The 72,089-nt window shown below is 43.9% G+C and overlaps 4 protein-coding genes across 5 annotated transcripts; 1 reads left to right on the forward strand and 3 right to left on the reverse strand.

The window, feature by feature from the left end:
- Positions 1–4,560: 4,560 nt before the first annotated feature.
- LOC121578527 (uncharacterized protein C3orf20-like) lies at positions 4,561–23,085 on the reverse strand. The gene is made up of 14 exons (XM_041892893.2): positions 22,601–23,085; positions 22,329–22,412; positions 18,788–18,884; positions 18,398–18,610; positions 18,093–18,248; positions 17,171–17,294; positions 16,961–17,068; positions 13,974–14,118; positions 13,638–13,839; positions 13,222–13,555; positions 12,349–12,465; positions 7,498–7,640; positions 5,002–5,151; positions 4,561–4,874 (listed from the first exon to the last, which is right to left on the reverse strand). The coding sequence occupies exons 1-14, from the start codon at positions 22,992–22,994 to the stop codon at positions 4,760–4,762; spliced, it is 2,382 nt and encodes a 793-aa protein (XP_041748827.2). The 5' UTR covers positions 22,995–23,085; the 3' UTR covers positions 4,561–4,759.
- A 7,881-nt stretch (positions 23,086–30,966) lies between these two features.
- Positions 30,967–34,945, reverse strand: LOC121577603 (coiled-coil domain-containing protein 174). Of its 2 annotated transcripts, none has more exons than XM_041891337.2 (11): positions 34,800–34,945; positions 34,352–34,453; positions 33,984–34,084; positions 33,789–33,847; positions 33,507–33,654; positions 33,275–33,370; positions 33,016–33,152; positions 32,705–32,799; positions 32,416–32,563; positions 32,119–32,229; positions 30,967–31,848 (listed from the first exon to the last, which is right to left on the reverse strand). In XM_041891337.2, the coding sequence occupies exons 1-11, from the start codon at positions 34,839–34,841 to the stop codon at positions 31,181–31,183; spliced, it is 1,707 nt and encodes a 568-aa protein (XP_041747271.2). In that variant the 5' UTR covers positions 34,842–34,945; the 3' UTR covers positions 30,967–31,180. The 2 variants fall into 2 exon arrangements, with proteins under 2 accessions (XP_041747271.2, XP_041747270.2); XM_041891336.2 differs by having other exon boundaries at positions 32,119–32,268.
- Positions 34,946–41,035: 6,090 nt separating this feature from the next.
- Positions 41,036–42,784, reverse strand: LOC121578774 (putative deoxyribonuclease TATDN2; the record flags this gene model as incomplete). The annotated part of the gene is given in 4 exon segments (XM_041893157.2): positions 41,036–41,352; positions 41,355–41,472; positions 41,588–42,239; positions 42,780–42,784. Coding segments are annotated over 4 exon segments (1,092 nt in total), but the record flags the coding sequence as incomplete, so codon positions are not given.
- A 26,523-nt stretch (positions 42,785–69,307) lies between these two features.
- LOC121578528 (vasopressin V2 receptor-like) lies at positions 69,308–71,971 on the forward strand. Its single transcript, XM_045224066.1, has 3 exons — positions 69,308–70,245; positions 70,402–70,549; positions 70,824–71,971. Exons 1-3 carry the CDS (start codon positions 69,384–69,386, stop codon positions 70,957–70,959), a joined length of 1,146 nt encoding a protein of 381 aa, XP_045080001.1. The 5' UTR covers positions 69,308–69,383; the 3' UTR covers positions 70,960–71,971.
- Positions 71,972–72,089: the final 118 nt, after the last annotated feature.

Consider the following 72,089-nt stretch of genomic DNA (forward strand, 5'->3'; position numbering starts at 1 on the left):
CAGTCCCCCACTGCTGATTTTCCCTGGATCCTCCTTATCTGCAACTCATTTGAGATTCTACCTGGGAAAACAGTGTCAGAATGCCTTAATAAAGCCATGCAGGTTGGGAATAAAGAGCAGATCGATACCTGGGCTCCCATCCATCTGCCTGAGGGATCAACAGGAGAGAGTGCCACTGTCTGGCATCTATATCACCATCACAATTTCTCCATTAGACTAAATTCATCTTTTATCTTCAGTAGCACTAAACCTACATTAAACGCAAACTCAGAGTCATTTGATTCATGTCATTGGTGCAAATTAATCTTCATCTATTCCTCCTAAGGGCTTTTCACACTACTGAACCGAGCCAAGCCAAACCAAGTTGTACTTAGCTGGCCTGGTTACGCATCTACCATATTTACTGGAACCATGCTGAAAAGGACAATCGTGTGAAAAGAAAATATCCAAGCCAGCAAGGTTTGGTTTGGGTCGGCCCTATAGTGTAAAAAGAATAATAGACCTTCCATAGTAGCCTAGCAGTGTTGGTGCTGTGTTCAGGGTTCCATAAACATTCTATAACATGAAAGAGCCCAAAACCTTATATGTAGCTATAACTTTATTTAATCACCCTTTAAAGTCGTTGTTGCAAGGTCTAATCCCTCATCATCTCAACACAGCTCATGTCTCCTTGTCATGGACTCTGTGTTTGGACACATCATGAGCTAATAGGAGAAGATACAGCCAAGGTCTAAGCCTCCCCAGAAACACGAACGGACAGAGAAAGAGAGAGAGCACCGCCAGTGACTCTCCTTTTCTTCCTCCTCCCTTCAGCCCTCCTTTCCTTCTCTTTTTTTTCTTTTTTTCTTTCACGTCGGCAGAATTTACGAGTCCATTACGAGCCTGCGTGCAGTGCCTACAGCGATCAGCACTCTGCTAATCTCGTTATCCGCCACCGCGAGGAATGGGCCGCGGAGGACGACAGATACACCGCCGGGAGACAAACGGCCTATCGAATTCCCATTTCAGCTGAACACACAAGTATACAAACACTCTTTCTGCAATTTGATACATCTCAGCAGTTTAAACACCTTAACTGCTCTCTTTTCAATAGATTTCCAGCTACTTATGGGATCAATTAAATCCATTTGTTACTCTTGTAATTGTCCTTATTGTATCAGCCGCGAGGGCAGGATCTCATTTGTGGGCAACAAAGGGTTATAAGTGTTAAATGACATACAACGCCACAGTATAGGAACTGAAGGCCCTACTCCCTTGGCTGGGGAATACTGGTCCTCCTCACCACATGGAGTGAACAACAGAACCAGTGAGGAGAAATACAACACTAATAGGATGTTTATCAAACTGTGAAGGCGTTATTTACTACATGAATCCAGCAGCCCCACACTGAGTTGTATCATGGCCAAATGGAGTCATCACATTATCCACAGGGCCTATTTTCTCTTCTCTCTCTGATCCATCTGCTACTGAGGTGTACTGGGGAGTCAAAGCTGCAAGTCTGCCATTAGCCCCACTGGTGTCAGCCAGCCTGTCTTACATATGCTGCTTTTAGGCTGCTTTACACTAACGCAGCAGGAGTGTCATTACTGTGAGCCTCCATACTGTCTGGTAGTGGCAGAATTAGCCTGTGTTGCACATGCTAACTCATTTATGTCTCTCTGTGTGGTGATGGAGGTAGAGAACCTTAAGGTCTGGACTGCCTGCTGAACCAGTCATTAGAGGACCTGCAGGCTGTACTACACACGACTGGAATGAACATTACAGAAACTGCTGTGACTATTATAGTAAAGCAACTCTTACGTGTGGTGCAGTGGAGGCTGCTGAGGGGAGGACGGCTCATAATAATGGCTGGAACGGAGCAAATGGAATGGCACCAAACACATGGAAACCATGTGTTTAATGTATTTGATACCATTCCACTCATTCTGCTCCAGCCATTACCACGAGCCCGTCCTCCCACCAACCTCCTGTGGTGTGGTGATGAAATGTTTTTTTATTCTTCTCCTCTGTCGAAGGCTGTGTTCGTGTTTTATTGTGCCATGACTGTTTAAATAAGCATGTGACAAATCGATGTTTGTGATTGGCAGGGCATGTGTAGGCATGTGTACGTGCTGTGCTGTGTCGACTCACTGCTCTCCTGCCTGCCTGACTGCTCCCATGGGGCACGCTCTGAAAAGGTCTGGTTTATATCCGGCATACATTTTCATTCACTCTTTCTCTCCCCCTTTATCGATCTCCCTTTTTCAGTGAGACATCAGTCATGATGTGGGGCATGTCCAAAGTCAGCAAGGATACCCTTCAGCTTATCTGAAAATGTAGCACTAGATGAAACACTGACATCCTCCCATAATTCTGATGGTCTTCTCTAAGGTATAGTACATAGCATACAAATGACCACAACCAGATGTATGGATGTTGGCATTGCAAAAGGAAACCATGCCTGTCCACCTCATGACTTACTTGACTTAAGCCCTTGGCTCCTGTGGAGCACAGGCCGTTAACGAATGTCATCCATCTCACTCGGTTTGGGACAAGTTTTTCCAGGTCACACAAGTTGAGGCCTCTCTCAGTCATTTCTGCCTTTACGTCTTTCCTCCAAGTGTTTCTGGGTAGCCCTCCTCACGAGATAGGCGTATATGACCACAACCAGATGTTTTTCCTAGCCACCGTGCTTCTACACCTGCATTACTAGCTGTTTGGGGTTTTAGGCTGGGTTTCTGTACAGCACTTCGAGATATTAGCTGATGTAAGAAGGGCTATATAAAATAAAATTGATTGATTGAAATTGATTGTATATGAGACAGGGAGATAGGTTAGCTCCCACTGTTGTAGCACTTAGCTTACAGTTCCCATAGGGGATTTAATTAGAGGTAGACCTCTGTCTCTGGCGTGGAGATAATGACTGAAGAGTTACTATACAGGAGTATTTCATTGTGGTTCAACAAACCAACCAGTCAACTTTCAAAGGAATGCATATAATGGGAAACCTCACTAACACCAGTGTTATGTCACTGAGACTTTGACAGGATATCATTCCATCCCTAGAAACCTCAAATTGACTCATCGTTGGTTACACACAGGGGTCTCCCTTTATGACCCATGCCCTCTGACCCACTCATGCCTCTGTATCAAAACATTGCCACATCAACCTGCAGTGTGATTAGCATTATAGTGATTGGATGTGGGGATTCCATCTGGGAGATCAATTAAGTCAACCCAGGAAGTGATCCCTGTTCTGATAACATGGTTTACAGTGACCTGTGATGAGCCAGACAAGGTCACACTGAGGACACACATCACCACTAACCCTGGGTGCTCTTGCTCCACTCACCTCATCAATGCTAACATGGCTCCTGGTTGGGGACTTGTAAATGGTGTTGGAAAAGCCATTGGCAAAACAAGGAAACGTCTGGTGGATCAATGCTGACATAAACCATCAGACACGGCTCCAGGCTGTTCAATAGAACCTGCACTGCAGTAGAGTCATCCCTCTATCTCTCTCTACCTCCCCAGTGGTCGCTCAGTGCATCAGGATCCCTCTGGTCATAGCCCTGTGTAGTGTTATGACATAACCTGTCAAATGTTCTTATGAATCTGTAGGATTGATAGTACCTGAGATGTGCCACAATACTGCTCCATACCAGCCACATTAATACAATAGGATTGCCCCATTTATTAGTAAGACCAGGCAGAAATAATAATAATAATGTTGCTTGAAACAAGTTGAGAATGATCAAGTACTTTTAAATGTATATGACATATATGGCATTCATTTCATTTACAGAGGGATATCTTTCAATTCTTTACAAAGCAGTAAATCTATGTAAAATGTAATAACTTCAAACTTAGCACATTATCTCAATAACAATAATAGGGGGTTGTATGCAGTGGTGACATCATGTATAATCTTTTGGTCTATTTATTGTTTTACATTACAGATGACCTGTAGTTTGGCCTCTTCCCCCATTCTTAAGAGCTTTGGAGATACTCATTCAGGAAAGACATAATACCTGCCATAATCAGCCATTTTGGCTCTCAAAGCATTAATTACGACTACCACCTCAGCCATTTCGGCTCCAGGTACTTTCATACTGCTAGTTGTATTGTGTCTCATGCCTGTCAAATGGCATTCACGAGGGGCAGCCATACTGGAAACATATTCCTTCTGCCCCCATCTGCCCTGCACCTCCACAAAAAGCGCATTGATCGTGGTCCCTGTTCAATGCTAGAAGAAATAAGACAGAAGGATTACCAGGGTAGATATGTCCCCCATCCAATCTCCATATACCCCCCACTCATAAAGGCTCCATTAGCTCCTGTTGTGGTCCGGATGGGAAAGACGTTAAAACAGATCAACTGTGACGAGCGTCTTCAATAAAGAAGAGCCAACCAACACCACTGTGTTCTTTGTGTGTGTGTGTGTGTATGTGTATGTACGTGCACGCAAGCCTGCATAGTGGGTAGTTACATTGATATCAAAACAAGAAATTAGAAGAATGTGCTTTATTTTGTATTGACAATTTGAACTTTGACACTTTGAAAAGTAATCCATTTTCTATTACAAAAATAAACTTGTCTCATCTTTTCCTAACACCTTCAGAATCAAATAAATAACTTAAACCCCCTTAAATTCCATTGTCATTGTCACTGAGACACCCCCCCATCCTGATGAAAACTAAACATAACTGCTGAGTCAGGAGAAGATGACAAAGGAGGAAGGAGTAACAAGCATCATCCCTCTGGTGTCAGTGGCACTGCATTAGGCTGTGGTGGCAGGTCTGGCTATGCTCCGCCTCTTGCTCTGCATGGCCAGGATGCACACCCTGTCTGACATGCTGGACACCACAAAGTCCAGGGCCGTGCCCCCTAGAGACCTTAGGGGGAAAGGAGTGTGTGTGTGTACAATACACTAGCCTAATTTAAACTTCTTCCACTAACATAAAAATAATTTTGGACAGCTGAAACATGTCTCACAATTTGTGTGTGTGTGCGTGTGTTTACCTGGATAGAAGCTTATCAGGGAACCGGTTCTCCTTGTAGTGGGAGCAGGAGGATTGGGATCTGAGGGGTCTGTCTTTCATTTGCCTGTCCACTTTACTGGGTCCTGCTGGCTCAGTTTGAGGGGGACACTTGGCCTCCCAGCCTTGGGATCTATCAAGGAGAGCTAGGTGACAAACTAACACTACAGTCCACTTGAAGTCATTGGCCACAGGCCTGCTTGCTCTCCAGGCCAAGAGGATGCTCTCACTTTCCATTTCATCCATCACAGCATTGATCTGACACTGCACAATCCCTATAAACACTCATACAAGCACACTCATACATCTACACACTCTCTCTGATGCCAATACACACTATATTTTACATCCCTGTCAATGCCTTTGCTTTAAGAGCTGGAACGAGTTAACACATGTCCATTGGCCTGTGTGAATGTACTGATTTGATTTGATCGCAAAACATGATAATTCTCACACTGACTGAGCCAAAACATGATAATTCTCACACTGACTTAGCCAAAATATGATAGTTCTCAGACTGACTGAGCAAAAACATAATTTTCACACTGACTGAGCAAAAACATGATAATTCTCACACTCACATCTGTAGCAATTAAATACTTTGAAAGGCTGGTCATGGCTCACATCAACACCATCATCCCAGAAACCCTGGACCCACTCCAATTCGCATACCGCCCCAACAGATCCACACCTGAGTAGGTGTGTCAACTTTTGACCAGTCAAAAGTTTGGACACACCTACTCATTCAAGGGTTTTTCTTGCTTGGGCCATGCAAGAGACTTGCTTGGGCCAAGAAACACGAGCAATGGACATTAGACTGGTGGAAATCTGTCCTTGGTCTGATGAGTCGAAATTTGAAATGTTTGGTTCCAACCGCCATGTCTTTGTGAGATGCAGAGTAGGTGAACGGATGATCTCCGCTTGTGTGGTCCCCACCGTCAAGCATGGAGGAGGAGGTGTGATGGTGTGGGGGTGCTTTGCTAGTGACACTGTCAGTGATTTAATTAGAATTCAAGGCACACTTAACCAGCATGGCTACCACAGCATTCTGCAGCGATACGCCATCCCATCTGGTTTGCGCTTAATGGGACTATCATTTGTTTTTCAACAGGACAATGACTCAAAACACAACTCTAGCCTGTGTAAGGGCTATTTGACCAAGGAGAGTGATGGAGTGCTGCATCAGATGACCTGGCCTCCATAATCACCCGACATCAACCCAGTTGAGATGGTTTGGGATGAGTTGGACCGCAGAGTGAAGGAAAAGCAGCCAACAAGTGCTCAGCATATGTGGGAACTCCTTCAAGACTGTTGGAAAAGCATTCCTCATGAAGCTGGTTGAGAGAATGCCAAGAGTGTGCAAAGCTGTCATCAAGGCAAAGGGTGGCAACTTTGAAGAATCTCAAATATAAAATATATTTTGATTTGTTTAACACTTTTTTGGTTACTACATGATTCCATATGTGTTATTTCATAGTTTTGATGTCTTCACTATTATTCTACAATGTAGAAAATAGTAAAAATAAAGAAAAACCCTTGAATGAGTAGGTGTGTGCAAACTTTTGTCTGGTACTGTATATATGTAATGGGGATCCATAATAAATACAAATTAGTCACGAAATCCCTAGTTTGAAAGCGACTGTTTTCTGGAAGCTGGGTGGCGCCATTTTCCCCCACGTGGGCCAGCCCCCTAGCAATTCGAATTCCAGCCAATGCGCTTCAGCCCGTCTGAATTTGAGTGACAGCTAGCAAGACGCACACACAGTAGATCGAGAGAGAGAGAGAGCAATGACGTGGTGCATATATTTGCACATTTGTGACATAGTACACCATTTTCGGGACTTTAAATAATACCATCTTTGAGAACTAACAATAAAATAAAAGCTAAACAGTCAGGGAGAATCGAAAATTGCAAAAACAGGGTATTCAGGGCACTTGCCCATTGATTTTGTTATAATGTTTGAGCAGAGGAACACAGCATTAGCTATGGCAAAATGCATAGAATTGCAGGAAATGTGCTTTAAAACTGCAAAATTGTCTCTCAGTTCAATGGAAAAATTTGTAGAATTGCAGAGAAATAGCTTTACAACAGCTAAATATTCTCTTCGCGCCAAGATACCTTTCTAGCTAATACGCTATGTTGGAGTTTACACTTCCTATTCCAATGAACTGTGGGGAGGTCAAAATAATGAAACTGTCGATCAAATCTATTCATTTTAAAATGTTGATTAATTTTACTTGCCATTATCATTCACCTGATGATAAGACGTGATTAATTTTCTTTGCTCACATACTATGGAGTCCCTGGGTAGCCGGTTTGCCTGGGCGGGGGTCCCTAGGCAAGAACATTTTGAAAACCCCTGGTCTAGATGACCCCACTGATCATGTTAACCCACAGGCTGATTTTGGGACGACCCTTGGCTGTTTGAGCAGTCAGTGAGCACAGTAATGGTCCTATGTGGTTCTGTGCCAGACTCACCCCAGTTTGTAGTCATGAGGCAGGAAGTTTCCCTTGGCGTAGTCACTCTGGGTTTTGGCAATCTGCTTCAGGAGGTTGGTCTTGCTGAAGCCATAGCCGTTCAGAGCACTGCCTCCGAAAATCAACTTTCCCCCGGCATACATCTGTGGACACACATTACCAGTTTCACACAAAGGGAGAGAAGACAGTAAAGGGTGTTAGGTTGGTAAAAAAAAAAAAAAATAGAAGAAAATTGCAAATTTGGATATGGTTTTGGTTAGAAACCACAACTTTAGGGCAAAATACAACAAATCTAATTTCGTGGCCATCTAGCACAGAGAAAGTAATTTTACAGTGTCTCTATCTAGCTGCATAATAACATGGAAATACACCTTAGTTACATATAAAATAAAGCAATGACGGGGCTGTAGTGGAGCAGGTTGAGAGCTTCAAGTTCCTTGGTGTCCACATCACCAACAAACTATCATGGTCCAAACACACCAAGACAGCCGTGAAGAGGGCACGACAAAGCCTATTCCCCCTCAGGAGACTGAAAAGATTTTGCATGGGTCCTCAGATCCTCAAAAAGTTCTACAGCTACACCATCGAGAGCATCCTGACTGGTTGTATCACCGCCTGGTATGGCAACTGCTTGGCCTCCGACCGCAAGGCACTACAGAGGGTAGTGCGTACGGCCCAGTACATCACTGGGGCCAAGCTTCCTGCCATCCAGGACCTCCATACCAGACGGTGTCAGAGGAAGGCCCTCAAAATTGTCAAAGACTCCAGCCACCCTAGTCATAGACTGTCCCCTCTGCTACCACATGGCAAGCGGTACCGGAGCGCCAAGTCTAGGTCCAAAAGGCTTCTCAACAGCTTCTACCCCCAAGCCATAAGACTCCTGAACAGCTAATCATGGCTACCCAGACTATTTGCACTGCCCGCCCATGGGTCTAAAAGAGGAGGTTAGCATGTCTTGGGGGTATGACATTTGACCCTCTGTAACTTTCTCACTCATCATTATTCACGATTCATTCAGGATTATCCATAGTCATGGTAGCATCCACATTAATGTTTAGAAACATATTACATTCTTCTTCTCTCCCTCCCTCCAAAATGTGCCCTGGCAGCAACACATAAATGCATCTTCATAAATGGGAGTGCAGACAAACACAATCACATACACACAAACAGTAACACACATAGCAAACATACACCGATGGTGACAGAAGAGCTGTGACTGTCTGAGTGATTGTTTCCCAGTTTGTTGGGCCAGTCTCACCAGAGGCAAATGGAAACAAAGAGGGGGGGCCCGGTCAAGCTTGAATGGGGGTCTGCCCTCCACCAAACCAGGAAGCGCACCGCCCCTCCATACAGGAGATACACAAAACACACACAGGATGTGTCTCAATACTATAACATGGGCTCCTTTTCCTTGTCTCCTTTCCTTCATGAGAGAACTGGGAGGTTTCCACCATATTGCCTCCAACTTTCAAATGTTGCCAGATCAGTGATCATGGAGAACAGGAGACAAGAAGAGGAAGTTAAATCTATTAACATACAACCATAGCACTCCAGCCTTCAGTAGGACAGTGATCTCCTACACTCCCAGCTAGCACATTTGGTTCCTTGGAAGTTGTGGGAACATATGTTTTTGGTTTCCCATTGGTTCTGGGAACAAAGCCATCATTTTCCTGACAGGTTAAATTAACGTTTTTTTAAACATTGAGAATGGAAGTTTAAATGTCACCTGTTCTGGGAACGTTAATTTTTAGGTTGCAGCGAGGTTCTTAGAACGTTTTACTATGGTTCCTTTAAAGTTTTCCTGGGAGGTTTAATTAACGTTCTGAGAACGGAAATCAAAGGTTATTTGAAGGTTATTAAATAACGTTCTGAGAACATTCTGTTGTGAATATTTTGAACGAAATGTAAAGGGTATTTGGAGGTTTATGAATAACTTCGTTAAAATATTCACTGAATGTTTCAATAAGACTTTTAATAACACTGCTAGCTTAGGTTAACGGTTTTGAACTGCAAGCATAGATAAGACACATGGAAATGAATTTGCTTCGGCACACATTTTTTATTATGGCACAGCGAGTGAGATTCAAACCTATGATCTTCTGTTCTCTATTCATGGTATTAGTCCACTGCGCCACCAGAATGGAGCTAGCATGCCATGTTTTTTAAAAAACTCATTACAAAGCTGTTCATTTTAGTCTATTCAAACAGACCCCATTTCAAAGGAAACAAGCACTCATTAAGATCAGGTGTGGCCAATTAGTGAGTGCGGCCAATACACCTGAACACACTTAAATCACATTTTATTGGTCACATACACATATTTAGCGGGTTATTGCGGGTGTAGCGAAATGCTTGTGTTCCTAGCTCCAACAGTGCAGTAGTAACTAACAATTCACAACAATACACAAATCTAAAAGTAAAATAATGGAATTAAGAAATATAGTCCTTGGGAGCGGGCCGCGTCGGTGGCACTGTGTTATTCTCAAAGTGGGCGAAGAAGGTGTTTAGCTTGTCTGGGAGCAAGACGTCGGTATCCGCGACGTGGCTGGTTTTCCCTTTGTAATCCGCGATTGTCTGTAGACCCTGGCACATACGTCTCGTGTCTGAGCCGTTGAATTGCGACTCCACTTTGTCTCTGTACTGACGTTTTGCCTGTTTGATTGCTTATGGAGGGAATAACTACACTGTTTATATTCTACCACATTCCCAGTCACCTTGCCATGGTTAAATGCGGTGGTTCGCGCTTTCAGTTTTTTAAAACAAGATAGAGGATAGAGAGAGTTTTGTTGACGCTGAGAACAGAATGAATATGTTATTAAATAACATTCTTAGAACGTTAGTAATGTTTTCTTGTGTTTTTTATGGAAAGCTCTTAATGTTCTGAGAACATGACTTTAAATAGAACCATGAGGAAACCTGTAGAAAACGTTATGCTGAAGTACTGAAATTCCCACAGAATAACTTTCTTAACGTTCTCTGAATGTTCTGAGAACATTCCCAATGTCAAACCAGTCCTAGTGCGGTAGGTGACCTAGCGGTTAAGAGCGTTGGGCCAGTAACCGAAAGGTCACTGGTTTGAATCCCCGAGCCGACTAGGTGAAGAATCTGTCGATGTGCCCTTGAGAAAGGCACTTAACCCTAATTGTTCCTGTAAGTCACTCTGAATAAGAGTGTCTAGTAAATGACTTCAATTTTTTATTTAATTTTTTTGGGGGGTAGATCAGCTTAATATTGCAGATAGATTGTAACTTCCATCAATGTAATTGTCTGCATCACTTCCAATCCCCCATGTTTTTTATATATATACTCCTCTTTATTACTTTTCAACCCCGCCATCCTTTCCCTACTTGGGATAAATTAGTGAACAACAATCCTTAGGCCTCTACTTCCAGCTTATACTTACTATATACATTTTATGGACACAGTCAATTTTACAATAATTATATTTTGTTTGTTTTTTCTCCTGAACTTCTTCTATTCTCAACCTCTCCGATCATTTTCATGATGTCCATCCGGTTTGCTTCTATATGCCATATCTTTCTAACTGTGCTCTTTCCCAAAAGCTCCCAACATACAACCTATATATTTATTATGGACACAGTATGCTTACATTATTAGTTATCTTGTTATTATTTGTTGTTAGTTGTTATTAGTCCCATCCTTCAACTCCATTCAACACCTCCCATCTATCTCTTAACACCATCCATATAGGATTTCTATTTGCCATATACTGTATATTTCAACTGTACTGTGATGTTTTACAAAAGTTCTGAACCTTTCTATTCTCATTGTTTCTACAGATTGTGAATTAAAAATAAACATTTTTGCTAAAAGTATTATTATATTATTGATCGATTGACTATGACTTTTCAGATCACCCAGTAATGATATGCAGATAGCATTACTGGGTGATCTGAAAAGTCATAGTCAGGTTAGCTCCAGGTAAATATTGCAATCCTTTAGCCATTCCTGGACCTGTGTCCAAAAACAAGCTACAAATGGACAGAACCAAAACAAATGATCCAATGATTCTGTCTCTTCACAGCAAAATATGCAGAGCTGGGAAGATTGTATCCCCCATATAAATAACATTCTATTAGTAGCAAGAATTTTATATAATAATTTAAATTAATTAACGTTTTGCGTGTCAGTTCATAAACACTATGCCATGGGATCGGTACGTCAAAAATCTCTTCCCAACTATTTTGCAATCTATATGGGACGGCTGTCAATCCTTTGGTCCTTAAATTAAACTGATATACTTTTTTATTTATCACAGTTTTCCTTAACCAATTATGTTCTTTAATGCAAGGCCGACAGACAAGTTCCTTACTTTCTCCCCCTTCCACTTTCCTCTTCCATTTTTGGGGTAAGGCTGCAATTATTTGGTTGTAATTTTGGGTAGAGCAGACATTTCCATATGTTTTTGTTAGCTGCATGTGTGACATAACTCCACCAGTCCTACCGATAATATCATTTACGAAGATTATACCTTTTTTAAACATTTTGTCAAAAAATAAATGTAGAACATTACCAAACATTTTATTAAATGTAACCATGTTTCAATTTTTAGGAAACGTTTTGTTAAAGTAATGAAATACCAAGAAAATAACATTACTTTGTCAAGTTCCTTAAATGTGCTGAGAATGTTCCAAAGCCAAGCAACTATCCTGCACCATTCCCAGAAAGTTGTGAGAAGGTTTTATGCAAAATAACCATAGGACAACCATACTCTCGCCAAGCTCTAAGAAACATTTGGCTCTCAGAACGTTCTGTGCTAGCTGGGCTGTCCCAACCATAATCAACTACTTCCAAACCCGTTCCTCCTTGTGCCCCCCTGTATTGTACCAAAAGTGTTCCGGGTCCAACGCCGTGCCTCTGGACCAGGACAGGAAGTGATGACTGGGTCAGACGAGTGGCCGTGTCTGTGTCGTATTTGACCAGCCTGAACGGGTCCTGAGAACTCTGTCACAGACATACATATCATAATTATTAACAATCAACAAACAGCTAAATCATCCAGCATACTCCCACTGTATGTCTGAGCCAGGGTTGCCATGTCTGCGGTTTTGTAGCAATTGGGCTACTTTGAAAACGATGTTGTGGGTGAAAATGAAATGGTCGTTGGTTTCGGGTTGTTGGGCTACTTCTAAATTTCACTGCGGCCGCCATGGCATTTCTCTCTGGTTTTTAAAAATCTATTATTTTCACTGTGACCTGCTGCTGCTGACTATCAGGCAGTGAGGCAGGCTGTTGCCGAGTGAGTGGTGAGGAGGGAGGGGGAGGGCCGGAAGGGTGTGTGTGTTGAGAGAGCGCTGCAGCAGGCAGCTGAGTCACGTGAGTGAGAGGAGAGCAGCATGTGCACAAGTCATGAAAAGTGATGTGAAAACAATGAATGGAAACACCTATTGGATAAATCTGGCAACTCCTCTCTTGCTGCCCCCCAATAAATGTGGGTCGTTTTCAGGCCTTGTTGGCGGGTTTTGAGTGGTCATTGATCTAGTAATTCTAGCTACACCTGGCAACTCTGGTCTGAGCCATGATCAGACACAGGCTACATACAGTATGTCCCTAAAGACACCCTATTCCCCATATTGTGCACCACTTTCTGACGTACTGCGGTCATTTGGGATCAGAGACCAAAAGCAGTGCACCATATATGGATAGTATGAGTATCGTTTGGACAGAAGTAACACCTCCTCCACACCCCCAGCTCCTCACCTTGGCACAGGGGTTGGTGGAGGCATGGACCTGCCTGTGGTGGACCCTCCGCAGGATGACCTCCACGTTGCGGCCCCTGGGCGGGGGGCAGAGGGAGGAAGTGACGTAGACCACCAGGATGTGGCCCCGGGGGGCCCAGGGGGCCCGGAGAAACAGCTCCAGCTCTAGGTCAGACAGGAGGGGAAGGCGGGTTGAGCAGTGGCAGCCCTGTGGAGTAGGAGGAGTCTGAGAGCTGTGGAGGAGGAGGAGTCTGAGAACCACAGGGCAGGGAGGAGTTTCACTGGGGGAGAGGGCTGAGAGGGAGGAGAAGCATGGCAGGCCTGCAGACTTTGCCCTGTGGGAGAGAGAGACTGTAAGATTAGTGTGTGTATCTGTACGTGTGTGTGTGTATCTGTATGTGTGTGTGTGTGTGTCACCTGTGCAAGGCAGGTCTGAACAGGTTGGCTGGTGTGGACATGTGCAGGCTGCAGGTGGCCGGCCTCGGGACCTTCCTCCTCAGACGGGCTGGACGCACAAAGGTAGGTGGTATCTCCTCAACGGTGGGAGTTGCGGTCCAAGCCTCTTTGCGTTTAGGTGGTCTGGATTTGTAGTCTGGGAGCAGTGGTTCATCACTGAGACCTGGGGGGTGAAGAATAGAGGGAGTATAGCTAGAAGACTAGTAGTTTAGTTAACAAGCAATAAACATCACACAACAAACAGGGTTGTTCAAGGGCCATCTATCATGGAGAATAGCCCATAGGGTGATGGGATACCTGTGGCCACCAGGTAGAGTTGGAGCCAGCGCAGCGCTGTATCTCTCACTCTCTTCCTGATCCCCTGTAACTCCGCCCTGTAGGCCTCGACCTCCACTGACTCCACCCCTGCTTGCCCTGGCCCCTCCCTTCCACTACTCACAGGCTATACATGGGGAGGAGTGGGAGGAAAGGAGAAGAGGGGGAGTAAGAAGGATGAAAGAGGAGGGGATAGAGGGAAGGAAAGGAGGAGAGGGAGGGAAGGGGGGATAAGAGGGGAAGTGAGAGTGAGAGGGATGTGAGAGGAGGGGATAGAGGGAAGGAGAGAAGTAAAACAGATACAATAGACAACAGCAAAGACAGAAAACAGTGCTGTTTCCATACTGATCATAAACCTCCTACAGTGAAGGCTGTCTTGTCTTCCATACTGACACTAAGTAAAACACATCAAACAAATACCAAATAAATAAATATCTCTTACACATTTACACATTACTGTCACGATCGTCGGTAAGAGAGGAGGACCAAGGCGCAGCGTTGCAGGCAAACATACTCTTTATTTAGCGATAAACGACAAAATAAACAAAACGATAACGTAACAGTTCACGGTCTAACACAAACCAACTCGAAACAAGATCCCACAACTACTGTGGGAAAACAGCCTGTATAAATGTGGTTCCCAATCAGAGACAACCAGCCACAGCTGACACTCGTTGCCTCTGATTGAGAACCACACTGGCCAACATAGAAATGAAACACCTAGAACTATAACACAGAAATCTACACACCCTGGCTCAACATAACAGTGTCCCCAGAGCCAGGGCGTGACAATTACACCTTTTAAAGGAAAATTATGCATCAATGAATAAACCAATTTATGTGTTAATGTATTTAGTCCTGTAAATGTTATGCAGTAAATCTGTGATGTCTGACGTGAGACAAATAAACAACATCACACAGTCCTCTTCAGTGCTACAGTGACAGACATGGTTCAATGTGCAGCGCCAGGGGAAAAAGACAAATGCAAATGGGAGAATAATGCTTGAAATCATGCCTGAGTTTCAGGGCCGGCATAAGCTGTCGCTTAGGGCCCCAGGCCGCTAGGGGCCCCCCAGCCCCCCAAAAAAGATTATACTTTGAAAACAGCTACTGCAGCATTTATTTTGCTATAAATCACAACTCACACATGTGCCCATACTTGACTTTTGACTATTTTTATGAAATGCTCGCACTATAGAGCCCTGAGTGTGACCACCCGCCAACGTAGATGGTGAATTAGACATTCTTACCGCCAATGCCAAAATCTACCTTACCTTAAAAACACCAAAATATGGATCTTGAAAGGGAGTGTTATGTATTTTGAAAACTTTTTTCCAGTGGATGTTGGCATTTTTGCCATGTCCCCAGGTGTTCATCAATATAAGCCATAAAATAATAAAATGATTCATTATTTTATAGTCCTAGTTAAAGCTGCAATACAGTGCCTTCGGAAAGCAATCAGACCCCTTGACTTTTTCCACATTTTGTTAAGTTACAGCCTTATCATAACAAAATGTGGAAAAAGTCAAGGGGTCTGAATACTTTCCGAAGGCACTGTATGTACATATTTGGGCGACCGACCAAATTCACATAGAAATGTGTGTTATAGATCTGTCCTTCTCATTAAAAGCAAGTCTAAGAAGCGGTAGATCTGTTCTATGTGCGCTATTTCTATGCTTCCCATTCTTACGTTTCGTTTTTGCATATTTTACTTTCAGTTTTGTACACCAGCTTCAAACAGTTGAAAATACAATATTTTTGGTTATGGAAAATATATTTCACAGCGGTTTAGATGGTACAATGATTCTCTACACTATACTTGCTTGTTTTGTCACAAACTGAAATTAGGCTAACTTTTAGAATTTTAGCAACCCGAAATGGCGGAGTGATTTCTGCATAGTGCATCTTTGAATTCTCTCTCATCAATAACGTTTTTTTAATGTATTTACCATTCTTTTATTTAAGATTTCCTGTGTCCCTGATATCACTATCCACCCTGTTAGTTTGTTGTAATTCTCCTTTAAGAAAACAACCCCTTCCTACAATGACATTCAGGAAGTGTCATTTCTTTGGTGGGAAAACAATGGTGCAAAGCTAAATAAATATAAACACTCAGTTTTATACATTTTCCTATGTTTCATGTTGTTAGTCTGTATGTCTCACTCATAAATGTCCATCCTGTTTTTATTTTATTTTTATTTAACCTTTATTTAACCAGGTCAGCCAGTTGAGAACAAGTTCTCATTTACAACTGCGACCTGGCCAAGATAAAGCAAAGCAGTGCGATAAAAACAACAACAACACAGAGTTACATATGGAATAAACAAAACATACAGTCAATAACACAATAGAAAATCTATATACAGTGTGTGCAAATGTAGTAAGTTATGGAGGTAAGGCAATAAATAGGCCATAGTGCAAAATAATTACAATTTAGTATTAACACTGGAGTGATAGATGTGCAGAAGATGATGTGCAAATAGAGATAGTGGGGTGCAAATTAGCAAAATAAATAACAACGTAAATAACAATATGGGGATGAGGTAGTTGGGTGGGCTAATTTCAGATGGGCTGTGTACAGGTGCAGTGATCGGTAAGCTGCTCTGACAACTGATGCTTAAAGATAGTGAGGGAGATAAGTGTCTCCAGCTTCAGAGATTTTTGCAGTTCGTTCCAGTCATTTGCAGCAGAGAACTGGAAGGAATGGCGGCCAAAGGAGGTGTTGGCTTTGGGGATGACCAGTGACATATACCTGCTGGAACGCATACTACGGGTGGGTGTTGCTATGGTGACCAATGATCTAAGACAAGGCGGGGATTTGCCTAGAAGTGATTTATAGATTTATAGATGACCTGGAGCCAGTGGGTTTTGCTAAATTATATATAGAAAATTAACCACATTTCAAAATATGTTTGTAGAACTGTGTTTAGGGGTTCTATACAGATGCCTCTTAGATTCTGGGTTCTTACCGGCTCCACCTCCCTCAGACTCAAGGTGATGTCATTCTCCGCCAGGACGCTGAATATCAGGGTCATGTTCAAGTGGTTACTGAAGGTCAGTGTTATGTTCTCGTTCACCTGATGAATACACACAAAATCTATAGTAAATGTGTTTGGGCCACACACACACACAAACACACACACACACACACGTACGTACGTACGTACGTACACACACACCTTGTATTTGTGCAGAACTTCATTCTGAGACCTGGGGTTGAAGGTCCACTCCTTAGTCAGACAGCCCTCTCTTGTGTACTGCTGACCTCCCAAGGATCCTACCAACAAGGCAACCCAACTGGACCTGATCACACAACACACAGTCCTTAGTTTACGGACTCTTTAAGGGACACTCATAGGTTTACTCTTGAAATGACTGCTAAAGTTTGTGATTGCATTGCTATCATTACTGCACATCTGTAGTTCAGGGGTTCTCAACCTTTTTGGGACCCCTCATAACACAACTCGAGTGAGATAAAAATAGCAGACAAGGAGTTTTACTATGACTTCGGCAGTGCATGGCCAGACAAACCAAGTCTCTGGCCCTGGGAAGGAACATTTTAAACGCCCGTCTCTTGGCATTGGAGAGAAAACGTTGCAGTTTTCAAGCTAATTTCCTGCAATTCTACACATTTTGTCATATGGCAAAGATAATTTTTGTTGTTGCAGCTTTAAAGCTAATATCCTGCAATGTTATACATTTTTCCATGAGGCAGAGAGACAACTTTGCAGTTTTAAAGTTTAAATTACAGTGCATTTATGTAAAAAATAATCAAGAAGTATTGAGTTCAAAAAATTTATAATTGGTGGAGTACTGTGGATACCAATATCCCTGTGACCCAGGCCCATGTTGCCCAGGCTTAAGAACAGAAATTGTAGATTAATAATATTACATTGTATCGCATTACACCATCTTAACTTATTCCACGAATCCCTTGGCCAAAATGTGTTTAGTCTGTTGTTGTTAGTAATATATACAGTATATATATATCTTTTTTTATTATGCAGCACCTCCGCAGACCCCCAGGGGGGCACCGACCACACTTTGATAACCCCTGTGTTAGTGTAATCTGGTTTCAAACAGCTGGGGATCTGACCATACCTGTGCTTGCCTGTGTGGTACACAACACCATGGCCACTGGGCTTGAAGGAGGCCATCAGGATGTCATAGGGACTGTCAGAGAAGATGTTTGTGTAAACGCCCCCTCTGGGCATGGCACTGGGCAGCTGGCACACTGCTACTGAACCAGACGGGTAGCTGAGACACAGTCAGGGACAACACTGCTCCATGCTTAAAATAGATTAAGGGGGTGAAAAGAGCAGAGAGCATTGGGAAGGGATATAGGGAGGGTGGAAAAACATGGACATCAGCAGTGGTAGAACGCAGATGTGGCGAGGCAAGGATACTAGAGATAGCTGGTTCCATCAGGCAGGCCATAGTGCAGTTTTGGGGAGACGCTGTAGCCCAAGTACTTGGTGTTGGGGATGAAGGGAAAGAGGCAGTCCTCTGCATGGGCTGGGACCGGCTGTGGCAGCTGGAGGACCTTATAGTCCTGGTAGTGTTGAGCCACCATGGGGCGTGTGTGGCCTCTCGAATCCAGCCGGGCATGCTCCTCTTTTCTATAGGAGCATATTCAAATCAACACAACGGCTACACAAGTGTCTATGTAAGTCAGTATATGTTAAGACATAGAAGGGTAGCCAGGGGAAGGAGAAGGAGTATCTTGGTTTTACAGGTTGATCTGTAGTGCAGGAGCTGGAGTGAGGAGGTCTGCACCTTAGGTTTATACCACTTACATCTGATCTAGGATGGGTCTGAGCTTGTTGACAGCCCAGTAACACACCTCCAGAGTCCTGCTGTGAAGACGCGGAGTACAGGGGACACTGTTCACCTCTAGAGAGAGAGAGAGAGAGAGAGATACACTTGCAAGAAGTAAAAAAACTGTCTGAAGAGAGGTTACATTCCTACACTGCATGTACAGCCTAGTCTGGGTGGAAAATGCATATTTTGAATATTGTGTAGAAATTGTTTTTACATTTCTGAAAGCTTGTATGGTATATCTTCAGCCGAGTCTGACTACCCATATTGAGGAAAATGAATGTTTTTAGACAAATAATCACATTTCACAAAAATAGTGTAGCATTCACAAGTGTAAATTGTCTTCATCAGGCTCTGCTAAGCTAAGAACATTGTGTAGAATTTGTTTTGAAGTCTGTATGGTGATGGTGCGGGGTGGTGTCACGTTCGTTTAAGGACAGGTCAGACCAAGGCGCAGCGTGAAAGGCATACATGTTTATTTCACAGATAAACACACGAACAAAACAACAAACCAAACCAAACGTGAAGTCCTAAGGCTGAACACAATACAAGCCTCCAACACGGAACAAGATCCCACAACTAATGAGTGCCAACAGGCTGCCTAAGTATGATCCCCAATCAGAGACAACGAGCGGCAGCTGTCTCTGATTGGGAATCACACCCGGCCAAACATAGATATACAACACCTAGAATATAAACATAGAAAACACAACATAGAATATCCACACCCTGACTCAACATACAAGAGTCCCCTGAGTCAGGGCGTGACAGTACCCCCCCCCAAAGGTGCGGACTCCGACCGCACCAACCTGACATGACAGGGACGGGTCCGGGTGGGCATTCCGCCTCGGAGGCGGATCCGGCTCCGGGCGTGACGACCACATTCTCTCAGCCTCCTCGTTACGCCCCTGGTCTGGTCTGGACCTCGGCGCGCTGCTTCCCCTCTCCTTCCTCCCACGATGTACCAAGCCCTGTCTGGACCCTGGTGTGGGAGACCCCGAACCTGGAGAGGGGCGGACGTCTGGGTCTGGACGGGAGCCGCTGACCGGAGCTGGACTAGGCACCGGTGGAGCGGACTGCTCTGGCTCCGGACTGGAGCCCCTGACCGGAGCTGGACTGTGCACCGGTGGAGCAGACTGCTCTGGCTCCGGAGTGGAGCTGCTGACCGGAGCTGGACTGGACCCCGGTGGAGCGGACTGCTCTGGTTCCGGAGTGGAGCTGCTGACCGGAGCTGGACTACCCCGGTGGAACGGACTACTCTGGCTCCGGAATGGAGCCGCTGCCCGGAGCTGGACTGGGTACCGGTAGAGCGGACTGCTCTGGCTCTGGAGTGGAACAACCGACCGGAGCTGGATCAGGCACCGGTGGAGCGGACTGGCGACACGCACCACTGGCTTGGTGCGGGGAGCAGGCATGGGCCGTACCGGACTGGGAACACGCACCACTGACTTGGTGCGAGGAACAGGAACGGGCCGGGCCGGACTGGGAACACGCACCACTGGTCTGGTGCGAGGAGCAGGAACGGGCCGGGCCGGACTGGGGACACACACCACTGGCTTGGAGCGGGGAGCAGGTACAGGTCGTACCGGGCTGGCGACACGCACCACTGGCTTGGTGCGAGGAACAGGAACGGGCCGTACCGGACTGGGGACACACACCACTGGCTTAGTGCGAGGAACAGGAACGGGCCGGACTGGCGACACGCACCACTAGCTTGGTGCGAGGAGCAGGCACAGGCCGTACCGGACTGGGAACACGCACCACTGGTCTGGTGCGAGGAGCAGGCACGGGCCGTACCGGACTGGGAACACGCACCACTGGTCTGGTGCGAGGAGCAGGAACGGGCCGGGCCGGACTGGCGACACGCACCACTGGCCTGGTACGAGGAACAGGAACGGGCCGGGCCGGAATGGGAACACGCACCACTAGTCTGGTGCGAGGTGCAGGAACGGGCCGGGCCGGACTGGGAATACGCACCACTGGCTTGGTGCGGGGAGCAGGTACGGGTCGTACCGGGCTGGCGACACGCACCACTGGCTTGGTGCGAGGAACAGGAACGGGCCGGACCGGACTGGGGACACACACCACTGGCTTAGTGCGAGGAACAGGAACGGGCTGGACTGGCGACACGCACCACTAGCTTGGTGCGAGGAGCAGGCACAGGCCGTACCGGACTGGGAACACGCACCACTGGTCTGGTGCGAGGTGCAGGAACGGGCCGGGCCGAACTGGCAACACGCACCACTGGCCTGGTGCGAGGAACAGGAACGGGCCGGGCCGGAATGGGAACACGCACCACTAGTCTGGTGCGAGGTGCAGGAACGGGCCGGGCCAGACTGGGAACACGCACCACTGGCCTGGTGCGAGGAACAGGAACGGGCCGGGCCGGACTGGGAACACGCACCACTGGCTTGGTGCAGGGAGCAGGAACGGGCCGGGCCGGAATGGGGACACACACCACTAGTCTGATGCGAGGTGTAGGAACGGGCCGGGCCGGACTGGGAACACGCACCACTGGCCTGGTGCGAGGAACAGGAACGGGCCGGGCCGGACTGGGAACACACACCACTGGCTTGGTGCGGGGAGCAGGAACGGGCCGGGCCGGACTGGGAACACGCACCACTGGCTTGGTGAGGGGAGCAGGAACGGGCCGGGCCGGACTGGGAACACGCACCACTGGCTTGGTGCGGGACGCAGGCACGAGGTGTACCGGACTGGGAACTGACGTTAGAGATCTCCGACTGTACCAGTCTTTCACTCTCCGCGCCCAGTCCTCCTCCCGTGAGGACTCCTCCCTGAGCCCCCATGAGTGCAGTGGTCGGGGCTCTTCTCCATCGATCCCCGACCACCCTTTTAGCCCCCCTCCCCAAACATTTTCTTGGGGCTGTCTCTCGGGCTTCTTCCTCGGCCGGCGCCTTCTGCGTTGCCGTTGCTCCTCTCTAAACCGGGCCTCCACTGTCTCCTCCCAAGGACGGCGATCCATCCCAGCCTGAATCTCCTCCCATGTCCAGGATCCCTTTCCGTCCAGGATCTCCTCCCATGTTCAGGCTGTCTGCTCCTGGGCACGCTACTTGGTCCATTTTTGGTGGGATATTCTGTCACGTTCGTTTAAGGACGGGTCAGACCAAGGCGCAGCGTGAAAGGCATACATGTTTATTTCACCGATAAACACACGAACAAAACAACAAACCAAACGAAACGTGAAGTCCTAAGGCTGAACACAATACAAGCCTCCAACACAGAACAAGATCCCACAACTAATGAGTGCCAACAGGCTACCTAAGTATGATCCCCAATCAGAGACAACGAGCGGCAGCTGTCTCTGATTGGGAATCACACCCGGCCAAACATAGAACTACAACACCTAGAATATAAACATAGAAAACACAACATAGAATATCCACACCCTGACTCAACATACAGAGTCCCATGAGTCAGGGCGTGACAGGTGGTTTGGTGACAGTATTTTAAAGGAGAGGCATGGCCTTGGGTCCTGTCCTGCTGTCATTAGTGTGTTACCTTTGTACATGAGAGAGAAGGAGAGATGGGACAGACACTCCTCCAGGTAGAGCCTCAGAGTGGATGTCACAGGAATACAGGTCGCTGCAGACAGACAGAGATCAATGTACCATTCAGGATACTTCAGTTTCAACTAAATAAACATTATTTCAATCGCAACCCAATAGTTTACAGCCCCTTTGCCATTTCCATCGATGAAGTCACATGATATTTGCATTGTTTGAGCACAGAGATATACTGTAACTGGGAGTGTTTTGCTTTGTGTGACTGACATATCTGTTTCTCACTGTTGTTGTCCCGGTCGACAGGGAACTTCTTCTTGAACTTCAAGGTGCTGAAGCGAGCGGTTGGCTGGCGGACAAACAGGGAGGACTCAGTGGGCAGCAGGATCTGACTTGTGACAATGGACATCCTGTGCCGGGTGTCCGGGGGTAAGGCGACCTGGGTGGGGTAGGGCCGCGGGGGTCTACCGGACACCCTGGTCTGGTGAAAGGGTTTGGCGTCAACAGGGATGTCTGAGAGTTCCTCCCAGGACAGGGCACACAGGTTCCGGATTCCCTTGGGAAGCAGGAGCTCCTTCTCCCGACATTCCTGGAGGAGCTGAGCTATCTGCTCCAAGAGGTCCGGAGCCTCAACCGTGTAGCGCTGGAATGTCTTCAGGTCCATGTCTGTCTCCTGGAGTTCAGGTCCCCGGGTCAGTGCTAAGGCCACCACGCCAATATTGGTCAAGTGTCTTCTCAGGATTAGCTTTAAACACGGCAAACTCTCACAATCAGAAAACAACTTTGGAAATGGAACATGTGATTTCTCTGTTCAGGCTGGCCCATAGAATGCTGAGGTGGTTCCTGGTGCATTCTAGAACATGGATCAACAATGACTCTTTGTGACCACACTTTGAGAGTTCCGTTGCAATTCTGTTCAGAACTCTCCGAATACACAATCATAAATTGCTGCTATTACATTGAAAAATGACTCAACTCTAATCCAATCTACTGAAGATGGTGACGCCTTTTCTAGGTGTAAAGTAGTTTGTATATCTGAATGCATTGTTAGCTTTGAGCATCTGGAGAGGCGCTACTGTATAAAATGAATACATTATAGTTAATCTGGACATTTGTTGCTTATATATGATAATTTTAAGAGTAGTTGAGGGGAGATGTTGCATTTGAGCCGACTGTAAAAAACGAACTAATAATTTATCTCTTGAGTGACATTATTTTGTGTGATGACTGGATTACCCTTTGTGACAAATGTGAAATGGTCGACAGTAATCCCACTTGAACAAGGTCTCTCATGCAAATACAGTACTTTTGGCATTTAGCAGCAAATAGTACTTGTTTATTTTCATCTATCATCCAAAGGCATAAAATGCCCATAAGCCATAGAAAATGGCAACACTGATGAAGGCCAGTGGGATGGCCTTGTGTCTCCCAGGCTTGTGGCTGAGTCCATCTGCAGAGGTGCAGCAGTGCACACACCCAGTTGTGACCTCCATAAAGATATAGACCTGAAAGACAAAATTAGTTCTTAGAAAAGTCCAGTAGCAGGAAATGTAGAATGAGGCAAAATGCTGAATGGTGTCAGGTATAACTGATATCACCTTATAAACCCCCCCACCAAGCCACAACAGTCCCACCCCATGATGAAGACATGTGGCTTCACTCTCACCATGTGTTCCTGGCATGTAATATCACACAGGAAGCTTTTGAACTTCACTGTCTTAAGAGCCTGTGGCCAATGCGGAGCACCATGGTCTTCCCCTAGGCTCCAGGAAGATATAAACGACACTGCTCCTCCTAACCAGCCAGCAGTGGTGGAAAATGTACCCAATTGTCAGACTTTAATAAAAGTAAAGATACCTTAATAGAAAATTACTCAAGTAAAAGTGAAAGTCACCCAGTAAAATCCTATTTGAGTAAAAGTCTAAAAGTATTTGGTTTAAAATATACTTACAGTGAGGGAAAAAAGTACTTGATCCCCTGCTGATTTTGTACGTTTGCCCACTGACAAAGAAATAATCAGTCTATAATTTTTATGGTAGGTTTATTTGAACAGTGAGAGACAGAATAACAACAAAGAAATCCAGAAAAACGCATGTCAAAAATGTTATAAATTGATTTGCATTTTAATGAGGGAAATAAGCATTTGACCCCCTCTCAATCAGAAAGATTTCTGGCTCCCAGGTGTCTTTTATACAGGTAACGAACTGAGATTAGGAGCACACTCAAGTGCTCCTAATCTCAGTTCGTTACCTGTATAAAAGACACCTGTCCACAGAAGCAATCAATCAATCAGATTCCAAACTCTCCACCATGGCCAAGACCAAAGAGCTCTCCAAGGATGTCAGGGACAAGATTGTAGACCTACACAAGGCTGGAATGGGTTACAAGACCATCGCCAAGCAGCTTGGTGAGAAGGTGACAACAGTTGGTGCGATTATTCGCAAATGGAAGAAACACAAAAGAACTGTCAATCTCCCTCGGCCTGGGGCTCCATGCAAGATCTCACCTCGTGGAGTTGCAATGATCATGAGAACGGTGAGGAATCAGCCCAGAACTACACGGGAGGATCTTGTCAATGATCTCAAGGCAGGTGGGACCATAGTCACCAAGAAACCAATTGGTAACACACTACGCCGTGAAGGACTGAAATCCTGCAGCGCCCGCAAGGTCCCCCTGCTCAAAAAAGCACATATACAGGCCCGTCTGAAGTTTGCCAATGAACATCTGAATGATTCAGAGGAGAACTGGGTGAAAGTGTTGTGGTCAGATGAGACCAAAATCGAGCTCTTTGGCATCAACTCAACACGCCATGTTTGGAGGAGGAGGAATGCTGCCTATGACCCCAAGAATACCATCCCCACCGTCAAACATGGAGGTGGAAACATTATGCTTTGGGGGTGTTTTTCTGCTAAGGGGACAGGACAACTTCACCGCATCAAAGGGACGATGGACGGGGCCATGTACCGTCAAATCTTGGGTGAGAACCTCCTTCCCTCAGCCAGGGCATTGAAAATGGGTCGTGGATGGGTATTCCAGCATGACAATGACCCAAAACACACGGCCAAGGCAACAAAGGAGAGGCTCAAGAAGAAGCACATTAAGGTCCTGGAGTGGCCTAGCCAGTCTCCAGACCTTAATCCCATAGAAAATCTGTGGACGGAGCTGAAGGTTCGAGTTGCCAAACGTCAGCCTCGAACCCTTTATGACTTGGAGAAGATCAATAATAATAATATAATATGCCATTTAGCAGACGCTTTTATCCAAAGCGACTTACAGTCCTGCGTGCATACATTTTTTTGTGTATGGGTGGTCCGGGGATCGAACCCACTACCTTGGCGTTACAAGCGCCGTGCTCTACCAGCTGAGCTACAGAGGACCACATGCAGATCTGCAAAGAGGAGTGGAACAAAATCCCTCCTGAGATGTGTGCAGACCTGGTGGCCAACTACAAGAAACGTCTGACCTCTGTGATTGCCAACAAGGGTTTTGCCACCAAGTACTAAGTCATGTTTTGCAGAGGGGTCAAATACTTATTTCCCTCATTAAAATGCAAATCAATTTGTAATATTTTTGACATGCGTTTTTCTGGATTTTTTGTTGTTGTTATTCTGTCTCTCACTGTTCAAATAAACCTACCATTAGAATTATAGACTGATCATGTCTTTGTCAGTGGGCAAACGTACCAAATCAGCAGGGGATCAAATACTTTTTTCCCTCACCAAAAGTATCAAAAGTAAAAGTATAAATCATTTCAAATTCCTTATATTAAGCAAACCAGATGGCACCATTTTCTTGTTTTTTAAATTTACATCTAGCCAGGGGCATGCTCCAACCCTCAGACATAATTACAAACGAAGCATGTGTATAGTGAGCCTGCCAGATCAGAGGCAGTAGGGATCACCAGGGATGTTCTCTTGATAAGTGTGTGAATTAAATCATTTTCCTGTCCTGCTAAGCATTCAAAATGTAACAAGTACTTTTGGGTGTCAGGGAAAATGTATGGAGTAAAAATTTGATAATTTTCTTTAGGAATGTAGTGAAGTAAATGTATAAAGTTGTCAAAAATATAAATAGTAAAGTAGAGTACAGATACCCCAAAAAAACGACTTAAGTAGTGCTTTCAAGTATTTTTACTTATTAAGTACTTTACATCACTGCCAGGCCGAAAGATGCACAGGAAAATATTAAATTACTGAACTGTTATGTATAAGGGAAAGACAAAGACAGTTGCCCTGGTGGCTCAACACTACAGGGACATGTTGGTCACAATCAAAATAGTTCTAGAACACGTTAAGAGGTGATAAATCTGTTAAAGGGTGGTTATGAGTCAGCCTATAAACAACATGTTTCACTACATTCTCGGAGTGACCATCCACTGATGGCTGGAGGTCAGTGTCCTCAGGTCAATCTTTGGCAGCGGCAGCCATGATGTCAGCCTTGCATGTCAGAAACATTGGGTCATTCGAGCCCTGAATGCTGATTGGCTGAAAGCCATGGTACACTACATGGCCAAAAGTATGTGGACACCTGCTTGTCGCACTTCTCATTCCAAAATCATGGCCATTAATATGGAGTTGGTCCCCCCTTTGCTGCTATAACAGCCTCCACTCTTCTGGGAAGGCTTTCCACTAGATGTTGGAACATTGCTGCGAGGACTTGATTCCATTCAGCCTCAAGAGCATTAGTGAGGTCGGGCACTGATGTTGGGCGATTAGGCCTGGCTCGCAGTCAGCGTTCCCATTCATCCCAAAGGTGTTTGATTGGGTTGAGGTCAGGGCTCTGTGCAAGCCAGTCAAGTTCTTCCACACCGATCTCGACAAACCATTTCTGTATAGACCTCGCTTTGTACACAAGGGCATTGTCATGCTGAAACAAGAAAGGGCCTTCCCCTAACTGTTGCCACAAAGTTGGAAGCACAGAATCGTCTAGAATGTCATTGTATGCTGTAGCGTTAAGATTTCCCTTCACTGGAACTAAGGGGCCTAGCCCGAACCATGAAAAACAACCCCAGACCATTATTCCTCCTCCACCAAACTTTACATTTGGCACTATGCATTCGGGCAGGAAGCGTTCTCCTGGCATCTGTCAAATCCAGATTTGTCCGTCGGACTAACAGATGGTGAAGCGTGATTCACCACTCCAGCCGGAGCTTGGCACTGCGCATGGTGATCTTAGGCTTGTGTGCGGCTGCTCAGCCATGGAAACCCATTTCATGAAGCTCCTGACGTTGCTTCCAGAGGCAGTTTGGAACTCGGTAGTGAGTGTTGTAACCGAAGACAGACGATTTTTATGCGCTTCAGCACACGGCGGTGCCATTCTGTGAGCTTGTGTGGCCTACCACTTCGCGGCTGAGCAGTTGTTGCACCTAGACGTTTCCACTTCACAATAATAGCACTTACAGTTGAATGGGGCAGCTTTAGCAGGGCACAAATTTGACAAACTGACTTGTTGGACAGGTGGCATCCTATGACAGTGCCATGTTGAAAGTCACTGAGCTCATCAGTACAGACCATTCTACTGCCAATGTTTGTCTATGGAGATTGCATGGCTGTATGCTCGATTTTATACACCGGTCAGCAACAGGTGTGGCTGAAATAGCCAAATCCTCTAATTTTAAGGCCGTGTAGTGTATATCAGACCGCATACAACGGGTATGACGAAACATTTATTTTTACTGTTCTAATTACGTTGGTAACCAGTTTGTAATAGCAATAAATCACCTCAGAGGTTTGTGGAATATGGCCAATATACCACGGCTAAGGGCTGTATCCAGGCACTGCATGTTGCATCGTACGTAAGAACAGCCCTTAGCCGTGGTATATTGGCCATATAACCCATAGAGATCCTATTAAATTAAGTATTCACATACCTAATTCTATGTGCCAACCTGCTGTTATCGATGCAATGTGAGGTGGGGGATGGGGCTGGAGTTGCAGGTGCATTTTGGGGTTGGACAGTGTTTGGGGGCTGAGCAGGGGATGGTGTGGGTTGAGGTTTAAATAAAATATCTAAATAATGTAAAATAATCCTGAAATTATATCAAATTGAATAAACTGTGATTAAACCCAAACTACACTTAACAAAAAAAAAATCCTGTCTGTCATGAAGCCCTTTTGTGGAGAAAAACTAATTGGCTGTGCCACAGCCAGTCATGTGAAATCTATAGATTAGAGCCTAATTTATTTATTTCAATTGACTGATTTCCTTACATGAACTGTAACTCAGTAAAATCTTAGAAATTGTTGCATTTTGCGTTTACATTTTTGTTCAGTATAATATTGTATTAGTGCCTTTTAGAGGTAAGATACTTTGCCTTTTAGTGGCAAAAAAGAAAAACTATAAAAAGTTGGTAAACCGTCATTTGCAAAAGGAAAAACAGTGGTGATATTACCTGAGGTACTTCATAGGTGTATTAAAAATGATTTAAACATGCAATGAGTGCTCCAAAACAGAAATGCTATTAAACAACTTTATATTATTGTCTCATGATATATAATACACTCACATAAATAACTCTTTAATAAAATCCAATGATTAATCAGAATGATTGAAGTTACCTTTCACTGGCCGTTTGAAGAAGCGAAACATTTTCCGCATCAGTGTCATTTCCATGACCTGCCTTCTTTATCGGACAAACACATATGCCTCCCTATCAAGCCCATGAAATGGACCAGAACAGTTCAGGCCAGGGTGTACTCGGCTGGATTGAAAAACTTTCAAAACATTGCAACGTTACACAATCTGAACACATCCCTGCTCTGAGTCTGGTGGCTCATAAAAAGTAAATGGACACAGCACCATCTAGAGGTTCATTCTGCAGTAATGTCATTCAATCCTTCCTCACTTAAAACGACATCCATCCCTGAACATTATCGACTATATACAGTGCATTCGGAAAGTATTCAGACCCCTTGACTTTTTCCACATTTTGTTACGTTACAGCCTTATTCTAAAATGGATTAAATAGTTTTCTTCCCTCATCAATCTACACAGAATACCCCATAATGACAAAGTAAAAACGTTTTTTTGGATTATTATTAACTGAAATATCACATTTACATAAGTATTCAGACCCTTTACTCAGCCTCAAGTCTTTTTGGGTATGACGCTACAAGCTTGGCACACCTGTATTTGGGGAGTTTCTCCCATTCTTTTCTCCAGATCCAAGGACATTCAGAGACTTGTCCCGAAGCCACTCCTGCGTTGTCTTGGCTGTGTGCTTAGGGTCATTGTCCTGTTGGAAGGTGAACCTTCGCGCCGGTATGAGGTCCTGAGTGCTCTGGAGTAGGTTTTCATCAAGGATCTCTGTACTTTGCTCCGTTCATCTTTCCCTTGATCCTGACTAGTCTCCCAGTCCCTGCCGCTGAAAAACATCCCCATAGCATGCTGCTGCCACCACCACACTTCACCGTAGGGATGGTGCCAGGTTTCCTCCAGACATGATGATTGGCATTCAGGCCAAATAGTTAAATCTTGGTTTCAACAGACCAGAGAATCTTGTTTCTCATGGTCTGATAGTCCTTCAGGTGCCTTTTGGCAAACTCCAAGCGGGCTGTTATATGCCTTTTACTGAGAAGTGGCTTCCGTCTGGCCACTCTACCATATGGCCTGATTGGTGGGAGTGCTGCAGAGATGGTTGTCCTTCTGGAAGGTTCTCCCATCTCCACAGAGGAACTCTGGATTTTTGTCAGAGTGACCATCAGGTTCTTGGTCACCTCCCTGACCAAGGTCCTCCTCCCGATTGCTCAGTTTGGCTGGGCGGCCAGCTCTAGGAAGAGTCTTGGTGGTTCCAAACTTCTTCCATTGAAGAATGATGGAGGCCACTGTGTTCTTGGGAACCTTCAATGCTGGTTCCCTTCCCCATATCTGTGCCTCGACACAATGCTGTCTCAGAGCTCTACAGACAATTCCTTCGACCTCATGGCTTGGTTTTTGCTCTGACATGCACTGTCAACTGTGGGACCTTATATAGACAGGTATGTGCCTTTCCAAATTATGTCCAATCAATTGAATTTAACACAGGTGGACTCCAATCAAGTTGTAGAAACGTTTCAAGGATGATCAAGGGAAACAGGATGCACCTGAGCTAAATTTCGAGTGTCATAACAAAGGGTCTGAATACTTGTTTAAATAAGGTTTGATATTTTTAATAAATGTGCTAAAAACCTGTTTTCACTTTGTCCTTATGGGGTATTGTGTGGAGATTGATGACAATTTTTTTTGTTTTTTAATCAATTTTAGAAGGCTGTAAGATAATATAATTTTGAAAAAGTCAAGGGGTCTGAATACTTTCCGAATGCACTGTAGATTCTGTAGAGCCATCTAAATGCAAATAGGCGGAGTGTCTTGAGTGATCACAGGTAATTGCATATGCTTTAATATAGCGACAAGCTTTCGGACACATCTCAATGCCTGTACCTACCCAGAAAACAGCTATTACATCACGGATTATCCTCTGTATTATCCTGTCACTCAAAACACGTAATCATCACACATGAACATAAACAAGATCACCAGTCTAAACAAAATTAACTATGGACTGATTCAGTCATGCATCGATCCATTAAACAACCATCTTTAGTTATGGACAAGTGCCTTGAATCACAAATACAGCAATCAGAAAAGACAACACAATGTCAAATTAAAATGCTATCCTTTAATAACAGATCATAAAGAAAGAAAGCAGGTTATAGGTCAAATTACGAAAATGGTTCCTTCTCTTTGGTGCCCTCTGAGGGTTCAAAGATCACAGTAATGTCATTAAAGTCTAACACACATTGACGTTGTTTGTGTGTTAGGGTAGATTAATACAGGTGTGTGTGTCACCTGTGTGAGACAGGTCTGTGAGGATCAAGTAGAATTCTTGTAGAAGGACAGCATGTCATCCAGGCTCTGGGAGGGGGGCTGGATCTGAGGCTGAGGGGGGCACTGGGGACGAGTTTGGGGCTGCGGGGGATACTGTGGGGTGTATTGAGGTGGGTAGTGAGGTGGGGCTGCATACTGGAGGTGAGGTGGAGTGGGATACTGGGGATGAAAGGGTGGAGGTGAAAATTGGGGCTGAAATGGGGAATCAAACTGAGGGTGTGTTTGTGGGGGTGGAGGTGGTGTGTATTGGGGTTGGGGCTGTTGAGAGGTGGGGTACTGAGGTGGGGGTTGAGGGGGGCACTGAGGGGCTGGAGGTGCAGGTGTATTTTGGGGTTGGACAGTGTTTTGGGGCTGAGCAGGGGATGGTGTGGGTTGAGGTTGTGAGGGTACAGGGGTACTTCGCTGGGGTATAGGAGTACTTCTGGGCTGAGGCTGGGACATAGGAGTACTTTTGGGCTTGGCCTGGGGCGGCTCCTTGCGCCCTCCACCCTGCCCCTCTGACCACTTGAAGGCCATTTTGGGTTTGTCCTGCTCCCGTTTGGCCTCTTTCCCATAGCCCTGTCTTTTATTATTGCTGAAGTACGCAGAGGGAGGGGCGAATTCAGACTCCCTCTCATCCCGCCGCCGACTCGTCCACTCGCCAAAAAAGTCCACTAGGAAAGGAACGTGTTGTCATATTGGAAAGAGAAGACAGTTAGTTAATGACTTAACCCCTCCCCCAGGCAGCATACCACTCTTCAGTGTCCCACTGGAGGAAATACCCAGAGATGACAGGCCTTGGTTACACCTAGATCTCTCTTGTTCGACTTTGTTGTGTTATACGTGTTGAGCTAGTGTGGTGGCAGTGATTCATCAATGATCACCATTAATTATAAAAAGACCCATGCCAATTGTGTCAGCCCCAAACAAAGAGTAGCGTTTACCTTTGCCCTTGTCCCACTCTCTGACGTGGGGTACTCCTGGCTTGGTGTCCCTCCTCTCCTGGATCTCCACCTCCACCTTCTTCACTGCAGGGGCCTCTTCAGGGGCTCCATCTGAAGGGGGCAGGGGCCCAATCAGGTCCTCCTCCTCTTCTGAGAGAAGTTATACAACCGACAACACTTACAACAGCATTCACTACAGCCCAAAGAATAAAGAGCACTATAGTCATAGCCATTAAATCTAGAGTGATCAGTTGTCATTGTCCCGGATGCTGTATTGTTGTGGGAGTTTCCTCTAACCTTGATTGTGTTCAGCTCCCTGGTTGTCCTCAGTTCCATCCAGCTTGGCCTTCTTCATCTTCCTCTGCCTCACCTTGGCCAGCCGAGCGTCCAGCAGAGTCTTCCTCTTCTCCTTCAGCTGCTCCCTCTTACTGCGCTGGTCTGTTGTCTATGAGAAAGAGAAGGAGAGAGAAAGAAAGAAACCTCAATAAATGAACATCGACAATCTGCTTCAAACTCAAGTCATTTAAATGTACTGATAAGTAATATAAGAAGGTCCTAATCTCAGGGGAGGCTGAGAGCAACTCACCTGGTCTCTGAGCATGTCCAGAGTCTCTCTCTGTTTCCTGCGCTGCTCCTGGTCCTGAGAGAATGCAAAGTAGCCCACACCCAGCTCACGGGCCTCTGACGTGGACAGACGGAGAGATAACGGGGAGGAAAAGTAGCAGAGTGAGAGATGGAGGAGGAAGAGGACGGAGATCAGTGAGAGTTGGGAAGAGCACAAGTCAATCCATAATCCACAGAGAACACACCTCTACGGGTTTGCTGTAGAATGTACAGTAAATAGAGTTTGATTTGATGAGTTCACTAGCGTATCTCTGTAACAAGTGTCTTGCTAACCTTGCTCCCTGATGTTCTCATAGTGGATTGGTCCCACAGGTCTGTTCATGGCCTCCTCCTCCTCCCTCTCCCACTCCTGCCTTTGCAGCTCTCTACGCATGTCCTCTGACAGCAGGTCCTTCTCAGCCGGGTCACGTCTGTGTACATAAAAGCAAGCAAGCACACACAAAGGGGGGTGGGGGGGGCACTGTTGGTACTAACATATTCTACTAAAAACAAGCATACATTCATTTTAAGGTTTGATCAGAGTAAAATATACCTTTTTCCCTGAAAATCTTGGTCCATTTTCTTGAACCCTGGTAGGTCTTTCTTCATGCATCTCCGAGATCGTCCCAAAGCATCTACATAGTCCTCCCTAAGTAGAAATCAGTAAACGGCTACTTCAATTCCTAACCCTTGAACACCCAATGGCATCTACAGTCCAATACTGCACTTCTGCTATAGATGAGACATACAGTAGTTTGGGGCTTCCTGTGCTGTAGAGACATTACCATTCCTCGCCTGGGTTCTCAGGGGGTGGGATGGGGGAAGAGCTCTCTCTATCCTCTCTCTCACTCTCTCGTTGGGCATGATTCTCTCTCTTCTTGTCAATAATCTTCTGGGTGAAATCCACCAGGAAAAGTCCCTCTGTCTCCTCATCTGACACATTGGAAAAGAGGATAGTAATTCCCATGTGAGAAATACAAAAGGTATTTGCAGGGCCTTCATGTCAACTTTACATACAGATATGACAGCATTTCTTGTACAATATACCGAATGACATAACACTATACCAGGAAAGTCTCCTTTGGTCATCTGCTCATACAGTTTAGCCTTCTCCTCTAGCTTGCGCCTGCGGGCAAAGAGAGACATGGAAGACAAACAGCAATGATATACTTTTGCTATACTACACAGAAGACCTAATAGAAGGCAGTGATGGTGCAGTAAATATGTTGTCAGTGTGTAGTACATCACTACTTTGTACTCACTTTGCATTGTCAAGGTTGTTCTCTTCCTCTGCCACCAGTTCCACATCTTTCTGTGACCGCTCTAAAACACCCTCATTCTGTTTGCTCCATACATTAGGTTTCTACACAGGGAAAAGAACACAATGGATGTTATATGGATGGTCCTATGTAGCTCAATTGGTAGAGCATGGCGCTTGTAACGCCAGGGTAGTGGGTTCGATCGCCGGGACCACCCATACGTAAACATTTATGCACACTAAGTCACTTTGGATAAAAGCGTCTGCTAAATGGCATATTATATTATGGAGACAAAGTTAGGATATCCTGGTCAAAATGTGTGGTATCCTGTTCATTACATGTCTCTGTCCTGTACAATGTTTAATACATACCTTGATTTTGGGGGCTTTGGCACTAGTTCCAGCATCTTGCACCAATTTTTCATGTTTGAATTGCTCTTGTTTCCTGTAGAGTTCAGCTTTGAGATCAACCAGCTGCAGAGGAGAGTAAAGTATTCTCCATTGAAATTTGTAACATAGCGTTGTGGTCGCCATTTTAGTGGTTAAACTGATAGCAACTAACGTTACCCCCATTTGAATACCCATGAACCTCGACAACAATAGAAAATGTTTTTATTTTATTTTTACATTTACTTTGGCTATAACATGGTTAGTTTGCCTACTAACTAATTTGTCAGCAGAAAGTAGCCTAGCTTGCTACGTTAGTGTACTGACTAGGCTAACTAGCTACCGTTAGCTAACTAGCTAGCTATGGTTCACACACTGCTGACAAGCAAAATTAGAGACCATTTGACAATATTAATTATTCTAAACAACTCACAGATGAAGCAGTTACGGCATATTGCTTTTTCCTTTTATCCATGGTCGATATATTAGCTCACAATCAGCTAGCTAATGAAATGCAAACAATCGACAACTTCGAAGCAGGCATGTTGTTTGGGTCACGTGATAATTTCGGGGGGATGTAGCTAGCTAAGTAGACTCAAGACTTCCACCTATTGGTGCAGACAAAGCAACCTAGCATATATATATTTTTGTATTATTACTTTTATAGATGCTTTCAAGGTTTGCCTAATTTGTTTTGGGTTAATCACATAATGGATTTAGGCTCTTGAATATGCAGTTGATTATGTAATAGAGCACATGTATATCAGACTGCAAGTATAGACAGAGTTAGTTCATTTACTAATGTGATCTTGTAACCAAAAATAGACTATTGCTATGCTTATAATGATGCACAACGTTCGGCCCCTTATAGCTGACAAAGAATGGAATGTTGAGATAATGTGTTCTTGGTATATTTCTGTACACAGGACAGTGAATATGTCTATTGCAGACTCAGGTAATACAGCATGATTCTGTTGATGGACCAGCAAACAGTTGCTCAGGTATGGGTAAACATTCTAAAAGGGTCAAAAGCCCACATGACAGTGTGGTGTCATCATAATGGTATGATTAAAGGTGATAATCAACAAGGACATTTATGTTGCAACTGTGCTATTCATGTTATTTTATCTATTCGAACATATGAACAATCCATCTCTACCTAGATCCATCAACTATGACTGTATTTGCTTTAATGTCCAAACATGCAAGCAATATGTGTTTGGATTCCAAATGTCTCAGAGGGAAAGAGCCGAATGGGTATATCAGGTGAAAAGAGACCACAGTCCAACCATATCAATGTCCAAGGTATATCTGGTGAGTATAACAATTCGTTTTCAATAAATAAGATATCAGAAGAGATTATATTTGGGTTTTGGAATCTCAATTAATTTATAGACATGAGTTAATGTATGTCACATTGTGCATATGAATGCTTTGGGTAAAAGCATCACAGTACACAGTGCTTTAAAAATGTTCTTACTTTGTGTTTGGTGAGTTCTCTCTGCGAAGCTCAAACAGCCATCTATCATGTGACTGAAGAGAAACACAGGTCTCATAATTCTGCTGCTGTGTACTCTAGCTCTGTGGGCCAAGTTAGTCAGCGCAGGCTCCAGCTTCCTCAGCCCCTCCCAGAAACCACAGGTAAGACAGGTAATATGTAGCAGACGTGTGTTTGTGTGTAAGGTTTGTGAGTTTTGTGCAAAATGTGTGTGTGTGCATGCGACACTGTCGCAGTCTGGCTCTGCAGGGTAAAGGGAAACCACCTCGAGTTGGTCTGCGAGACATTGAGAGCTTTGCGAGCTGTTTGAGGGTCCTCTTCTCCAGGAGGACAAACACATTACCGTGAGTAATCTCTGCACCAAGAACCAAATCACGCATGAAGTCTGACACAAGAGACTATATGGTGAGTGGCCCAATTCTAAATTGGCCATTAGATCCTACGCCTATGTTTTGAGGGAGCGTGCAATTGGCATGTGCTCTTCATGGATAAATCCCGGTTTCAACTGTACCAGGCAAATGGCAGACAGTGTGTATGGCGTCATGTGGGCGAGCGGTTTGCTGATGTCAACGTTGTCAACAGAGTGCCCCATGGTGGCGGTGGGGTTATGGTATGGGCAGGCATAAGCTACGGACAACGAACACAATTGCATTTTATCGATGGCAATTTTAATGCCGAGATACCGTGATGAGTTCCTGAGGCCCATTGTCATGCCATTCATCCACCGCCATCACATCATGTTTCAGCATGATAATGCCTGTCCCCATGTCGCAAGGATCTATACACAATTCCTGGAAGCTGAAAATGTCCCAGTTCTTCCATGGCCTACATACTCACCAGACATGTCACCCATTGAGCATGTTTGGGATGCTCTGGATCGACACGTACGACAGCGTGTTTCAGTTCCCGCCAATTTCCAGCAACTTCGAACAGCCATTGAAGAGTGGGACAACATTCCACAGGCCACAATCAACAGCCTGATCAACTGTATGCGAAGGAGATGTGTCACGCTGCATGAGGCAAATGGTGGTCACACCAGATACTGACTGTTTTTTATTTATTATTACAGTAGTTACATAGCAAGAATAAAGTAATTTCATGTACATTACATCTAGATAGATAGTACTTATACATTATACATCGTGTTTTTAGTCATAACTACAGTGAGGGAAAAAATTATTTGATCCCCTGCTGATTTTGTACGTTTGCCCACTGACAAAGAAATGATCAGTCTATAATTTTAATGGTAGATTTATTTGAACAGTGAGAGACAGAATAACAACAAAAAAATCCAGAAAAACGCATGTCAAAAATGTTAAGGGGACAGGACAACTTCACCGCATCAAAGGGACGATGGAAGGGGCCATGTACCGTCACATCTTGGGTGAGAACCTCCTTCCCTCAGCCAGGGCATTGAAAATGGGTCGTGGATGGGTATTCCAGCATGACAATGACCCAAAACACACGGCCAAGGCAACAAAGGAGTGGCTCAAGAAGAAGCACATTAAGGTCCTGGAGTGGCCTAGCCAGTCTCCAGACCTTAATCCCATAGAAAATCTGTGGAGGGAGCTGAAGGTTCAAGTTGCCAAACGTCAGCCTCGAAACCTTAATGACTTGGAGAAGATCTGCAAAGAGGAGTGGGACAAAATCCCTCCTGAGATGTGTGCAAACCTGGTGACCAACTACAAGAAACGTCTGACCTCTGTGATTGCCAACAAGGGTTTTGCCACCAAGTACTAAGTCATGTTTTGCAGAGGGGTCAAATACTTATGTCCCTCATTAAAATGCAAATCAATTTATAACATTTTTGACATGCGTTTTTCTGGATTTTTTGTTGTTGTTATTCTGTCTCTCACTGTTCAAATAAACCTAACATTAAAATTATAGACTGATCATTTCTTTGTCAGTGGGCAAACGTACAAAATCAGCAGGGGATCAAATACTTTTTTCGCTCACTGTATGCATCTGTTGGTCACAGATACCTTATAAAAAGGTAGAGGTGTGGATCAGAAAACCAGTCAGTATCTGGTGTGAGCACCATTTGCCTCATGCAGCGCGACACATAGAGTTGATCAGGCTGTTGATTGTGGCCTGTGAAATGTTGTCCCACTCCTCTTCAATGGCTGTGCAAAGTTGCTGGATATTTGCGGAAACAGGAACACGCTGTAGTACATGTCGATGCAGAGCATCCCAAACATGCTCAATGGGTGACATGTCTGGTGAGTATGCAGGCCAACTGGAACTGGGAAATGTTAAGCTTTCAGGAATTGTGTACAGATCCTTGCGACATCGGGCTGTGCATTATCATGCTGAAACATGAGGTGATGACGGCAGATGAATGGCACGACAATGGGCCTCAGGATCTCATCACGGTATCTCTGTGCATTCAAATTGCCATCGATAAAATGCAATTGTGTTAATTGTCCGTAGCTTATGCCTGCCCATGCTGTAACCCCACCGCCACCATAGGACCCTCTGTGGACAACGTTGACATCAGCAAACCTGATGTGGATGTCCTGGGCTGGAGTGGTTACACGTGGTCTGCGTTTGTGAGGCCAGTTGGACGTACTGCCAAATTCTCTAAAACGACATTTCAGTCGGCATGGCAATTGCACACTCCCTCAAAACTTGAAACATCTGTGGCATTGTGTTGTGTGACAAAACTGCACATTTTAGTGGCATTTTATTGTCCCCAGCACAAGGTGCATCTGTGTAATGATCAAGCTGTTTAATCAGCTTCTTGATATGCCACACCTGTCAGGTGGATGGATTATCTTGGCAAAGGAGAAATGCTCACTAACAGGGATGTAAACAAATTTGTGCACAACATTTTAGAGAAATAAGCTTTTTGTGCATATGGAAAATGTACAGTATGGGATTATTTTTCAGTTCATGAAACATGGGATCAACAATTTACATGTTGCGTTTATATTTTTGTTCAGTGTAATAAAGGACTAAAGAATTAAGTCTGCTTCGTATTAGATTTTGCCATGGAAAAAATATTGCGATACTGGTATCATCACAGCTCTAATAAAGGGGATACCTAGTCAGTTCCACAACTGAAGGCATTCAACCGAAATATGTCTTCCGCATTTAACCCAACCCCTCTGAATCAGAGAACAGTTGTTGGGGGTTAACTGCCTTGCTCAAGGGCAGAATGGCAGATTTTTCTACCTTGCCGGCTCAAGGACTTGAACCAGCAACCTTTCAGTTACTGGCCCATTGCGCTTAACAGCTAGGCTACCTGTCGCCCTAATAAACACTAAGCTACATTATACATTTTGTAAAAACTATTTTACATGATGATGTGCAGTGGGGGAAATATGTACAGTTGAAGTCGGAAGTTTACATACATTTACATTTTAGTCATTTAGCAGACGCTCTTATCCAGAGCGACTTACAGTTAGTAAGCCCCCCTTGGGAAACGAACCCACTACAGGCTACATACACCGTAGCCAAATACATTTAAACTCAGTTTTTCACAATTCCTGACATTTAATCATAGTAAAAATTCCCTGTCTTAGGTCAGTTAGGATCACCACTTTATTTTAAGAATGTGAAATGTCAGAATAATAGTAGAGAGAATGATTTATTTCAGCTTTTATTTCTTTCATCACATTCCCAGTGGGTCAGAAGTTTACATACCAAATACTAATTGAGTGTAGCATTGCCTTAAATTGTTTAACTTGGGTCAAACGTTTCGGGTAGCCTTCCACAAGCTTCCCACAATAAGTTGGGTGAATTTTGGCCCATTCCTCCTGACAGAGCTGGTGTAACTGAGTCAGGTTTGTAGGCCTCCTTGCTCACGCACGCTTTTTCAGTTCTGCCCACACATTTTCTATAGGATTGAGGTCAAGGCTTTGTGATGGCCACTCCAATACCTTGACTTTGTTGTCCTTAAGCCATTTTGCCACAACTTTGTTAGTATGCTTGGGGTCACTGTCCATTTGGAAGACCCATTAGCGACCAAGCTTTAACTTCCTGACTGATGTCTTGAGATGTTGCTTCAATATATCCACATAATTTTCCATCCTCATGACGGCATCTATTTTGTGAAGTGCACCAGTCCCTCCTGCAGCAAAGCAGCCCCACAGCATGATGCTGCCACCCCCGTGCTTCACGGTTGGGATGGTGTTCTTCGGCTTGCAAGCGGTCCCCTTTTTCCTCCAAACATAACGATGGTCATTATGGCCAAACAGTTCTATTTGTGTTTCATCAGACCAGAGGACATTTCTCCAAAAAGTACGATATTTTTCCCCATGTGCAGTTGCAAACCGTAGTCTGGCTTTTTTATGGCGGTTTTGGAGCAGTGGCTTCTTCCTTGCTGAGCGGCCTTTCAGGTTATGTCAATATAGGACTTGTTTTACTGTGGATATAGATACTTTTGTACCTGTTTTCTCCAGCATCTTCACAAGGTCCTTTGCTGTTGTTCTGGGATTGATTTGCACTTTTCGCACCAAAGTACGTTTATCTCTAGGAGACAGAACGCGTCTCCTTCCTGAGTGGTATGACGGCTGCGTGGTCCCATGGTGTTTATACTTGCGTACTATTGTTTGTACAGATGAACGTGGTACCTTCAGGCGTTTGGAAATTGCTCCCAAGGATGAACCAGACTTGTGGAGGTCAACAATTTTTTTCTTGGCCGATTTCTTTTGATTTTCCCATGATGTCAAGCAAAGAGGCACTGAGTTTGAAGGTAGGCCTTGAAATACATCCACAGGTACACCTCCAATTGACTCAAATGATGTCAATTAGCCTATCAGAAGCTTCTAAATCCATGACATCATTTTCTGGAATTTTCCAAGCTGTTTAAAGGCACAGTCAACTTATTGTATGTAAACTTCTGACCCACTGGAATTGTGATTCAGTGAATTATAAGTGAAATAATATGTCTGTAAACAATTGTTGGAAAAATTACTTGTGTCATGCACAAAGTAGATGTCCTAACCGACTTGCCAAAACTATAGTTTGTTAACAAGACATTTGTGGAGTGGTTGAAAAACAAGTTTTAATGACTCCAACCTAAGTGTATGTAAACTTCTGACTTCAACTGTATATGAAAAAGAGTCAGGTGCATATGAGGATGTGCAGAGAGTGCAAAACCCTTTATTACACTGAACAAAAATATAAACGCAACATGTAAAGTGTTGATCCCATATTTCATGAGCTGAAATAAAAGATCCCATACTGTACATTTTCCATACGCACAAAAAGCTTAAATCTCTAAAGTTTTGTTCTAGGCTGATCGTGCAGGGTGCATAGTCCATGGAAGTGTGTGTGTGTGTGTGTGTGTGTGTGTGTGCCTGTCTGGGCAGGAAGTAGGGTGCGTCTGTCTCCAGTAGGATGCGGTCGAGGGGGATCTTGCGGATGGCGTCGCAAGCCTCATGGGCCCTGGGGTAGGTGATGAGGACCGTGAAACCCACACGCATATTGGGAAACTCCTTCCGGAAGTGCTTGATCACTGGGTAACTGTTGGTGAAACAGTGATTTTGTAGTCCCGGGGCACACACTTCTTCATGATCACCAGCATGTCGTCATCTGTGTCCCTGCAGTGGATCACCAGAGGTTTGTTCATGGCCACGGCCACTTTCAGCTGACGCTGAAACACCTACACGGGGGCGCCAAACACACAACACCATCAATACCTCAACCAAGCAGCAGCTTCTCAAATACTTGAATGGGTCAGTTGAATGAGAGAGGGGAAATTAAGGCCTGACCCTGACCGTACCTCTTTCTTTCTGCCTAGATGTGTTGATGGAGTTCTTGTGGGTGTAGTCCAGGCCGATCTCTTCCGAAGGCTATGCTTTAGGGTGTCGCATGGCCATTAGAATGCTGCGCTCATGGACCTCCAAGTACTCCTTGGCGAAGTGGGGGTGGCACCCGAACGCCCCCCAGACCAGCTCCTCCACCAGCAGCCCCTCCCACAGCGCCTCCCGCACAATGATCTGAGGGTTGCAGAAGTCCTGAAACTCCGGCGGGAAGCTGCTCTGGTGCAGGCTGCGGAAGCGGGCAAAGGTCCTCCGGAAGCCCAGCTTGCCCCACAGCATGTCCAGGTGGCAGTGGGTGTCCACGAAGCCAAGTTGGCTCGCCCTCCGCTGCGAGGGGTCGCATCCCCAGATAGGCTCCGCCCCCACTGACATTCTCCTAGTTGTAGCGCAGTTGTCATAGCAACCGGAAGTGGAGGAGGAGGGAAAGGGCAAGGAGGGGCCGCCGTTAGAGTACCTGCGGGGGGTCTGGTCAGGGGCGGTAGGGGCTGGAGAACAGGGGGCGGACTTTGGGGGCGGCAGGCGAGGCGTTACTAAGGGAAGCAAAGGGGTCCAGGGAGGAGAAAACACTGCTGGGTGTCCCGGAGGGAGGTGGCTGTGCACTGATTGGCTTACTCATTACATTACTCGCATAAAAATGTTGGATGGAAACCTGGCTACTAGCCTCGTTTCCAACTTTCGGAAACCTGGCTACTACCCTAATTTCCAACTTTCCATCCACAGTTTTTATGCAAGTAAAGTCATACCATATATATATATATATATGGTATGACTTTACTTGCATAACAACTGTGGCTGGAAAGTTAAACGAGGGTAGTAGCCAGGTTTCCGAAAGTTGGAAACGAGGGTAGTAGCCAGGTTTCCATCCAACCTTGTATATATTACAGCTGTGATAGAAACAGGAAGTTTCGGTACAATTTTATAAAGGTGGACAGATCATCATGGTGTGATCTGTATGTGTCAAAATTAATTATGTGCTTAATGGCGGTAGAAATGCCAAGCGCAGATTTGATATAATCACCATCATGTCGAAGTAGCCTGAACTTGGAGTCATGTGATAATATAGGGTGTTCAACCATAAAATTATTAATTAATTCAAGGTTTATACAAATATGTCCATTCAATAGAACATTCTGTCAGTAGTCCAAACCACATGTCTCTACCATATATGGTTCAAAAGTTACCGACGATGTAATATTTAGCATGTTTAGAGTGAATGGAATGTCATCACAGGCATGATCAAAAAGTGCTAACTGCTCAAAATAACTCTGTGGCGCTGCTCTGCGGCAGAACGGTGTTCACTTCGAAAGTCAACTGACAAACTAACTAGTGGCTGCAGGTTTGTGAGTGAAAACATCGGCTTTTTCTAAATGACATCTGCTGAATACAAAACTAAGTAGGGACTAAATATATATTTATTTACAAAGCTAGCATACCATTTCAATATCCACCCTCGGGGAAGGCAATCTGTTCCTGTTTTCATTGTGTATTTCTGAGTCTTTCCCTTTAAAATGCCATAGAAACGGCTCCTCTCAATGTAGATTGATCGCAGTTATAGGCAATGAAAGCCAAGGATCTGGATGTGAAAATGAAGGGATCAAGTTGATTTTGATTGGTCCAACCAGCGGAAACACCTCCAAATGGTACCACCTCACAACACCAAATATGGAAGAAATACAACCAAGACCGGTGCAGTCTAAACTAGCAACGGTCACAGCAAATGAATGTTCTTATTTAATCAACACTGCCAAGTACAAGTATATTAAGGTTATAATATTGTAGAGAACAACCTAATGATTAATTACATGTCATTTATAACGACATTTAGACATACATTTCGTGGTACCCTCTTGAATTGCCCCGTTTTTCTCTACATTATACAGCAGTGAGTGAACGCCCTAGATAATATGGTGTATGGTCCTCCCACAACGACTCGGGAAAATGCAGTTTATTAGGTTACAGATGAAATAAATTATGAACGTCACAGGGTGGTGAAATTGCACGGTGATGAGCTTAATGCTGCTTTCCAATAAATATCTAGGGTCTTATTCTGGTAACATGATGATCGATGCTTGACTGCCGTTTGACAAATTGGATGGAAACCTAGCTAGTGAGGATGTATATAATTAAATTATCTCATAACGGTTATGATAGATGGAAATAAATCCTGAACAAATGGTACTTGGAAGTTTACAATCTTGGCAACATGTATAATGACTAGTTTCAGAATAGGATTTCTGGGGAAACACAATAAACCCCTACAATAACAGAATCTACTCTGAAGTCCTTTAATATTATTCATAATTTTCATTTATTTTATTTTTAGTAATTTAGCAGACGCTCTTATCCAGAGCGACTTACAGGAGCAATTAGGGTTAAGCGCCTTGCTCAAGGGCACACCGACAGATTTTTCACCTAGTTGGCTCGTGGATTAGAACCAGCGACCTTTCAGTTATTGGCACAACGCTCTTAACCACTAAGCTACATGCCGCCCATTTACAAAGACTGATTCATTCACACACCAGAGAGCATAAATAAGTAATGATATAAAACAAATAATAAAATACTGACAGAAAAAATATGTATGAATACAGTAGCAAGAATCCATGAAAGATAAGAGTGTTTCATCAAACTTCAAACATTGAAAATAGCAACAGATTCTCCTCCTTCAGACTCTTGGTAATCCCAGTAAGGTCTTGTAGGCTCCAAAGCTGTGTCCATGACCTAAAGCAGAGGCATTACATCATCATCAGTCACCTGGCTGGCTGCTAGTCAACATCATCTCCAGAGAGACAATCCATTCTATCATAACTCACAGGCATGTTGTTACTCTAAAATATAGGCATGGCTTTGGGACTCTCAGTCTGAAACCCTTTTATGGAGACACCAATATGCACTACTTCACAACACATTGTACTGATTATCAAATCCCTTGCAAAGTAGGCAAGTCAGAGAAGACAGTAGTTCTATCCAAACTGTATGTTAGCTGATATTTAAATGTATATTCTGGCCTCTGACATTGCTCGTTCTGATATTTCTTAATTTCTTTCTTTACATTTTTTTGATTATGTGTGTATTGTTTTGTATTGCAAGGTATTACTGCACTGTTGGAACTAGAAACAAGCATTTTGCTGCACCTGTGTACATCTGCAAATCTGTGTACACAACCAATAAACTTTTGATTTGGTATAGGCAGTAATACTGTATTCCCTGTAGTGTTAAACCATGGCATCTGTGAGAATTAATTTACTAACCTACATGAGTCAGATACATTTAGACAAGGGATCTAAGAAGAGCTAAAGCAGAGGGAGGGAGGGAGGGGGTTACAACCAAACCCTGCAGGAGAAGAAGGGATGGGGATTAGAGAGCCTGAAGCAGAGTGAGGGATGGTGTCAACTCTGTAGAGCAGAGGGAGGGATGGTGTCAACTCTGTAGAGCAGAGGGAGGCATGGTGATAACTCTGTAGAGCAGAGGGAGGGATGGTGTTAACTCTGTAGAGCAGAGGGAGGGATGGTGTCAACTCTGTAGAGCAGAGGGAGGCATGGTGATAACTCTGTAGAGCAGAGGGAGGGATGGGTGTCAACTCTGTAGAGCAGAGGGAGGGATGGGTGTCAACTCTGTAGAGCAGAGGGAGGGATGGTGATAACTCTGTAGAGCAGAGGGAGGGATGGTGATAACTCTGTAGAGCAGAGGGAGGCATGGTGATAACTCTGTAGAGCAGAGGGAGGCATGGTGATAACTCTGTAGAGCAGAGGGAGGCATGGTGATAACTCTGTAGAGCAGAGGGAGGGATGGTGTCAACTCTGTAGAGCAGAGGGAGGCATGGTGATAACTCTGTAGAGCAGAGGGAGGGATGGTGTCAACTCTGTAGAGCAGAGGGAGGGATGGTGTCAACTCTGTAGAGCAGAGGGAGGGATGGTGTCAACTCTGTAGAGCAGAGGGAGGGATGGGTGTCAACTCTGTAGAGCAGAGGGAGGGATGGGTGTCAACTCTGTATAGCAGAGGGAGGGATGGGTGTCAACTCTGAATCAGACGGCGGGATGGGTGACAACTCTGTGGAGCAGAGGGAGGGATGGGTGTCAACTCTGTGGAGCAGGGGGAGGGATGGAGTTAACAGGGTTTGTCTCTGCAGATCCTGGTGGCAGCTTTATAAATATAACAGAGATTAAAGTGTAAAGGTTGAGAAGGCCAGGGACCTGAAATGAAAGAGACTTAAGGAGGGATCTCATTCCCCTCTCTCTCTCACATGTGTATGTGAATGGTACACAGTCCTGTGTGATATAGGTTATGTAAATGTATGTAACCAGGGAGACATAAGAGGGGAGAAGACCCATGGGGCGGCGCACAATTGGCCAAGTGTCGTCCAGGGTAGGGGAGGGAATGGCTGGCAGGGATGTAGCTCAGTTGGTAGAGCATGGCGTTTGCAATGCCAGGGTTGTGGGTTCGATTCCCACGGCGGGGGCAGTATGAAAAAAAAAAAAAAAACTACAAAAATTAATGTATGCACTCACTAACTGTAAGTCGCTCTGGATAAGAGCGTCTGCTAAATGACTAAAATGTAAATGTAAGACAAATGCCTGTTTATAAGACGCTCACATTTAGGGGCCGCCTTCTCGATGGGCCAGTAGCGGAAACCCCTCCTGGCACGGTCGTTGTACTCGTTCCTGTACTGGAGCTGGTTTTGGAGAGAGTTGTTACCCCCCAGAGTACTATGGGACATGCCTAGAGGCAAACAAAACAGCATGACATGAGCAAATTTGTCTGAGCTCAGTTAGATCATAGTTTTGATCAAGTCATTATTTCTGTCTAACATATCATTAAAATCAATAGGAACCCTGAAGAGGATATACCTTGTGCCTTAGAAGTGTTAGGATCATTAGGAGAAGCCTCAGACATTTCTTGAGTCAGGGGAGGAAAAAGGTGGCCGTGCAAACCAGCCGGACCCATCCCATACACTTGAGGATCTAGGAACATGGGCAGGGACAAACAATATTCTTAATGCAAAATATTATCTTTATGTTTTTGGGGAACTCACCCCAGCACAGTAGACCCTTATTTCAACCTACCAAGCTACCAACACATTGGACCATAATACCCAGCCTAGCAAGAAGACCTACTGTAAGAAATCCCAGTCACCAACTGACTACATACAGTGGGGGAAAAAAGTATTTAGTCAGCCACCAATTGTGCAAGTTTCCCACTTAAAAAGATGAGAGAGGCCTGTAATTTTCATCATAGGTACACGTCAACTATGACAAAAAAAATCCAGAAAATCACATTGTAGGATTTTTTATGAATTTATTTGCAAATTATGGTGGAAAATAAGTATTTGGTCAATAACAAAAGTTTCTCAATACTTTGTTATATACCCTTTGTTGGCAATGACACAGGTCAAACGTTTTCTGTAAGTCTTCACAAGGTTTTCACACACTGTTGCTGGTATTTTGGCCCATTCCTCCATGCAGATCTCCTCTAGAGCAGTGATGTTTTGGGGCTGTCACTGGGCAACACAGACTTTCAACTCCCTCCAAAGATTTTCTATGGGGTTGAGATCTGGAGACTGGCTAGGCCACTCCAGGACCTTGAAATGCTTCTTACGAAGCCACTCCTTCGTTGCCCAGGCGGTGTGTTTGGGATCATTGTCATGCTGAAAGACCCAGCCACGTTTAATCTTTAATGCCCTTGCTGATGGAAGGAGGTTTTCACTCAAAATCTCACGATACATGGCCCCATTCATTCTTTCCTTTACACGGATCAGTCGTCCTGGTCCCTTTGCAGAAAAAACAGCCCCAAAGCATGATGTTTCCACCCCCATGCTTCACAGTAGGTATGGTGTTCTTTGGATGCAACTCAGCATTCTTTGTCCTCCAAAGACGACGAGTTGAGTTTTTACCAAAAAGTTATATTTTGGTTTCATCTGACCATATGACATTCTCCCAATCCTCTTCTGGATCATCCAAATGCACTCTAGCAGACTTCAGACGGGACTGGACATGTACTGGCTTAAGCAGGGGGACACGTCTGGCACTGCAGGATTTGAGTCCCTGGCGGCGTAGTGTGTTACTGATGGTAGGCTTTGTTACTTTGGTCCCAGCTCTCTGCAGGTCATTCACTAGGTCCCCCTGTGTGGTTCTGGGATTTTTGCTCACCGTTCTTGTGATCATTTTGACCCCACGGGGTGAGATCTTGCGTGGAGCCCCAGATCGAGGGAGATTATCAGTGGTCTTGTATGTCTTCCATTTCCTAATAATTGCTCCCACAGTTGATTTCTTCAAACCAAGCTGCTTACCTATTGCAGATTCAGTCTTCCCAGTCTGGTGCAGGTCTACAATTTTGTTTCTGGTGTCCTTTGACAGCTCTTTGGTCTTGGCCATAGTGGAGTTTGGAGTGTGACTGTTTGAGGTTGTGGACAGGTGTCTTTTATACTGATAACAAGTTCAAACAGGTGCCATTAATACAGGTAACGAGTGGAGGACAGAGGAGCCTCTTAAAGAAGAAGTTACAGGCCTGTGAGAGCCAGAAATCTTGCTTGTTTGTAGGTGACCAAATACTTATTTTCCACCATAATTTGCAAATAAATTCATTAAAAATCCTACAATGTGATTTTCTGGATTTAATTTCTCAATTTGTCTGTCATAGTTGACGTGTACCTATGATGAAAATTACAGGCCTCTCTCATCTTTTTAAGTGGGAGAACTTGCACAATTGGTGGCTGCCTAAATACTTTTTTTCCCCACTGTACACCAACCTACAAGCTGAAGAAGAGATCAATACAGCAAGCAGATCAACAGCTGTCAGCTCAGAGACAGTCAGTACACGGTGAGTTTGAAAAGAGCCACTGCCACGTTCCTAGTCAGAGGGCTTTGAGGGCAAGACCAAAGAAGTTGAACTTTACAGAAGTATTCACAAAACCTGTTCTCTGGACTCTCGGGTTATGTCATCCAACTGCAATGTAGGAGAAAGGCCAAAAATAATCACAGTCAGTCATTAGAGACAATTTAATTAAATTACCTCTTCAAGATCCCATCTATTACTTTTTTGGAGACTGGACAATGGCTCCAGTTCTTGTGTGTGAATAGAGGAGTATGCTAGTGTAATTAAAATCTAATTCAATATGGACTGTGTGTGTTAATGAGGAACATTATCAGGAGTGGAGGAATAGTAGACTTGGACTTCAATCAATTCCATCAGCATTACTTAACTTAATAGAAGAAATACATTATTTTATTGAATGTTCTTTCGCATTTCCATTATGTCTGATGATTGGTTGCATGATCAGTTATGAGAAAACCTTATCATATGTTTAATGAGTTAGCTCATGCTCAGGCGTAGTGTTACAGTACCTTTTTCTGTCACCATGGCAGCTGGCATTGAGACCAGATACGTGGGTGCCTGAGTGGATATAGCCCAAATGTGATTTACAAATCATTCTAAGTGCCTATAGAAAGTATACACCCCCCTTGAATTTGTCTAAACAAAGTGGGATTAAAATGGATTTAATAGTCATTTTGTTTGTCAACGATCTCCACCAAATACTCTAATGTCAAAGTGGAAGAAAAATTCTAACATTTGTAAAAAATATATTAAAAATAAAACACTAATATACCTTGATTAGATAAGTATTCACCCCCTGAGTCAACATATGTTAGAAACACCTTTGGCAGAGATTACAAATGTTAGTCTTCTTGGGTAAGTCTCTTAAGAGCTTTGCACACCTGTATTGTGAAATATTTGCCCATTATTCTTTTCAAAATTCTTCAAGCTCTGTCAAGGTGTTGGGGATCATGGCTAGACAGCAATTTTCAAGTCTTGCCATAGATTTTCAAGCAGATTTATTTCAAAACTGTAACATGGCCACTCAGGAACATTTACTGTCTTGGTCGATTTGGCTTTGTGTTGTAGGTTATTGTCCTGCTGAAAGGTGAATTCCTCTCCCAGTGTCTGGTGTAAAGCAGACGGAAGCAGGTTTTCCTCTAGGATTTTGCCTGTGCTTAGCTCCATCCCATTTATTTTCCTCCTGGAAAAACTCCCCAGTCTTTGCCGATGCCAAGCATACCAATACCATGATGCAGCCACCACCATGCTTGAAAATAAGGAGACGGTTACTCAGTGATGTGTTGTGTTGGATTTGCCCCAAACATAAGGCTTTACATTTAGGCCAAAAAGTGGACTCATTTGCCGTGTTTTTTTGCAGTATTACTTTAGTGCCTTGTTGCATACATATGCATGTTTTGTATTCTTCTTTTCACTCTGTCATTTAGGTCATTATTGTGGAGTCACTACAATGTTGTTGATCCATCCTCAGTTTTCTCCCATGAAAGCCATTGAACTCTGTAGCTGTTTTATAATCACCAATGGTCTCATGGTGACATCCCTAAGCAGTTTCCTTCCTGCAGCTCAGTTCAGAAGGACGACTGCATCTTTGATGTATCTGGGTGGTTTAATACATCATCCACAGCATAATTATTAACTTCACCATGCTTAAAGATATATCTACCAATCACTGCCCTTCTTTATGAGGCTCTTGAAAAGCTCCCTGATCTTTGTAGTTGAATCTGTGCTTGAAATTCAATACTTGACTGAGGGACCTTACAGATGTTGTACGTATGGGGGACAGAGGAAGAGGTAGTGCATATGTCAACCCCTATTATTCCACGCACATTGAGTCCATATAACTTATTATGAGATTCGTTAAGCCAAATGTTACTTCTGAACTAATTTAGGCTTACCTAAACAAAGGGGGTGAATACTTATGAAAGGACTATATTAAGTTATTAACTTTTTATTAATTAGTACAAATTTGTAACATTTTCTTTTCAATTTGACATTATGGAGTATTTCGTGTAGATCAATGACCAGAAATGACAATCAAATCTATTTCAATCCCACTTTGTAACGCAACAACATTTGAAAAAATGTCAAAGGTGTAGCTACATGATAGTTTTACTCAATTATTCATGTAGGGCCAGGGGATTTTCCTGACCACAAGACCTTACCAGTAAAAACTCCTGGCCCTATGCATAAATAGTGATACTGCTTTGAGCACATCAATTAGGCTACATATAAAGTACTGGTAACGTCCATACCGCAGTCTTCATTTTGGTCCAGTGGTCTGTGTGGACGTGTGGAAACACCACAGGGTGACTCTGGGGCCAAAACGTCATGCTGTTGAAGTCAACCAGAACTGCATCAGTGTGTTAACAGTCTAATCTTTACTATTGGGATAAATGCACATGACTGAAAGCTGGCAGGAAACCGTTCATCTTCTATTCTATATCTGATTGATGTCTTTGGCAGAGGAACATGTCATCTCCAAATGTCTGCCAGAGCTTCAAAAAGAGGGAAATCAAGATAAGAGGCAGATAAACATCCACCACAAAGGTAGCAGTCAATCTGTATCTGTGATGCTGTGTGTGTCGTTGTGTTCACGCGTTCAAAAAATATGGTGGCATAAAATATCTCCAAATTTTCACCCATAATAGAAAATAGCTTGCATGCATACACATTACAGCCTACTGCATACTATTTTGGTATGCGAATCAGTATTCAAACATTACCCATATAGCCTTGCCTAACCTATGAAACTAAATAATCTAGCTGTGTCTAATCTGCATATAACCCTGTGGTAGATCAATTTATCCACACTTGGTACATGTACTGTATGTCAGGCAGAGGAGCTGTGCAATAGGGATAAGAGTGAAATGGTTCCATAGTGAAGGAAAGAAGAAAGATGATTGGACTCACTGCTGTTGTCTGAAGGGACTGGGGTCCCAGGTTTTCTTCCTCTTCTCGCCGGCCTGCATGTTTCTGCAACAACTACAAAGACAGGGGCAGATTGTGTTTCTTCGTAGCCTAGCAACAGGTCACCAACAATCTCCCTCCTCTGGCATGACGGGTGCTGGGGGAAATAATGTCAGCCACTGACATGTAGCACACATCCATATCTTCAGAGGTGAAGTTGTGGAGAATGCACACACACACCTATTGACACTATAGAATAGTACAGTACCTTAACAGAACCAATGCAACATTGGTAGTCTCACGAAGATAACCATTGACACAATAATACATGTTTGTATTTGTCAGGAGGTTTTTTCCAGTACACCTAAAAGGAATGTATCAGGTCTGTGTGTCATAAGGGGTTCTGCTACTTAGCTTTGGTGGGTAGAGGCTGCTGCGGAAACAGTGAGCAACAGATCAGTAAGACCAGACATGGGAGAGGGATAAGCTAGGCAACAGACATCAAGCACTGAAAAGCCTTCTATTCAGATGACCTTTTGAGTGGTATTATTTCAGCAAACCCCATCTGAATGCTGAGCCCATAGAAATATACAGTGCCAGTCAAAGGTTTGGACACACCTACTCATTCAAGGGTTTTTCTTTATTTTTACTATTTTCTACATTGTAGAATAATGGTGAAGAAATCAAAACTATGAAATAACACATATGGAATCATGTAGTAACCAAAAAAGTGTTAAACAAATCAAAATATATTTTATATTTGAGATTCTTCAAAGTAGCCACCCTTTGCCTTGATGACAGCTTTGCACACTCTTGGCATTCTCTCAACCAGCTTCATGAGGTAGTCACCTGGAATCCATTTCAATTAACAAGTGTACCTTGGTAAAAGTTCATTTGTGGAATTTCTTTCCTTCTTAATGCGTTTGAGCCAATCAATTGTGTTGTGACAAGGTAGGGGTGGTATACAAAAGATAGCCCTATTTGGTAAAAGACCAAGTCCATATTATGGCAAGAACAACTCAAATAGGCAAAGAGAAACGACAATCCATCGTTACTTTAAGACATGAAGCTCAGTCAATCCGGAAAATTTCAAGAACTTTTAAAGTTTCTTCAAGTGCTGTCACAAAACCCATCAAGCGCTATGATGAAACTGGCTCTCATGAGGACTGCCACAGGAAAGGAAGACCCAGAGTTACCTCTAATGCAGAGGATAAATTCGTTAGCGTTAACTGCACCTCAGATTGCAGCCCAAATAAATGCTTCACAGAGTTCAAGTAACCGACACATCTCTACATCAACTGTTCAGAGAGACTGCGTGAATTAGGCCTTCATGGTCGAATTGCTGCAAAGAAACCACTACTAAAGGACACCAATAAGAAGAAGAGACTTGCTTGGGCCAAGAAACATGATCTAATGAGTCCAAATTTGAGATCTTTGGTCACAACTGTGTCTTTGTGAGACGCCGAGTAGGTGAACGGATGATCTCCGCATGTGTGGTTCCCACCGTGAAGCATGGAGGAGGAGGTGTGATGATGTGGGGCTGCTTTGCTGGTGACACTGTCTGTGATTTATTTAGAATTCAAGGCTCACTTAACCAGCATGGCTACCACAGCATTCTGCAGTGATACGCCATCCCATCTGGTTTGCGCTTAGTGGGACTATCATTTGTTTTTCAACAGGACGAGGACTCAAAACACACCTCCAGGCTGTGTAAGGGCTATTTGACCAAGAAGGAGAGGGATGGAGTGCTGCATCAGATGACCTGGCCTCTGTATTTTTTCACATAGCCTCGAAAAGGCTGTTTGCAATATTCATATACTAGCTACTTTGACCCATCCCTAATTTAAAACCTGTACATCTTTTCTTACATCTTTAAACTGAATATGAATAAATGAGCTTGTTCATTATACAGTTATGTGCACAAAAAAACGTTGACTGCCAGCTAAGGTGTAAATCAAGGTAAACCAAGACATTTTGGTTTACTTAAAGTGATGCTCCAGAACATTTGTATAATTTCAGCCAGTAGTTTTCAAAGTGGTGCTCACGAGCCAAAACTGCTCCCCATTTTGTGTGTACTATGTCATCCAATTGTGTACCACGTCATCCATTTCATATGATATGTTACATAATAATAAGTAAATAAATATGAATCCACTTCGTACAATATGTTAAGAATTTGTTGTGCTTTAGATCCTGGACTGCATCTATAGTCTCTTCCAAACCAAGTAAATGTGACTAACAAGCTGATGAGCAAAACGTGCTGTAAAGTCAGGCCACTGAATTGGTATTATTATTAACACATTATTGACTCAAAGAATGCACAGACATGTAGGCTACAAAGTCCATATTAAGCAATTGCTAAATAAATAGAGAAGACCTCACTAGTTCCTACAGCAGTGAATTCAACCCTGATCTACCAGTGTTCAATCAGACCATCTTACATTCTGTTATCTCATTATTTGTATTGATTCAGAATTCATCAAAGACAGCTGAATCAGAACCATATAGAGATATATAGTATATATATATATATATATGACTCTGAGCTGAATAATTATATTACTATCCATACCATATTCATAAAGCGTCTCAGAGTGTAGGAGCCTTTGAGATCATAATGAATAAGATTACATGGACAGGGGGGACCTGATCCTAGATCAGCACTCCTACTCTGAGACACTTCATACATTCGGCCCCTGTCCTCATGCCTCCTTGGGTTGCTGCCTGTCATCTAGGAGGCGCTGTTCCATACGCTGGGCGATACGGCTCAGGTCTTTCAGCACGCTGGGACAGTCCTCAAGCTCCTCATGGAGACACCGGGCATTCTCCAGCCTCCTGTGGGCCTCTGTACGGATCAGGCGCCGCACTAACTGGAGGGCACGCTCCTTCAGGCTGAGGTGCAGGCGGAATAAACATGCTGACCACACCGCTCGCGTTGCGTGCGCTCGCGTTGCAAAATAAATATACACATACATGTTATCAAATAATTTCATCCAAACTGCTCACAAGCTTCAACGAGCGTCTGCGTAGCCACACGCTAAAATATATTTTTGACGCATGATGAGCTGCAAGTCCCGCCTCTCCCATCTCCTCATTGGTTTTTAGGAGCATATACCCACGTGGGTGACTGAACGCTGAACTGAGGTGCACACTCCAGTCCAGTTGGTGGTAGGAGTAGAGAACATACGATTTTGTGTGACTCAAAATTAGTCAAAATTAACCACACTGATAACCCTAATGCCTAACCCTAACCTTCAATTAAGACCAAGAAGCACATTTTTTTTTCATAAATATGTACGATATAGACAATTTGGACTTTGCAGGTGCCCCATCTAGCGGAAATCACTCCGTTCTGCCTCCAGGGCAAGATTTGTGATAATAAACGTCAACTTGCTTAAAATTCTGTACTTTTTGAAAATACTAATAGTAATGGACCAAAATACCAACAAATTCTAAAAATGGATAGGCTGTGGTGCCTGGCCTTAAAAAAATTATAACCGTTTCTGTTTCAAGTAAAATTGTAATGCAAAAGTGTGATTCTTGTAAAATTGTTTTCTAAATGTGCAGCATTTCATTTTATTTTATACCCTACAGTGGAATGTTTGAAATGGTGGCAAAAATATATTACAGTCTGTCTATGTTTACTCACAGAGAAGATGGTGCAGATGGATGCAAATAAAATGGTTATCACCCCACCCAGCCGGCTCTCAGCTGTCTCTATATGCTGTAGCAATTTTGCTCCTATTTTTGTAGTGAACATGGTTTGACATTTGTCTGTCATTACAAGCATGACATCAAACCATACCTCTTCCGGCGGCACGTTGCAGTGCCTTGTGTTTTTTTGCACCACAATTAACATGATTTTGAGTCACCTAGGTAGTCTACACTTTTTCTTCTCAGGCATACAGACATACACCCAGCCATACACTCTACACCAGCGCGCATTTGGCATGGTGACTGCAGGAATGTCCACCAGAGCTGTTGCCAGATAATTGAATGTTAATTTCGCTACCATAAGCCACCTCCAGCGTCATTTTAGAGAATTTGGCAGTACGTCCAACCGGCCTCACAACCGCAGACCACGTGTATGGCGTTGTTTGGGTGTGCGGTTTGCTGATGTCAACGTTGTGAACAGAGTGCCCCATGGTGGCGGAGGGGTTATCATATGGGCAGGCATAAGCTACTGACAACGAACACAATTGCATTTTATCAATGGCAATTTCAATGCACAGAGATACCATGACGAGATCCTGAGGCCCATTGTCTTGCCATTCATCCGCCGCCATCACCTCATGTTTCAGCATGATACTGCACGGCCACATGTCGCAAGGATCTGTACACAATTCCTGAAAGCTGAAAATGTCCTAGTTCTTCTATGGCCTGCATACTCACCAGATATGTCACCCATTGAGCATGTTTGGGATGCTCTGGATTGACGTGTATGACAGCGTGTTCCAGTTTCCACCAATATCCAGCAACTTCACACAGCCATTGAAGAGGAGTGGCATAACATTCCACAGGCCACAACCAACAGCCTGATCAACTCTATGCAAAGGAGATGTGTCCTACTGCATGAGGCAAATGGTGGTCTTTTTTTTAACCCTTATTTTACCAGGTAAGTTGCCTGAGAACACATTCTCATTTACAGCAACGACCTGGGGAATAGTTGATGGTATGAGCGCCAGATTGGGAATTTAGCCAGGACACCGGGGTTAACACCCCTACTCTTACGATAAGTGCCATGGGATCTTTAGTGACCACAGAGAGTCAGGACACCCGTTTAACATCCCATCCAAAAGATTGGTTTTCTGATCCACACCCCTACTTTTTTTTAAGGTATCTGTGACCAACTGATGCATATCTGTATTACCAGTGTTGTGTCTGAAAACATGTTGCTAATCATGCTGTGGAGGACAAGGAGATCCGCTGACACTGTACTTTGATTATAAAGGTTTATTCATAACAAAGGATTTCAGCGTCGATTTACAGATACCTGCAAGCATCTGGAGAACAGTGGACCCAAAAGAATATGTTGTTGTGACCTCCTTTGTCTTCACCAAGTATTTATAATCTTTACCGAGATAGGGGTGGTTTCCCCTACAGGCCAATCTCATCACTCCACACAACAGACTTCCTCTGTTTTAGGGTACTCCTATAGAACTGCTCTCCAGATGTCTCCCTGGGCCAAATCAACATTCTCTAAGCTACCATTTGCAAACACTAACAACGTCATAAATTCCTTAGATACCACACTACCATTTGCAAACCTAACAAAGTCATAAATTCCCCAGATACCACATTACCATTTGCAAAGCTAACAAAGTCATAAATTCCTTAGATACCACATTACCATTTGCAAAGCTAACAAAGTCATACATTCCTTAGATACCACATTTCCCCCCTTCGAGACTAACTAAGTCTTGGAAACAAAAAGATTGTCAAGATCGAGGTAAGGAGTAGACCAAGGCGCAGCGTGATGAACAAACATGACTTTAATTAGTTAAAGCACGAAACAAAACAAGAAACGACTCGTGACGTCCACGGTATCAATGACCGAACACGGAACAAGAACCCACCACCACAAAGGGAAAACATACAGTTTAAATATGGCTCCCAATCAGAGACAACCAGCCAACAGCTGACACTCGTTGCCTCTGATTGGGAGTCACTCAGGCAAACCTAGAATACAACAAACTAGAATGAACACCAACATAGAAATACACACATAGAAATGAACACACCCTGGCTCAACATAATGAGTCCCAGAGCCAGGGTGTGACAGTACCCCCCCCTAAAGGCGCGGACTGCGACCGCGCCTCAACTAAACAAACCAGGGGAGGGCTGGGCGGGCATACCTCCTCGGCGGCGGTTCTGGCTCCGGCCTTGACCACCACCCTCCAATACACCCCCCATAGTGCCCCTGGTCCAGTCTGGCCCCGCCGGCTGGAGCAGGACTGGACTTAACAGGAGCGATCCTTACCAGGCTGTCGACTCGCACCCCTGGCTTGGTGCGTGGAGGAGGAACGGGCCTTACCAGGCTGACGACTCGCCCCCCTGGCTTGGTGCGTGGAGGAGGGACGGGCCTTACCAGGCTGACGACGCGCACCCCTGGCTTTGTGCGTGGAGGAGGAACGGGCCTTACCAGGCTGACGACTCGCAACCCTGGCTTGGTGCATGGAAGAGGGACGGGCCTTACCAGGCTGACGACTCGCACCCCTGGCTTGGTGCGTGGAAGAGGGACGGGCCTTACCAGGCTGACTTCTCGCACCCCTGGCTTAGTGCGAGTGGCAGGAACAGGCCGGACCGGGCTGGCGACGCGCACCGTAGGTTTGGTGCGAGTGGCAGGAACAGGCCGGGTCGGGCTGGCGACGCGCACCGTAGACTTGGTGCGGGTGGCAGGAACAGGCCGGACCGGGCTGGCGACGCGCACCGTAGGTTTAGTGCGGGTGGCAGGAACAGGCCGGGCTGGGCTGGCGACGCGCACCGTAGGTTTAGTGCGTGGAGCAGGGACAGGCCGGGCTGGGCTGTCGACGCACACCGTAGGCTTGGTGCGTGGAGCAGGGACAGGCCGGGCTGGGCTGTCGACGCACACCGTAGGCTTGGTGCGTGGAGCAGGGACAGGCCGGACTGGGCTGGCGACGCACACCGTAGGCTTGGTGCGTGGAGCAGGGACAGGCCGAACCGGGCTGTGGAGACGGATAGGAGGCCTGGAGTGAAGAGCGGCCACCACCCGTCCTGGCTGAATGCCTACCCTCACACACTCTGTGTGAGGCATCCGCACAGGACGTACAGGGCGGTGTACCCCTGGCCTGGTGGCCTTCTGGATCCGCCCCCTTTTCTCCTCCGTCAGCCCCGTCGTCCATGCCGTGTGCCCCCCCCCTAAAAAATTTCTGGGGTTGCCTCACGACCGTCCGACGACGACCCTGATCACGCCGTAGCTCCTCTCTACGGCGCGCCTCCACCGTCTCTTCTCCCGGCGCTTCCTCCCATGTCCAGCCCAAGAGCTGCCCCTGGACACGCTGCTTGGTCGTTGCATGGTGGGTTTTTCTGTCAAGATCGAGGTAAGGAGTAGACCAAGGCGCAGCGTGATGAACAAACATGACTTTAATTAGTTAAAGCACGAAACAAAACAAGAAACGACTCGTGACGTCCACGGTATCAATGACCGAACACGGAACAAGAACCCACCACCACAAAGGGAAAACATACAGTTTAAATATGGCTCCCAATCAGAGACAACCAGCCAACAGCTGACACTCGTTGCCTCTGATTGGGAGTCACTCAGGCAAACCTAGAATACAACAAACTAGAATGAACACCAACATAGAAATACACACATAGAAATGAACACACCCTGGCTCAACATAATGAGTCCCAGAGCCAGGGTGTGACAAAGATTAGGATTATGACAAATAACAATTTCTCTTATTGAGTATTTTTAACAATAAACCAAAAATACATTTTTCTATGGAGTGTAAATACATTTCTATGAAATATGAACAAATCTTTATGGAGTGTGAGAGCGAAAAACCTGTCTGGCAGCTTTCTTTCCAAATATCCATCAATCAATCAAGACAGTAAAATTCTCTCACGGCCCCTCTGCCCCAGGCAACCACCTAAGTACTCCAGATCAATTCATACATCTTTATCAATGCATTTTAAACTATGATGCACTTTGAATACACATGAAAGCCTCAGCAAACAAAATACAAACAAAAATGTCCACATTCAGGCTGGTCAACCCATCGGACCCTCCTGTGGATTCTCTCTATCCCTGCCTAGACCCAATATCCCTAAGCATCCACGAAATAAACAAAAACATCTGAGATCCCCACATGTACCCAATAACAGCAAATATCATTCTACAAAAATTAATACAGAAAGAATATGACACAAATGATGTATTACACATGCAAATATATCTATATATCATTGCAGACACTGGAATGTAGTCCACTACACTTCATCTCCTCAGCAGTGTCGACTTCCAATGCATCATTGATGATGGACTCTGAACGTTTCCACACCTTCCTTGTTCCACTTCCTCCAGTCCATTCATATTGTCCTTTCATATTGTCCATGTTTGAGTATTTGAATCCCCTCTACACATTCCCCCATATGCTTCTGGAAGAAAAGAAAAGACAAAACAGTATCTTTTGCAAAACAACACATTCAAATTAAAACATCAATATCAACTAAAAATATAAAAATGATATATAAAATGAATCACATACCATTTCCCCCCTTTGATTCATAACAAAATACTAAAATCACACTAATATTTAAAAACATTAGAAAAATAATCGGATATTCAAAATGGATATCTATCGATCAATACTCCATCCAGTCCCACTTGTTCATCTTCATCTAGATCAGTAACAGTTAACAACGGCAGCTGAGTGTTTTCTCCAGGCATCACAACTCCAACCTAGCTCAATATCATAGCCTTCGCAAAGGTCAATAACAAAGTACAAAAGCAAAACATCACACACAGCGCTATCAGAGCTGCTACTAAAATCTGAACTATCACTGCTCCCACTGGTCCTAACTAATATTGCAACCAAGCCTTCGCTGACCATCCAGCTCCTTCAGATCTACCAAACGCATCCCTTATATTCTTCAATGCATCTATAACATTAGTGATATTATCGGAACTATCTGGGATCAAAGTATAACAATCATCCCCCGTCAAGTTCATAGCCAAGCATAAGCCACCTTGTTTTGCTAAAATATAGTCAAGAGCCATGTCATGTTTCAACAGCGTCAGTCTGTGACTTCTTTGAGTATTTGACAGAAGGTTAAACCCTCTTATCGTTTCATTTGCAAAACCCTGCAAAGTATAGGTAATATTTTCAATGTGATCTGCCAAAAATGTTACACCATACCATGGAAAAAGTCCCAGTCCCCACTTCTCTCCTAGACTTATCCTCCAATGGTAGGCTTCCAGACTATGAAATTTCGCCATGTCCCTTTTCACCCTATTTCCAAACCTAGACTCAGATGTATCTGTGTCCGGTACTTCCCCTCTTTTAATGGTAAAAACCTCATATGGAAGCTTCAACGTCGACATGTAACAACATCCTGTCCATCCATAGGGTAAGAATATATATGCTTTATCACCACAAACCCACCAAATATCTCTAAAATTCCCAATAGTCACATTACCAGGCAAAAGCTGATCTTTCACCATCAAAGTCCTGCTCTTCTTACTAACTGGAACATAAAAAGTTACATTATATTTCTCATTACTAACCTTATGTTCATGCTTACCCAAAGTCATCATATAATCATCACAATCTGATATTCCCATAAACATACCCTTTCCATCATATGTTTTATTTGAACAAAAACAGCTTTTAGCCCTTACTGGTTTCACCTCCAATGCTTCAGGAATCGCTGTTAACTGATTTTCCTTCCCATCTAACAAATTCACATAGGGTAATTCATTTAACCAAGAACACTTAAACCTAGGCCTAAACAAATGTTTAGACAACGACATTATTGTATCTGTTAATGATTGTTGCTGATACAACAGCCATGATAAAGCATAAGATTGACACGTACTTGATAGAGGTTGAGCGACCGTCTCTAAGATGGAACCCCATGTGCCTGGTGCTGGAATTCTCAACAGACATGGACCCTCAAGATTCCTCACTGATCTTACAGAATGAGTTAACTGTTGGAACCAAAGATTCCTACCTGCCCATCCATCTTTAATTTTCTAAACAGAAGAATCAAATCGATATGCCTTCCATTTAGTTTCTCTCTTCCCTAACGAGCGGTATTGATCAGATATATCTTCTTGTCTTCCATTAAAATCAAAGAACTCATCCTGTACCTCCATGATAGTATTCTGCACTATTTCAGATGAATCTGCATCATTCTCTACTACCATCTGCTCTCCTATCTCAACACTATCCTTACTACCATTGACAGCACTCTCCATCCGTATCATAAACTCCTGAGTCACTCTTGCTACATCCTTTAGTTTCAGAAAAGTTGTTGTTGGTGTCTGTGTCATATTTCCTAAATTTGTTATTGCCGTCGTACCATTAACCTCTTTCAAAGTTACTATTAAAATAGTTGCGTTAGTTGATGTATTAACACCCTTAACTATTTCCAGTGGGAAAGTTACCGATATCCTATGTGTATTATTTACTGTTGGAGTGGCTACTTTAATATACTTCTCCTGAACTCCATTGGTGACTGTGGAAGCTTCAACAGACTTCAAATCCTCCATCATAAGCATCACTTTACGAATTACATAGCCTTTTAACCAATAATTCTTAACCGGAACAAATGTTAATGCTTGCACTAGATAAGTACACATATATTCTCCCTGATCTTTCCATGTAACATTACGCAAAATAAGTGAACAATCACTCATAACCCTCTTCCACGTCATATCGTTGTACAAAATATACTTCCTTTGACTAGGGGGCACAGCTTCTACTTCCAGTCCTGATAACAACACTTCTTCTCCATAATTATCTCTCCATGTGGGAGGAACGTCACCACCCCCACTCCATCTCTCACATCTACAAGGAAGATGAGCTGTATCACCCATCCTAACCCTAATGACAGTCTTTTCCTCTAAAATTGGTGCTGGAGCGATTGGCTCCCTTGTAATCAAATGTGATATATTTATAGCTTTAATAACTGTCAATGTTGAAAGAGTTGAATTGCTTCTCACTGTTGTTATAATAGGCTGAAGTGTTGATGTCATTGTCGTTGTTTCATCTATTTTCCCCAAAGCTTTGAAGTCTTTACTTGTATTTCCATCTATCACCACTAGTGTCACTACATTAACTCTCAGTCCCAACTCTTATCCCTCACTTTCAAACTGTTGATTATAAAAAATAGATTTATAATCACCTTGATCTTCCTGCTGGGAATTGTAAATATAGATACTGCAATCACCCTCAATCTTCATTCTTGTCTTATCATTCAGCAACGCATACTTTCTCAATGCAACTGCTCCTAACAGATCTAAACTCCTGCCATATCTATCTTCCCACTGAACTCTAAATTTCCCTTCACCACTGTTCTCTCTCGTGCACTTACATGGGAGCTGAGCTGACTGTCCCAGAGTTACTTCAACCCTAGTTTTCGTAACGTTTTGGTCTGACTTTTCTCCTAACTGGTCTGGGCCTACTTTGTCTAACCGAATCACCAGCTTCTCCTGTAACATAGTTGCCCTTGGTGATCTCCGCTGCTTCACATTCCACTGAAATATTCCCTGTTGTTTCTGAGACGTATTGAAAATCAATTTCCCCAAATCTCCTTTCCTTTCCCTCCATTGCAGAGTCATCTCTGGCATCATCAGAAGTGTAAACATTATCATCCATGCTATCCATAACATTGACAATCTCTCCTTCTTCCTGTTCTCCCCTATCTCCCTCCTTCTCTCTTGAGCCTTCAACATCCTCTCTCTCTGCGCGTGGCACCTCTTCTCCAGGCGCTTTAACACAATGTGACAAATGATACCACGTTGGAGATCCTTTAACCTGGACAGCTGTTCCAGTACTACGAACAACTTCAAATGGTCCTTCACGACGTTCGTTATACCACTTCCTTCTAAATACCTTCACGAACACCTTGTCCCCAGGTTGCACTGTACTCCTTTTTTTCTCATCAAGCTCCTCCTCCACCTCTTATTTTCTTTGCCTGTCAGAAACATATGTGGACATCTTTTTATGAAAATTGGCCATATATGTAACGTACGCTCTCATTTCATCTTCCAAAAGAGCCAAGCTTGGACCCTTTCCACTTGTTCGCAAACAAGGCATAGGCATCCTTCTTCCTGTTACCAATTCATGGGGTGTCATACGTAGATCACGCAACTCACTTGAGCGACACACCATTAATGCTAAAGGAAGCGCCGCTATCCAGTTTAGACCCGTATGCTGACAAATTTTGACAATGCGATTTTTCAAGACACCGTTAATTTTTTCACAAATCCCTTGACTTTGTGGGTGATAAACTGCTCCAAGACGTTGCTTAATTCCCAATTTTTGCAACATCAACTTCACTGATTTATCCACAAATTCCTTCCCATTATCTGAGGATATTCGATCGGGTAATCCCCACCTGCTTATGACTTCTTTACACAAGAACTTGGCAAACGACTGAGCATCTTTTAGCTTAATTTGACATCTTATTCACCTCTTGGTGTAGGAATGTAACCAAGAATAACAGTCACCCCCTGTAAACATTATTTTTCAGACAGATTGTCCTCCTTCCTATGATATATATATTTTCAAGCCAATATGGTTCCCAAAAACCCTACTCTTTTATGATCTTTCTCCTAATCTTAGCCTTCTTTCAAGAATCTTCACTGAGATTTCCAATCCAGAATACTAAAGACAAATCCATTTCTGTCATCATCAACAATTGGTAAACCTTTTCCTTTGGCACTTCTACCAGACAGCCGTCTGGTGTACATCTTATTGTACAGTTCAACTTACACAATGCATCTCTTCCCAACAATGCAATAGGTGTATGTTCTGATACCAGTATGGGTATTGTAATTTTTTGATTTTTATAGCAGAGCTCAATTGGTTCTGTAAGAAGAATCAGCTGTTTTACTCCCTCGAATCCGATTGTCCTAATGAGTTGATTGGACATAGGGAGATGTGTAGCATCTTCAGGCCGAACGCAGGTAAAAGCAGCTCCGCTATCCGCCATCAATTCTAATGGTCGGTTGTTTATTTTTACCTCAATTGTTGGATCTTTTTCCGGTCCTGATGCTACCAGCTGACACCCCCCTTTCGGATCTTCTGGGCACCCCTAGAATCCTTGCTCCGGGCCCCTATAGGGGTTCACCGGTCCTCCAGATGATCTTGACTGACCCCTGTATCTTCCTCTGAAATTCCCTCTGATGTTTCCTCCTGGCCCATTGCACTCACGGGCAAAGTGACCAGCCTGTCCACAACTATAACACACTTCTGGAGATTGCTGGAAGTATGGCTTAAATCTTCCTCCTCTTCCTCTTTCTAAGCCTTCTCGTCCTCTTCCTCTCCAATTCTGTGTCTGTCCAGAAACTGGCTGTGGATATGAAACAACTGGTACCGCTATTGGTGGCTGGTACAATTGCGGTTGGAACTGGTCCGGTTGAAGCTGTGGCAGTGATTGTTGATTTGGTGCACACTGATTCTGCATAACCAAAGCTTGTTTCTTCTCCTTCTTATTCCTAGTTATTTCAACCATTCAACATTCCTCTAGTCACATTCGCGCTAAGAAATAAGCAAACTTAACTCAGGAATAGTATAAATAGCTCAATAACATTTTATTTTATTTATTTTATTATTTTTATTTTTAATCCGTCAACATATCTCTCATCTATCAATTCAATGGGTCTCAATCAAATAATTTCATCGTTAAACAGCCGATTTAACAAACAGAACACTATTAGTGTCTACATCTCCCCATTCGTCTCCGTCTGCTCTGTCCGCTCTGTCAGCCCTACGCAACTCTAAACTCATAAAATCACACGCATGCGTAGTACATTCACCAATACGATTTCAGAGTGGATGGAGCTCTCTCCCAGCTCTCTCCAAGCTAGACAACAGAAAGTAGACAGTCCCGCTGTACTTCCTCTCTTTTACCCCCCATAGACAAACAGTAACACTTAACAGAGCTCACAAACCAACATAAAACATTGAACACAAATCCTACTTAGAAGTTTCTTAACTTCCCTTTATCCTAATCTGCAGATTTATAGTTATTTCCTTATCTATTACAAAACATCTCTATACACTATTAAAACCTCCTCCCTGTAGGCTCATGATATTCTAATAGTTAGTAAACGTTCTCTTTTTATAGAGACTCATATGTTTTTTAACCTTAGCGTCCTTCCAGGGGGCTCATATATAGTTAACAACTATTAATGTTCTCACCAACGGAGACTCATAAGATTTTTTAACCTTAACTTACGTATTTCCTTATAAAAACAAAAACCCCTATCCTCAACCAAAACATATATATGTATATATCTCTAACATAAATCTTATCCTAATATGAGTCGACACACAGTTTAAACACAACAGAGACGTCTTTATTTTATTATTTTTTCTCTCTCTCTCTTTCATACATACACAGTTTTAAGAGGCTTATTCCATTCCTATGGACCCCTAAGGTAGCATGTAGCATGTAGCATGTTACCTCCATTGCGCCGTATTTTCCATTGTTCCTAAATTTAGGCTACCACGAGTTTGCGGATATTCAATGAGCGGTCACATCAAACATATACTTCGTCAACTATAAGATGAGCGGTAACTTGCAATAGAATGTATATACCACAATCCCCAGTCCCCGGGACTGACCTAAACCCACCTAATGTGCTTTTAGGATTTTCGGCCCATCCTAATGATCGCCTCCTGAGAGGGCTTCCATAGATCCGCAATGTCCTAATTTGTATACATTTACCCTGGCCTTATTACTTCATTATATTATTCAATAGTTATCGACACTCCCCCCTGTTTGCGTTGCTTTCAGCGCAAACAAATTTGAAATTTAGAACGGACTCCTATCCCACAGCAAAACAGCAAAATGCACACATGAGTTTTTTAAACGGTACATCTCTCCAGCGAACACCCACATAAGCCTACGAATTGACCCGCGCACAAAATTGTGAGAAATCTCACCTTATGAGCCGGCGTCTTGAGCGGGAGTCACTTCGCTGCTCATGAATGGAACACTGGAGAGACGCAGACCGTCCCAAACGTTCCTCATCGCCATTTTGTTGTGTCTGAAAACATGTTGCTAATCATGCTGTGGAGGACAAGGAGATCCGCTGACACTGTACTTTGATTATAAAGGTTTATTCATAACAAAGGATTTCAGCGTCGATTTACAGATACCTGCAAGCATCTGGAGAACAGTGGACCCAAAAGAATATGTTGTTGTGACCTCCTTTGTCTTCACCAAGTATTTATAATCTTTACCGAGATAGGGGTGGTTTCCCCTACAGACCAATCCCATCACTCCACACAACAGACTTCCTCTGTTTTAGGGTACTCCTATAGAACTGCTCTCCAGATGTCTCCCTGGGCCAAATCAACATTCTCTAAGCTACCATTTGCAAACACTAACAACGTCATAAATTCCTTAGATACCACATTACCATTTGCAAAGCTAACAAAGTCATAAATTCCTTAGATACCACATTACCATTTGCAAAGCTAACAAAGTCATAAATTCCTTAGATACCACACCAGTAATGTGAAATCCATAGATTAGGGCCTCATTTATTAATTGACTGATTTCCTTATATGAACTGTAACTCAGTAACATCTTTGAAATTGTTTCATGTTGTGTTTATATTTTCGTTCAGTATATAATAAACAAAACACGAGAAATAAGAAATAAGTATTTTATTGTATTCCCTATACTAACTGTGTACATAGGCTTATTACACTATTCAGCTGCCCCCACTCCCCAAACCCTCAAAATATTCAAAAGATGTTCATGGAGGACTGTACCACAGACAGATCAATCAGATCAATGGGTCTCTCTCTCTCGTACAGTCAAACGAATGGACTGACTTCAAAGGTCTGTCTCTCTGATCAGTCCTTTTGAAGGATTTTTACTAGATGCACAAAACACAGAGATGTGTTAGCTTTCCAAGAAAGTATTAAGTGTTTATCTCCAATTGGGGTTAGACTCCCAGTATTGAGGTCGCTCACTCTCTGTTGACAATAGGGGTCCTCTGATCTCACCTTCTCCACATCTCTCCCCATGGAAGACACACAGTTTGGACATCCATAAGGCTGTGTGAGCTGTGTCCCAGGAGAGGAGAGGCTGTGTGGAATTGAACTTGCCCTTGCCTCCCCTTTAGTGGGTAAAACCCAATGATGTATGTCTTATAAGACCAGAGGAGCACCCGCAGCTCCCAGGGATTCTGATCCAGGGGAATATGTGCAGGGAGTCAGGGGGAGGGGAGGACAAGCTGAGCACAGAGGCTGACCTGATCACAAAATTCTTATATTATCAGTCAGATTCACAGATCATAGGGCTCCTATCATCACAACATATTTACAAGGGCCCTGTGAGAGTAATTAGTGATATAAGTCTCCTGATTTTTCATTTGTTCCACATGGACACTAGCATGTGATATAGTTGTGATAGTCACCTCCAGAAGGAGGGACCCAAAGGGCAACAGTGTCAGAGTAATTTCTCAGCAGAAAACATCTGTAACCAGCTGAAGTTAACTGTGAGTCTGGAATCAACACTGCCTGTTTCAGGACATCTGGAGGTTGTCAGGAACACTGATGGTGTTCTGCTACATTGGCACATCTCCATGCCCTGTGATGGGACTGATTGTTTGTGTCTGTCTGGATAGGCCAATATAGGGAGGATGAGACTATAGGTCATAGGGTATTAGGGTAGATTGTTATTAGAGGAGTACATTTATTGTCAGTATTGATCCATTTTGTGTTTTTATGACTACTCATCATATCAATGTAAACACAAAGCATTTGTCACAGGAGGGATCTGAACCATGGTCTCCCATAGGAGAAACCCACGTATTGATCGTTACATGACTGGTGATGTCCAATTGTGCACTCAAAGAAATAGAATATCATAAAAAAATTTAAGCAATGCCACCGACTATCAGACTTAGGCCTATGAATTATGATAATTTTATCAAGTTTTGTTTTTTGAAAGTGTACATTTTTATAACTGTAACCTACTTATTTGAGGAACATTTAATTTTGGAGTTTGAGGTTATGGTTGCAGGAACGCTCAGATCTGTGTAAATTGGGATGTTGGTAGCTTAGTGGGTAAGAGCGTTGTGCCAGTAACCGAAAGGTCGCTGGCTCTAATCCCCGAGCCGACTAGGTGAAAAATCTGTCGATGTGCCCTTAAGCAAGGCACTTAACCCTAATTGCTCCTGTAAGTCGCTCTGGATAAGAGCGTCTGCTAAAATGTAAAAATGTTCTCATTCTCCCAGGAAGCTAATACATAGGCTAAAGACCGGAAATATTCTGTATAAGCATGGAGCTCTTTATGGAAAGGGAAACTGTCTTCCAGGCTGAGACAACTTCCAAAGACTGGGTGCTTACTCTATATAACAAGTAGGCCTATACCTAGTGCAGTCCAATGTAAACAGATAGCCTACTGTAGCAGCCTGAAACACGATAGAAAATATTTGCAGTCTACCAAAACCTCCAACCTTTACACACACACACACAAACACCCATAAACACACAATCACACACAAGCACTCAGAACTTATACACACACACACTCACAGTCAACAATTCTGTTTTATTATTGATTCCACTACCCACTTAATATTTGTAAATAGTGTAAATACAGTCCATTATTACTATGCATCTTCTATTACTTCTACTACTTATTTTTTATTTTACTATTTTCATTGATATTGTTTATTATTTGTTAATGTAGGCCTACCTATAGCACATATGCATTTCGCTGCACCTTTTATACCTGCTGTAAACGGTGTATGTGACGAATACATTTGACTTGGATTTTATTTGATTTTAGCTGACCGAACTGTAAATAAAAAACGAGAGCGTTACACTAAAAGGAAAAACAATATTGACATTTAAAAAAATTATACAAGTGCTCATATTTGAGACTTCTCGCTAGAGTGGACAGGGCTCTTTAGTCATGAAAGGCGGCAGCCGTTGTGCGCGCGGACTGTGGTGCTGAAGCTCCACCCCACCCTGCTCCCATGCGAATAATATAAAACACAGAGCAACCACTGCAACACCTCATCAATAGACTTCTCCTGCGCACTTCAATCAAACGAATTATCAGTAAGTTGCCTTTGTTTAAGTTACAGGCATACGTTTCTTTAGCCTATGGTCCTATTAAAAAAATAAAATAATGTTTGATGGATTGAAATCATTGGGCTATTAGTTATTTGGACATTTAGGTTAATTCAAAATTGTAGACAGATGTGATGATGTCAGTATTTTATAAGCATTAATTAATTGTAATTTCGAAAGTTGCTGGCCCCCTCTTCGCTCTCCATCAGTAAACCATGCACCCGTTTAACGGAAGTCTCGGTAACTTCAGTCTGATGGATGTTGAGGACACGCCCAGAGATGAGAACCTGGCCAAAGTAGAGATCGCGCTGCTCAGCGTTATCTTCGTCAGCGCGGCTATCCTGAATACCTGGAATTTACTGGTTCTGTGGAAGCGGCGCAAACAGGTCTCCAGGATGCGTGTCTTCGTGTTCAATCTGTGCATCGCAGACCTTGTGGTGGCGTTTTTCCAGGTTTGCCCGCAGCTCATGTGGGACATTATGGACAGGTTCATCGGACCAGACCTGGTGTGCCGCTTGGTGAAGTATCTGCAGGTAGTGGGCATGTTTGCGTCCACCTACATGATCGTGGTGATGACCATTGACCGCTACCAGGCTATATGCAACCCCATGGTCAAGTTTCAGAGGAGGCACGTGCGCTGGAACATCCCAGTGTGCCTCGCCTGGACGATCTCCCTCGTGGGCGGCCTGCCTCAGATCTTCATCTTCTCGAGGGTCCAGGTGGCGCCCGGGGTGTTCGACTGCTGGGCGGACTTTATCCAGCCCTGGGGCCTGAAGACCTACATCACCTGGACCACGCTGGTCATCTTTGTCTTGCCCATTTTGACCGTGGTGGTGTGCCAGGTGCGAATCTGTCGAGTCACTCAGGTCAACTTTTACCTAAAGACGCATCAGGAGGGGGGCAGCGGGGTGGCCTTTCCACTGCCCTCCAGAACCAGCAGCGTGGCCGGGATGTCCAAAGCACGAATCAAGACCGTGAAGATGACGGTGGTTATTGTGCTCGCCTACATCATCTGCTGGGCTCCGTTCTTCATGGTCCAGCTTTGGTCTGTTTGGGACACGGACGCGCCGACGGAAAGTAAGAACATGGATATCAATCTTATTATAACTAAATAATAAAGTCAACAATTATGACTGTCGATATAGCCTAGTCCTTTATTGTTTACACGCCCACTGATTTTGGGTAGGCTAGTCTACCTGTGCGTAATTTCTCCTTGTGTTATTGTCATTGCAGCGGCGACGTTCACCATACTGATGCTATTGGCGAGTCTCAACAGCTGCACAAACCCCTGCATCTACCTGTTCTTCAGCCGCCAGCTGCCCAAGAAGCATAGTTTCCGCTCAGCCCAGTCAAAACTGTTCGCTGCTCTGGCACCCCAATGGTGGAACAAGCTCCCTCACGACGCCAGGACAGCGGAGTCACTCACCACCTTCCGGAGACATTTGAAACCCCACCTCTTTAAGGAATACCTGGGATAGGATAAAGTAATCCTTCTACCCCCCCCACCCCCCCAAAAAATAAATAAATAAATAAAATAAAATTGTAAAGTGGTTATCCCACTGGCTATAGGGTGAATGCACCAATTTGTAAGTCGATCTGGATAAGAGCGTCTGCTAAATGACGTAAATGTAAATGTAAATGGTGCTGTGCCGGAGTCCGTCCGAAGGGAAAGACTCCATTAATGATGAGGCAACAGTGGTCAGCTCGCTCTACATGAGCTTCAAAAGCATTTCAGACTCCAAATGGAGCGCACGGTTTTCATATCCCCCGGGTGTGTGGGGAAGCAAGTGACTAGAGGCACGCACGGTCAATCAGGTAACGGACCGTGAGTCAAGGGCAGCTCTAATGACGGGCTATTTCCATGTTATTTACTCCCTCGATATCATGGTCAAGATATGTCAAGTGATCCTTCGGGGCGATTAAAGCACTCACTATAATGGAGCCAGAAATAGGTGTGATAATTATGAGCGGACAGTAGGGTATGTGCACAAATACGCGCGAAATCCTGGGGGGTAAACCACAGCTGATGGATGAAGACAGCCCATTGATGCTGTAGGCTGGTGCTGGGCGTCACAGGGAGCTAAATCACGGTTGTAAAACCTCTGGCAGACAACATAGGAATGAGAGAAATTGTGACAAAGGGGTCATGGTGTGGTCAACATGTCGATGGAGTCCAGATAATAGAGTAGTTTGGTACCTTTTGTGAATAAATGTCAAAATCTAATCTAACAAAACCACTGTTAACACCTGCAAACTGTTTGACAAAATATTGTATAGTAGGCCTATAGAATGCATTTACTGCCTGTGATTATTGTTATATTTAATAAATATATTGTAAACGATCAAACTTTCATCATCAACAGTGGAGAAGCTGTTTAGTGCTTTTATGATGCCAGGCAGAGACATGGTGAAATAATCATTTACAAAATAGAAGCTGTGTGTTCACAGAGACAGTCCAAGTTTGATGTAGCTTTTTAACAAGATAGGCCTACAAGCCAACTTTAGAGAGACTAGACAGATTTTTGGAAAACCTTAACATTGTACATACAAAAAACGATGTATGAAAGTCTTCTCTAATGTTTATTTTCTATGTTGTAAACGGAGAAAGACAGTAATAATTTTGTAGTGCAAGCGATTATAAAATAAACAACCCCATTTTAGTGGGTCAATAGCTAGGTTTTCATCCAATTGGACAGATTTTCATGCAAATTAATATGCAAAAACCCGCATAAAAACAATATGCGCATTTTCGCACCAAATATGTGTTTCCATCAAATTGTCTTGTTGCAAGATAAAAAATATATTGTGCCGATAAATTCCCATGTATCGAATAAAAAAATACAAGTTCAATGGGTTTCCATCGCATTTTCAACTCTACAGATGGTTTTTCTCACAAAAAAGGTTGCAAGTGTGCCCACTCT

Source organism: Coregonus clupeaformis, chromosome 12 (genome assembly GCF_020615455.1).
Source record: "Coregonus clupeaformis isolate EN_2021a chromosome 12, ASM2061545v1, whole genome shotgun sequence".
Classification (NCBI taxonomy): domain Eukaryota; kingdom Metazoa; phylum Chordata; class Actinopteri; order Salmoniformes; family Salmonidae; genus Coregonus; species Coregonus clupeaformis.

Excerpts from the sequence above, each read along its gene's own strand:
- LOC121578527 (XM_041892893.2), bottom strand. The coding sequence starts at position 22,994 with ATGGACCTGAAGACATTCCAGCGCTACACGGTTGAGGCTCCGGACCTC. Across the intron at positions 12,466-13,221 it reads CCACCAACCCCTGTGCCAAG|AGTTCTCAGGACCCGTTCAG; the intron begins GTGAGGAGCTGG and ends TGTCTGTGACAG. Across the intron at positions 5,152-7,497 it reads CCTCATGACTACAAACTGGG|ATCCCAAGGCTGGGAGGCCA; the intron begins GTGAGTCTGGCA and ends TCTCCTTGATAG.
- LOC121577603 (XM_041891336.2), bottom strand. The coding sequence starts at position 34,841 with ATGGATAAAAGGAAAAAGCAATATGCCGTAACTGCTTCATCT. Across the intron at positions 34,454-34,799 it reads ATGCCGTAACTGCTTCATCT|CTGGTTGATCTCAAAGCTGA; the intron begins GTGAGTTGTTTA and ends TCTCCTCTGCAG. Across the intron at positions 32,269-32,415 it reads GGGAGCTGAACACAATCAAG|AAGAGGAGGAGGACCTGATT; the intron begins GTTAGAGGAAAC and ends AACTTCTCTCAG.
- LOC121578528 (XM_045224066.1), top strand. The coding sequence starts at position 69,384 with ATGCACCCGTTTAACGGAAGTCTCGGTAACTTCAGTCTGATGGATGTT. Across the intron at positions 70,246-70,401 it reads CACGGACGCGCCGACGGAAA|CGGCGACGTTCACCATACTG; the intron begins GTAAGAACATGG and ends TTGTCATTGCAG. Across the intron at positions 70,550-70,823 it reads GCTGCTCTGGCACCCCAATG|TCCGTCCGAAGGGAAAGACT; the intron begins GTGGAACAAGCT and ends GCTGTGCCGGAG.